Below are 72089 nucleotides of genomic sequence, written 5' to 3'. Positions count from 1 at the left end.
TTGCGCTACTGTGCGTACGTTCAATACCCCGTGTCGGCGAAGGCTTTTGTCCTCAGTCACACAGCAGGAGAGGAAGTCTGTTTCCGCCAGTGTGCGTAGGCAGGACATGAAGAAAGTTTTGCGCAAGTGTGGATAGGGTCATTCCACCATGTCAGCGAAGGCTTCGGTTCTCAGTAACAAAGCAGGCTATGAAGAGAGTTTCACCTGAGAGGTGAAAGCTTGTGTTATAAGCAGAAGAGTTTGTCTACCGCCAACGAGTGAAGACGCGTCGCAGCAGCGGCGCGTAGGAAGCCGACTTGTTACCGGTGAGGAAGTTTGGTGCTCGGAGAGCGGCCAAATGAAGACGCGAGGTTTCCTGGCTGAGATACTTCGGGGGCAGTGGATCGACAACAGCGCTGGACTTTGAGTGAATGATTCTTGGAAGAGTATTGTGCAGAATTTGTTCCAAGGACTTTGGACTGAATAGGTTTTCGAACTCTTTAGTCTTTAAGTGTCTTGGCTAATCGATACATGTGATTGCATTGTAGCGCGTATAGTTATTTGTGTCCGTTGTTTCAAGTGTAGCTAATTGTAGTGTGTAGTACGTTGTTTTGTTGGGGACATATCGTAGTCAACTATTGTAGAGTGCGCATATTTTTGTATCGTTTGATCTGCCATATTTGAGAATATAATTTTGTTTTGTTTATCAACTCTCGGCTCTGACTCGTTTTTTGGGCCACAGACGAGAGTTGATTTAGAAGTGGTCCTGTTTGGCGCGCAGGCGTCCGCTGGCGCACCAAATAGGACCACTTCTAAATTGCCCGCGCTTTCGTGGTGCAGTTCGGGGGGGGGGGGGGCTGATACTTGGGCCCTTGGAATCAGCCTGGCAATCGCCTCCCTAATTCACGGTACCTGTGACACTCGTGCCCGAAATGCTTGGGCCCGGCACGGCCCAGCTCGTTTCAGCCAGTTATATAGCTTTGAACATAAACGAGGTCCTGTGCACTCTTCGGGTATTGGGAAGATACCTTCCACATACAAGGTATATCCTAGTCAGTGTTCAGGAACTATTTTCAGTGTCACGACTTTTCACTGGTATGCTCTGTGTATTGTCGCTTAATTAAACCCGTAACAACAAATTGAAGTTATTGTCGGGGCTAGTTTTCTCATGTGTGCAGGGCTAACCATATATTCTATATTTTGCGTTTCAAAAAGCGACTAGAAATTATACTACCCCTATGAAGTGTAAAAACTGAGAGGAAATAATAGCTTGAGTGTACATAATTAGCATGCGAGTCAGGGCTGTTGAGACGTCTCCTGTAAACGTCATTTACTACAGCATGCAATAGTTATAAAAAACAGGATTTAACTTATGGGAGGAACACACCAGTCTGGGCAGCCTTAAAGAAATAAAGCAATCGTGCAGACTCCTGGGCTTTCAATACCGTACACCACGTTTTCGAGCCTAAAACGAGAAGGTTTTTTGCGACACTTTTTTTCCCACGAGTTGCCGCCACCACAGACCGCAGTTATATAATCTCTCAAAGCAAGCCCCACCCAGTAGTAGTAAGCGAGCCACCGTCCTCGTTCCGTGAAGATGCCTATTTTATCGTCTTCTTGTGACAGCCTTCAAAGTTTGAATTCAGTTTTGTGTTTTTGTGGGTAAATCTGGCTGGAGCCTTTATTGGCACTGATCGCAGTGTGACCTACAAATTAGTGAATGTTCGCAAAGTCCAAGAACAAACAAACTTCTTGCCCACTACTTTTTTCAGTCCATATCGCGCGCAAATTTATGCATCCTCCACCCCGATAATTTCACGAACCTTTTCGTAATATTCTCTGCAGACAGCCTTTTACAGTCCGTAACATACTTATTCCAATGCTTCCCCAACGAATAATGCTCAGCTACAATTTTCACTTTATTTGCACGAGTGTAGAGACGTCCTAAAATAATTTGTCTTAAAAGCCTAGGGTTCAGTTCATGGCCATCGGTCTTGAGCGTTACTTCCTTATCGGGATATGAAACTCTGGGCGATGAAAGGACGGAAAGCGTTCAGAGTTGCGTTAGCCTCAATGGCACTTCAAATATGGGAGCTGCTCTAACTGGCACAGTTTTAAAGATACCAATACACCGTTTCACAGCAGAGTCCCCCCCCCCCCCCCCTGCAGGCACAGGCATTCTCAATCTCTACACTGTTGACTTGAAGCAGGTTCGATCAGGAAACACTGTCTTCTGGAAAGGTGTTGTGGCTGTTGAGGGAGCAGTGAGTGTAAATCACGTGCGTGAATCACAATTACTGCGCATTTGTTAAACACGTGAGTGTCGTCTTAATGACCAGAACCGGTCTCTTAACTCAGTGGTGATGCCTTAGAGGCCACCACGACGACGGCGTCAATGCGTGTCACTCAAATTAAGATGTGCATAATGTTGACATTGTGGCAGCCATTCAGGCCATTTACCGTGTTCAGAAGCCTTCTAGCGCACTACCTTTTCCGGATATTTTTTACCACCTACTATCGAGTGATTTTGTCTAGCCTCGAGTGATTTTGTCTTCAACCCCCTTTAAGGTTGAACATTGCTGGGTTTTCTTCTGCTCGGTTCGAAGAGGTGAAAAAAAAAACGGCATTTAGTCCTATATGTTTCGCAGAATACTTCTGACACTTCAACTCTGGCGATTTTGTCCACCGGTCGGTTTTCCTCATGTGAATTTTACCTCCTACACAAGGCTCAATATTTCCTTTGTTGATGAAAATGCCCACACTGTCATAATCCTTCACTAATTCGCTTGACAGCGCAACTTCCTAACGGTCATTTTACAAATCGAAGGCTTAGTTAGACCCTCTTAGGTTGATCTCTTGCTTCAAAAATTACTATGCATCAATACCACTGGCATCAAGCTCTAAAACCCGCTGTGACAAGTAAGAGACATTTTCGTTCTAATACACATAAGTTCGCATGACGCCGGTAAGACTGCTCGAACATTGACCACACACTAAACGAAAATGACCTGAAATGACCTCAAAAACTGGGTAAACCAGTTGTCCTCTAGTACACTACCTTTTCTGGATTTTTTTCACCACCTAATATCAAAGTAAAAATTTACTCTCGTGCTAACTGAGCTTTTGAACGTAGGAAGGGTAGGTATTATTTACCCTAATGAGGTTTTGAGCGAGTATAGAGAGAGTAAAAATTGACCACTTCACAAAGTTTTTTGGGGGATTTCTGGGAGTTATTTCCGGTGGTGGAAAATAAAAGTTGACGGGTGCACTCACCCAGTCGACAAATTTATTAAATATCAACGGCAGAATTGATGACACAGAGATCTACATACAGAAAAACACGCACACACAAAAATGCAGAAGAAAAACACCACTCGAACAAACTGCACGGATTACTCGACTGCACTGCGAAAATCCGGTATAGATGTGCACAACTTTTTGACCGACCGTGTGGAACCGGCGGGAGAGCTCTTTTTTTTTGCATTGAATAACAACAACGGTTAAAGGCGCAAACGTAAGCTTAAGCTGGGCTGCACGCCGCTCAATGTCACACCGACCTTTTATTATAAAACCCGATCTCACTTTTTGATTATCCAATAATTACTTGGCACACCGGGCTCTTTGCCCCACACGTGTTAGCACTGCTGATGCGCAAGTCCATAAAATATACCTAAGTACACACAAACAATGGCAGCTCAATGATTTGCATTGAGCGACGGTTCACAAACACAGTTGCAGCACGTATTCATGAAACGGGCGTAGAATAGCGGTCCACGCCTGCATACAAGCTGCTAACCGACGGCGTGCAAGGCCTTTTCGAGGAGCACAACTATGCGATGAAACACAGCTGGCGATAACAGAATAGACATCCTGTGCGAATTTCATCGTCATTTCAGACACAAATGAACGCGTGTCTGCTATCTGCAGAGTCTTACGGGGACGGGCCGATGTATGTGCTTCCAACAAAAAAGACGGCCCGTTTCGGTTTTCTTCGTGCTCACCTGCAGCCGCTTGTTGGTTCCGTCTGGCTCGTATCGGTGCTCGCCTTCGTGCTACATGTTTGAGAACAGTTGGCGCATGGGGCGGACATTACGGGCAGCACTTTACTCTAACAGACATCGTGTTCTGTGGAATCAAGTATATGCGATGCTTTTTTCACCTGCCCCGGCGACACACTCCCACTGGTCGCTGGCGGCCGCGGCTCGGTGCCGACGACAGAGTGAAGCGTTTTGCTTATCGCTTCTCCAGGAAGCAACTACGGACGATGACACCAGATTGATTTTGTTACTACTGGCAGATCTTCGCGATTCGGCACGGAAGCGAGATGTCCATGACGTGCAGGTTCGGAGGCAATCGGAAGCGCACGGTCGCTTGATGATGTAGAAAACACGTGGCATCCATCAACTCAACCAGACACACAGATCCCTTGCTTCTTGTACCGTCTGTCTCCAAAGCCACCGCAGAGCAAAAGCCAACAATTTGCGAAAATATGCAGGACAACTTTCCACAAAAGGTTTTCTTTATTTTTTTTTTGAGAGCCGCCGCCCCTCTTTTTTTTTTTCGTTCACAGAATGCTGTCCTCGCTGGTCGTGCTTATGCTGCCCCCAGTTCCAGTGAAAGTGCGTTGACTCGTGGTCAGCCATGAGGCACGGCGGTGAAAAAAAAACATCTGTGGTCCTCACGTATCTTCAGGATTCATTGAGAGCGTCCCAAGGGGGGTATGGGGCAAAAGCTTCCGAAGCAGCTGCACCTTGCAGGCACGTGGTAATAAACTCTGAAACCCAGGTTAAAAATTACGTGATACAAAACTCACTACGTGGTAAAACTGGATTTTGACATCCTTTTACTACTTATCTGAAAGGTGGTGGTAAAACTATGTCATTTACCATCTTTTACTCCCACGTGAGGTAGTAACTTTAAACGCAAGAGAGTTTTCAGAGGTCTTGAGCCACAAAAACACCAAACTTGGTTAGTTTTTCCTTACAGTGCACCTTGCTCATCGACGGATGATGGTCCTTGGAGAGTCCACTTTTTTTCGTGTTAATGGCGATTAACGCTGTGTTATCCGACACCCAACAGACTTCGCTGTTATTCAGCATTGCTTTCCACAGTCGGTTTGATCGAATTAGAAGACTCAGGCCTGGTTCACAGGTGACGTTTGGAAAAATAACTGAACCCGCCGATGGTCTACCTTCTGAAATGATCACATCGTGAAGATTATTCTTCCTTGAAGATTAAGTGATATCACCTCCGTTGAAAGAAACGGGGACAGCTTCTATCTGCAATAATTACGTCAGTATTTACAGACTGTAAATAATTACCTTTTTAACAGGTGTAAGTAACCATTTGAGCGTCTCTCATAACCATATGGTGGTTTTGGGACGTTAAACTCCAAAAATCAATCAATTAAGTAACCATTTGAGTCAAATGGGCGAACTAAAGTTCTTCCTAGAAATCGTCAAAAGCCACATCAAAGTTTTGTAAGGCGGCATCTAGTAATTCCCGCGGAGTAATGAAATAAGGCAAGTTTAGCTGACGAAACCGAAACCAACGCACGAAACAGCGCATCTACCAGTAACCTGCAAAACGCCTTCAATGAAAAGATAATTGTTAAAACTATGTGAAAAGTTAACTGTTCTAATTTTTAAATTACTATCGGAATGAATTGACATTTCGGTCCTGATGTCGTCTAAGAAAGACCACAACCAAAACTTCAGAACCTCGTTAAAAAAGAACCGCCTCATCTTGAAATGTTTCTTCAACTATCTCCACTCCGATAAAATCGTCCATTGTTTCATTTTTTGCGGAGCTTGGAGCTGAAAGAAGAAACTTGACCGGAGCCGTGGGTGACGGCCGGGCGAGTAAGAAGAGGCGTGAAGGCGCTGTTTTTAGGATGAAGTATGACGTTCTTTTAACAGAGTTCACAGTGTCAAATACTACACTCTTAGTCAAATCCTTGCTAGACTACACTTCTGCAGGCAGGAAATCAAGTCAAATTATCGCCGCTACTACGCGGCTCCGTAGACGTGCTTCAGAGAAACCGGCCCGATTTGAAGCGGCCTTAAGAATAGCCGAGACAAGGAATAGCCGGGATTTTAGGTCAAATTTTTCCTGGCAAGATACGACCTGCAGTTAGGCGTGACATTTCCGTAGAGAGACCGGCCCTCATGCGTTGGCGAAAAAAAAGCATTATTTCACGCTTTTGAGAGTGGTTTCTCGCCAATAGTGCGGTGTATATTATGACTACAGGTAATTAGAAAAGCATGGGTATCACAATCATCTACATCTGCGAAATTAACATGCCAAGCACATTCAGCCCTGGAATCGAACTCGGGACCACATGCAAAGGCATCACAGCGCCACCGCATGAAGGCGAGTCTTCTTGCGAGGTATATATCTACCAAGTGGCTTTTCGCAAACCGTCGGCGGAACCTTCAACTGTTTTTGTGCCACATGCATGACACTTTGATATGCATGCAATTGATCAGCGAATAATTTGTAGGGTTTCATGAACTCGAGACAACCACGGTGAGCGCTTTCGGCTCCGACTTCGGTTTGTGGTGCGCCGTTCCGCAACTATGATTAACGTGTGTTTGTGTGTCGTTTGAGTGCTTCCCAGCGAACCACGGATGTTACGCTCACCAAAATTGGCGTTCGAGACTGTGTTCGGCTATCGAAACCTACGTATGTTTCTCGCATGTGCGTGTGCTGTGAGCAATTTCGCTGATTTGTGTCGGGAGGTACACGCGTGTCAGTGACAGCAGCCTATTATCAGCTATTTGAACATTGCATGGGTATTTTAGCGTGCCCACTCTAACATTTGCATTTCGTACGCGCAAACTGCCGCGAGCTGTACGCTGGGACAGCAGCACCTTTTTAGAATTGCGACGATTACTTATTTCTGCAATTAGAATTAATGGGCATTATTTGGTGATATAGAGTGATTTTTATACATTTTCAGGCTATAAATGACGCTGTTTTTGGAGGGTGGCTACTCTTACGTTTATTCAACATCACACCGCTGTTCAAGTGAATGTTGAAACGCGCGCCAAGGTCAAGTATGACGTACACAAATTAGGGACGAACGAGTCGGTCTTCCTCAAAATAAGTAATGCTTCTCCACATCTATTTCGTGAACGTCCGCGTCCAGTTGGGGTCAAGAAATGGTGCAGAACGAACCTCAAATGTTTTATTGGTACTGCATGGAGCTGCTGTTTAAAAAATTTGCATTTTTATAGCTGACACATTATCTGTTTAGCAGTACAGTGGTTGTCTTGGTCGTAGTTCACTGTTACAAATCCATGCTGGAATGTGAGAACTGTACCCAATATTCAAAAGAGTGAGCAAATGTCGGTGCCATATGCTCTCCTGCTGACGGCTGCACCTGGCTTCTGATTTGTGTAATTAAAGTTCATCATCAAATTATGCAACCACTAATCAAACATCAACCAATCGATTTTCGATTTTGATCTTTATATGGCTCGAAGCCTTTCGTTTGTTTCTTTTTTTCCATGCTTTTCAAAAATTATCAGTTCAACTTGTTTCGTAGAACACGAGCATCAACATACATAAGCCAGCGTTTCATTAGGCTGTCGCGCATGCACTAGTACTCTTTTATTTAGTGCATGACACAATGTCATACCTCGACAACTGATAAACGGAAGGTTGTTCGTACTCGTGTATTAAAATCAAAAGAGTAACAATGGGACTGCACATCCAAGTGTTTCCACAAATGCAGAGAGATGTATGATATCTTGAATAAAGTGGACCGTATGGCACTGGAAAATGTTTCCATCCTAGACCATCTTGTAGAAACACGACCATCTTTAGACAGCGGGAAGAAACGGTGACGAACAAATGCCACGGCATGCAGGCGACGGTGAACGTGATGCCGGCGCTGGGCACCAAGCTGGTGAGGCGCCGGCAAAGGGTTTGGGGGGGGGGGGGGGGCGTTTTTTTTCTCCTATTTTTTTTTTGCGCTTGCGCTTGTTGTCAATGAATGGTTCTGCGTAAGTTGATGCCGGCTTCTAGCGCCAGTCTTACGCGACAGAGACGGTGGCTCTCCCCTTTTTCTTTTTTTTTTGCGCCTGCTCCTACCGGCTGTAGGCGTTACTTCCGCGCCTTGCGGCTGTCGCAGGTATTTTTTAATGCCGCAGGCTCTATATAGACAGGATTTTCGTCCGTACGCAGGAGTGCGCCACTTTTATGCCGTTAGTTATTCGACACCTGAATGAGAGTGTATGTTGCTTCAGATTTTTAGTACTCTATATAGGGAATATCAGAAATAAAGTAGCCATTTTAGATGCGGAAGCATCTTATACTCGCGCCTTGTAGTGCGCCGTCCGCACCGCTTCTCGAACATTCGACAGCTGACGCGCGCGCATGCGCCGTCGCGCCGTCGCCCACTCTTCCACCATCTGTGCATCCCTTCCTCCTCTACACACCGCGCGCGCTTCACTCCTCCACCATCTGTGCACCCTTCCTCATCTACACACCGCGTTCGACATCTACAATTCTCCTGATTCTCCAGTGGACGCGCATGTGGCGTCGCGCTTCGAGAACATTCAACAGCTGACAGTGCATGCGCCGTCGTGCTGTATATATACTCAAGGTCGGCGCTCGCTCGCTCAGTTGCCGCTCGTCGGTTGGTTTGTACGGCGCGTCGACGTCCAAGGTCGCGGTGAAATGAATTCCAACGAATCCACAAACACAATGATCGACGTCCCTTCGACCAGCGCCGCCCTTTCGCATACGTGTGTACGTGTTCACTCATTTAACACCCCCTCCTACAACCACGTTAACCAATTTAGCCATCGACCCAAGTAAGTCGCAATTTAACACCCCATTTCACAACCACGTTAACCAATTTAGCCATCGACCCAAGTAAGTCGCACTTTAACACCCCGTTAACCAATTATATGCTCCGCATCCTCCTCAGTGTTCCCCCGAGGGAAGGTGCGGGCAATTTTTTTTGTCATTTTGTGACTACATGGTCAAGATGACCTAATTTGACTCTATATTTGGAAGTCTATAACTACTTACACCAATCACAAAATTTTTCTTTCTGGTGTTCTGAAGGACTGATTATCAGTAAATTACATAATACAACGCATCTGGCCAAAAATTCGCCAGACCTGCAAAGAACGGGCTGCACATTCACAGTGAAAGCTGGAAGAGTGGCTTTTCAGGGTCTTTGCTAAACACTCGTTGGGTAACCGCTGTAAGCACACTTCCTGGGTACTCTTTGCGTCATAAATAATCATAACTGTTGTATAATAGGCCGGAATGCACTTAGCTATCCTTCGCCATTCTTCGGAGAAGTGTGGTATCGACTACATACTTGCGAGATATTTTTAAATGTTTTATGCAGTGGCATATAGCGATGAAAAATCATGCCTGGATGGGGTACGCACCACAGTTATTAGGCGATCAAAAACAAGTTTTTGGAATGAGTTTGAGCACTGGAACACCCAATCATTGCGCAATTAGCAATGTGTGACACCTGGGTGTTCATTTGCTGTTTAAAAATACATAAATAATATACTAACGCAAAACTTTTTTCCGGCATCAAGCCTGCGTGAGGCAAGCTTTCCATGGAGTGGGAAGCACCGGTGTGGCTCAGTAGTAGAACACTGGCACGTAGGAGACACGAGTTCAAATGCCGCTAGGTCCTCATAGTTTTCATTCAGCTTTTTTTATTTCGTTCGATAGCGGCTACGGACACCAGCGGCGAAAAATTACGGCGCCGCGTGTCACTTTGAAGCGACCTCACAAAAGCTTTAGCTGGAAAAAAAATACAGGGCTGAAAGGATTAATCTTTGTACATATCGGCAGGTGTCTTCTGTCAATGCAAAAAAGCGCCGCAGGCACCGTCCAGATGCTTCCTTTCCGCAATGTTGAAAAATACCGGACACATGCCTTATCAAACGAAGATGTTTCGAATGCAGGAATCGCGACAACTGGACACATGTTTTACAGCCACAAGTACCCACTCATGTTTGTTTGTTTGCTTGTGTGTCCCTTTATATTGGCGCAAAACATCCCAAGGCATCGGCTGTTAAATGAGCGGTGCCATGCTACATGAAAAAAATGTTCAACATTAAAAAAACTGTAATAGACAGTTTTGAAATCATTTAGGAAGAACGGCTATTCGGGCTAGTTGGTTAAATTCCATGGTAATAAGGGTTGCAGCGAAAGTACGAAGGTGCTAGAAGAAACCAGAAACGAAGGGCGAGGCAAGAAAAGCAGAGAGGACAACACGAGAACTGACTACCAACTGGTTTTATTTTTCGCGGCACGCATGATAATATATACAACACGCACCTTTTAACAGCAAACGTGAGCCCGTGACAAAGTTCTGCGGGAGTGTCCGATAAAAAGAAGGCACAATGATAAAATGGCTAACCCCTATCTAAAAACGGGGTCTCTTTGTCATGCAAGGCCACCGAAGGCTGGCTCACGCAATTGTCACCACCTTTTCCAATATGATACGCCTCAGCTATTCCACGGGTTTATTGTCCACATGGCGTACCAGCACACTCACGCCCGGAAATCGAGGCTGGAACCCGCAGCTTTTACAGTGCAAAACCAGGTTTGAACTTATTCCTTTGCATAAATCGTTCAAATGCTCTCCCAACCTTTTATAAATGCTCCACCCGGTTTGGCCTACATAACAACGACCGCACGTTAAAGGAAGCATGTAGACAACACTAACTGCGCAATCTACAAATATATTTATGTGTTTTACGGCGCATGTCCAACTTTATGTGGTGATACCACTGAGGCGCTCATCCGTCATTCTGCAAATCTGGCCTAATTTGCACGGGGCTGATAAAACTACATCCACAACATATCTCGAGCCTACCTTTTTCAAACCATGAGATATACTGTGGAAGTATGGAATGACAGCAATTCTTTTTGGCTCTTTTTTTCCTCTTGCCTTTTCTTGTTTTTGTTAGATTTTATGCAGCAAAGTTTCGCACACTGAAGAAATTACAGATTTTGAAAATCCCGCTGACAAAAGTGTGCAAATCTGCATTGTTACACTATCAGTCATCTTGTATAGGCATGACTTAGATAAGCCAGCACTTACAGCCGACGAAGCGATAGCTCTCTTGATCAGTTTCATGTGGCAGGAAGCATATTTTAACAAGGGTTTAACACTTCGCGGTTGGTATTTCCAGCATACGTGGTTTGAAAACAATGTAATAATAATATCTAAGAACTTCAACGATCCCTGTGAGGAAACTTCGCAAGTGAAGTCTCGCCCGCCCCCATGTGTTTTAAAAACACTCAATACAGGTTCAGCCGTGTTTTTCTTATTCTTTTTTTATTTAATTTTTCTGCAGCCTTCCGTAACGAATAAGAAAAACCCGTTTTCTTCTGCTACGTTTAAGCCTATTTTTGAAAGTAGATCATTGAGAAGTCGAAATCTAATATGAAAATGCGTTTGACACGAAAAAAGTAGATGGCTGACATAATCAGACCAGCCCTGCGAAAGTAAAAGTATAATGGGGCAGTGCAGGTCATTAACTAGCGATGCGTGTGTACTGATTGCGCCAATATTTAGCCACAAAAAAGTGGAATCTTTTCTTGTTAGTGTTATGTTTTACCACGTTCACACGTTTTGAAGATACCGACATGTCTGGTCTGAACTGGAAAAAAAAATTGTAAGATCCCACGTACAGTTGGAATTGATCACACGCGACGCACAAATGAGAAATGTTTATATGTCAGTGTAAAATCAGATCAATGTTACGAGGCGGAGGCAAATTATGCCTTGCAAAACTTCCATGTTATAACTATCATGTTTGAACGTGCCTTTTACCTTTATGATCTATTTACGCCACCTGATACCAAATTTGGGATACGTGGAGCTAGCGAAACAGCCGCAAGCGTGCTATCAGCGTAGCATGTAGTCCAGCTTTACATGACACAAATATCATGACTATCCTGTTTGAACGTGTCCTTTACATTCGCAATTCATTCACGTCACGTTATACCAAATTTTGTAAATGGGATACAAGTGAAACGGCCATGAGCACGCTTTGAGCGTAGCAAGCAGTCATGTATTACATGACACGCATATCGTGATTATCATGTTCGTAAGTGTCAATTAACGTCGTCGTCGTCTATTGACGTCATGTAATAATAATTTGGTTTATGTGAAGCTGGATAAACGACCGCCAGTGCATCATGAGCGTGGCATGTGGTCAAGTTTTGACATAACAGGCATCTCTTTATTATCACGTTTGTGCAAGTCACCTACCTTCGTCGTTCATTCACGTCCCGTAATACCGAACTTGGTATATGTGAAGCTAGGCGAAGCGTCGGATAAAAATCGTGAAGGGCCCAATATCATCATCATCATCATCAGCCTGACTACGTCCACTGCAGGACAAAGGCCTCTCCCATGTTCCGCCAGTTAACCCGGTCCTGTGCTTGCTGCTTCCAATTTATACCCGCAAACTTCTTAATCTCATCTGCCCACCTAACCTTCTGTCTCCCCCTAACCCGCTTCCCTTCTCTGGGAATCCAGTCAGTTACCCTTAATGACCGCTATCCCTCAAAAGGAAGGTATATAACAGCTGTATCTTGCCGGTACTTAGCTACGGAGCAGAAACCTGGAGACTTACAAAGAGGGTTCAGCTTAAATTGAGGACGACGCAGCGAGCAATGGAAAGAAAAATGGTAGGTGTAACCTTAAGAGACAAGAAGAGAGCAGAGTGGATTAGGGAACAAACGGGGGTTAAGGATATCATAGCTGAAATCAAGAAGAAGAAATGGACATGGGCAGGGCATGTAGCGCGTAGACAGGAAGGGCCCAATATACTGCGACGTAACGTTGATACGCTCACGCTGGGTGCAGGGAAGCTCGCTAACAAAACGCGAACACTCTATAGTCTGAGGCCAGACGCGACCAGCGTCTGTAGGCGCAGCCCGATGGCAACCGGCGCGAAATGCACCGACGACGTTACCCATAATGCACCGCGTCTACCTAGCTTCGTGACGGAAGGACGGCGGGCGTGCTCAAACGCGCATGCGTCAAAGTAACGCAGTGCGGCGCGTGCCTGCGAGTATATGCCAGGCAGATCGCCACCTGGCGTGGCATCGCCGCCATGACGCGACGAAACAAACGCTAGAGAACACGCTCGCCGGTCAGGTCTAAGTGTATTGGCGCCTTAATTGTGGCATGTAGTCGTGCTCTTACATGACACACATCTCATAATTATTATATTTGCACCAGTCACATACCCTCGTCATCGATTGGCGTCACTTAATAACAAATTTGGCATATGCTAATCTAGGGAAACGGCCGTGAGCGCATTATGAGTGAGACATGTTGTCATGTTGTTACATGACACGCATTCCATGATTATCATGTTTGGACATGTCATTTACATATGCGGTCCGTTCGCGTCACGTAATTCTGAATTTGGTTTATGTGAAGCCAGCGAAAGAACCGCGAGCACAATATGAGCGTAGCGTGTAGTCATGTTATTCCAAGACACGCATCTCACGATTATCAGTTTGCACCAGTTACATCTTTTCATCACCCGTTAGCGTCTCGTAATGCCAAATTTGGTATATGTGAAGCTAGCAAGACGGCTGCAAGCGCATCATGAGCATGGCGTGCAGTCATCGCTTATGGCTTACATGACCTTACTGTCATGATTTACACGTTGTGTTCACTTGTGTTCGGCATGCGTTCGGCTGTCACTTGTGTTCGGCATGCAGTCATGTCATACCATACAAGTTTTACAAGATATCATGTGAGTGAAACCGCCACAACAGCAACAAGACCACAAAATATAAATCATGACTTTATGACATACATGTCACGATGTTCACCTTATGACTAGTCAATTATGCTCGTCATACAGTAATGTTATGCCATACCAAATTAGTTATTGATACCATTACCGAAACGGCCAGGGGAAGTAAATGTCGTAGGCGGCTAGATAGATAGATAGATAGATAGATAGATAGATAGATAGATAGATAGATAGATTTGTGGGGTTCAACGTCCCAAAACCACCATATGATTATGAGAGACGCCGTAGTGGAGGGCTCCGGAAATTTTGACCACCTGGGGTTCTTTAACGTGCACCCAAATCTGAGTACACGGGCCTACAACATTTCCGCCTCCATCGGAAATGCAGCCGCGGCAGCCGGGATTTGAACCCGCGACCTGCGGGTCAGCAGCCGAGTACCTTAGCCACTAGACCACCGCGGCGGGGCTTCCAGTCGCATTTAAAAACCGTGACTGTTTTGACAACCTGAACCGTATACCACGCGCATGCACTATATCAAGCTATCGAGTTCATCACACTCCGCATACACATTCCCAATGATTAGCATTTTGATTCTTGTTCGTTTGACAGAAACGCCTGCTAACGTTTCGATCACGGACGGTAGATATCGGATCACCCATATCTGCTGCTCAAGTCATTCGCATCCCTTATAGTTGCCAAGACGCATGACCAGCCGCCACCATTCGCATTAATGGTGGCTGTCGTTCGAACAGTCGACCATAGCAGCTCAATCTCGCACTAGTGCCGACGGCCGCTTACTCCCAAGATGACGGCCCAGGAAATAGACGCGGCTTTCAGACTTCTCTCCAGAGCCACGGAGAAAGAACTGTGCTCTTTCGGCGACAGGAATGCGCGGTGGCTTCCGCCCATGAAAGAACACGGTAGCAAAGAACTCGCCCTCGAGGCGCTTCGCGAAACGGTGGAATCGTGCGAGACCCGGCAGCAGAAGCTCGAGCGCCTCGGCTATTTCTACTGCTGGATGGCACCGCTTAAGATTCTACAATCGTGGACGCTGATTACACTCGGCGACATGGTGAAACAGGAGACGTTCAACGAGACTGCGTTTCTGACTGACATCGCGAAAGCTGTGAGGAACCTTGGCCATGAGACAACGTTCGTGACGATGTACGACTCGTTGGTGTACGGCTGCCTCCTGGTGCACAACGACGAGCCACCACCAGCGAACAAGAGCCAAAGCAGCGCCAGCGCGGAGACGCCACCAGCTGACGTGATCTGCATGTGCTGCTGGCCTTCTCTGCCTTTCATGGCCGTGTACGCTACGGACGTTAAGGCATACCCACTGTTGGACAACGCTGTTACCAAGGTGCTGGGTTACGACTGCGAGCCTTTGTTGCGCGGTGATTACGAGTACCTCATTGATGCAGGGCTTGCAGTCATTGACTACGCGAGCAAAGGAGTTGACTAGCGACACCAAGTTTACTTGGCGGGCAAGTATAGGCTAGCATTTTATCTAGGATCATCGTTTTGAAAGTTTTATTATCTGCGTAATGATTCATTGCGCAATAACAACGACCAGATTCATTAAGACAATAAGGGTCCCTAAGAACCATAACCTTCGCACAATCGTAGATAAACAAGCTTTTTTTTTCCTGGAAACCATATTATTGCATATCACTGAGCGTTTCCAAATATTATTCATGGTCACTCAGGCCTAGATCCCGTGCGACTGAATTAGAAGAATGTGAGTCGTTTAAAAACAAAAAACCTCCGGAAGTGAATATATTATTCAGCAAACGGATTTCTTTTGTTTATTTCTTCCATTTTCACATGTGCAGGAAACGCGGAGCCTAATCTTGAAGGTGTTAGCCATTTATACTTTTTTATGTTTACATCGTTGTCTTCCTTGACTATGGCGTTAAGCTCTCATTAAAGTACGATGCGCTCCAGAATCCACACTGAACTCTGGTTCTCTGATTTTCCACATCTGGTAACCGTTGGCTCCAGAGCGGGCTTGTTTTCTGCCACTGCTATACGTACACCATGTTGGACATTGCTACACGGCCTTTCTTATTTTAACCCGACTGCGTTTAAGAGTTAGTTTCACTAGAGTTCATGCATCATCGTTAGTGTCAAAATCGAGATACATAACAATGAGGGATATGCGCGGTGATGCTATCGCCGCCACAAAAACACCACCAAATTGGGGGGGGGGGGGGGGGGGCAAGTTTAGTCAGTATGGTACGGGGGTCTACTGCCATGTGTATAACCACTTAGCATCGTGATCGGTACGTTACGAGCCGTTCAAAAATACAGCGCGTGTCAGCATGCACAGCGCACATAACGTCTCTCCTGTTTTTTTTTAAACCACAGAGCTTACTAAAAATGCATACTTGAAGGAACTCTGGCGCAACTGTCTAGGAGAGCTGCAACGCATTGCGCTACGCGAGCGTGCGAATGATCTGTAATACATGGATTTGTCTAATTTTCATACTTCTCGGTTCGTGTGGCTGGGAGCTGGTCATGTCACGAAACAGAAATCGGTGAATGTTGAACGATTGCGCTTCGCCACCTCAATATTTTAGGCTTACCACTTCAAATCTTACCACAAAGTTCAAAGGGTTCGTTGTGTCCTTCAAAACGAAACCGTAACATTGCAATAAACGAATCCACAAGTGCAATTCGGCGCCCGAAATTACGATAGGCAAATCCGTGTACTACCCATTGTTTTCACAGTCGCGGTACGATCGCGCCGCTACTCTCTCCTCTAGTAATTTTTAGGAAACTCTGTTTTAAACGTTGTTTACCGCCGAGGATGTCACAACTGCTTTAGCTTTCGAAAGCGCTCTGAATGGTTTAGGCAAAAAAGGGAAGAAAGAAAAAACAAGCAAGTTCTTACCGGTATGATGTCATACCATCAACTGAGACTCGCAGTATAAAAGGCGCCGATTTCGAGTATAACACAATTTTTTTTGCTGCATTATTGTTGACATCGCTTCTGACGTTCGAAGCAGTAATCACAGCTGCGTTGATAAGAACGGAAACTGCAAGGCAGGCACGATCCTGGTATCACGCATGCTTAAATGTGGCCCGTCTATAACTACGCATGTCGTTCAGCCTAGTCCAAGTGCGAAAAAAAGCTTCCTTGTTCTATACAGTAGAGTGAACCACTGTTTTGAACACTACATTAGTCCTAACTGTTGGTGGGTTTCCCCCAGCTTTAGTGGTCAATCAGCAACGTACACGAACCTTCGGAATCTTCGCATACGCGATGTCTTCACTTTCTAAAATCTAAACTTAGAATCTTCTGTTCTGTGACGCTTGGTTCTTGCTTGCTTTCATGTGGCAGCTATAGTGACGAAACATTGCACCGCAGTGGCCAATCCATCTGTGGAGAGGCTCAATCAGCCCTGCGGATGCTTGGGCCTCGCGTATCGTGTCGCATGCTTGCGTGTCTTGCCAACCATTTTCGTGACATCAGTGAATGATGAAGGTAAATTACACGTCCAAACATGATAATCATGATATGCGTGTCTTGTAAAACATGTCTAAATGCTACGCTCATTGCGCGCTCGTGGCCATTTTGCTAGCTTCACGTATACCAAATTGGGTATCAAGTGACGTTAATACACTAGGAAGACAAATTCTAGGCGGGAACATGATAATCATGACATGGAAGTCATGTACGGTATAATTTACGTCCGCCTCGTAAGGTTGCGCTGATTTTAAATTGCCACATAAACATTCCTTATTCGTGCTTCGCATATCGTTAATTCGCACTATACGAGGGATCTGTCATTTTGTTTTTGGTCAGTAACTTAAAGTACTCTTTACCATTTCGTAACTTCAGTGTGTAACGTTTTTGCGCAGACATTTTTAGGTAGCCACATATCTCAAGTTACTAGTTACTTCTCATTCCAATTTTGCATAGTATTTGAGAAAACTGAAGATTATCTCCATTCCTGCGACAGATATTCCACGTTGTGGAGTAATACCTTAGGTAAGTACCATTCTCCGACTCCTTAGACTAGATCTAAATGTACCATCAAAACGCCCTCTGACAGTAGTCATAACAAATAATGATCTCAACTGTTACCAGGTGTATTTTTATTGCGGGTGACCTAACGCATGTTGGTGTATGCATCCGTGACAGCAAGCATCGTTAGACTAGCACGGTACTCGAGTTGTTGCGTGTTGCAGTATGTCTTTGCTTTACGCAACGCTCGCAAAGCTTCAATTTACGTCAAGGTGCTGATGCAGCGTTTTGCGTGAAATTAGAGCTAGTGTTTTAATTCACCCGTAACGTGGGTAGACTGCTGCGGGTCACACTCATGCATTCCGAGGAGTTCGTTAAACTTGAACATCATTCGAGACCATTCATGTTCATTCAAGGCCAAATAAATGTACTTTAATTGCTCACTGTAGAATGAATTAGTAGAAAGTTTTTAACGACAAGCATACAGTTAGTAAAAGAAGCTGATACCAGCTTGTTTGTGCCCTTACTATATTTTGTTTTTTTTACTACGTAAGTTTGCAGAAAATTGAAAGTGCAACGGTTCTTTTGAGCATTGCTGCTAACTTTTGACCATGCACCGGTTTTACGAGGTGGTATTACCCTATTATTTTTAATAAATTTTATTAGAGTCCTTGGCGTTGTTATCACTCGCATCTAATATATTTGTACACTGTCTTAAAAAACAGGCAAATTTTAATTTTTTCTAAAAGATAGGGTCCAACAGCAGCATTTACCATATCTATTGGTAGGATGGTACCAAGAAGCCTTTGCGGGTTGAACGAGTCGCGTGGACTTATTGTTGTGTACCTCCTGATAATTCTTTTTTTTTTTTGAGATGATAGTCTTTCTTGTAGAACTTCGACGGAAAAATTTCGATTGCTCGGTCGGTCGGTCGACCAATCGACCGACCGACCGGTCTGTCAGTCTGTATGTCAGTCTGTCTGTCGTCAGTTAGTCTGTCTGTCTTTCTGTAAAGTTGTCTTTTTGTCCACCCTTAACAATACCTCACACGGCCGACCCCATCCGCTGCGCCCACCAATATCGGTCAGTCGGTCGGTCGGTCGGTCGGTCGGTCTTTCTGTAAACTTGTCTTTTTGTCCGCCCTTAACAATACCTCAAACGGCCGACCCATCCGCTGCGCCCACCAATATTACTCAAGAGTTAGCGTTGATAGTTGAGCGATTGTCAGTTGAAAAGCAATTGCTGCGCATATCTGAGGCGCCATAACAACACGTTGGTGTTTTTTTATATCTGCCTTTATACTAGAAGTACGCACAAGTAACTCTAAGTACTGTAGCGTGTATCGCGCTGCGCTGAAAGTGCAACGTGGTGCTCAAAAAGCTAAATGTTTCCAACGCTTTGCTACGACGACACGGTGCTGGCACCTGTCCATCGCTTTGCGTTCTACACCGTATCACCTCCGAGACAGGCGCACATCTTTCCCCGCGGGCGTGCATGCCTTCGTTTTTGAAGATAAGTTCGAGGTGGCGCTCGTGTCTATCGTGCCTTGATGAGCTCGTTCGCCTCCGCTACACACTAGAGGAACTCTAACGCAACGTCTCCAAAAACCAGTTGCATATTTTATTGCGCAGAACATCAAATAAACATTTTGTTCACTCTCTCCACACGCAAGACTATCGTCTTCCGAAGACAGTTGCAGTGTAACATAGAGATTCGGGGCCATTTTTTGCGGGGACGCTTATATGTTTTCTCCTATAGTAAAGCACCCAGTGCTTTAAGTTAGTACACGCATTTTTGTCAGCCCAATAGCAGTGGTCTGCTGGCTCAGATACTCGGCTGCTGACATGCAGGCCGCGAGATCGAATCCCAGCTGCGGCAGCTGTATTTTTTATGGAGGCGGAAATGCTGTAGGGCCGCGTTCTCAGGTTTGGGTGCACGTTAAAAAAATCTCAGATGGTCGAGATTCTTGGAGCCCTCCACGATGGCGCCTCTGATAATCATATGGTGGTGGTTATGGGACGTTAAACCCCAGATATAAATCATAATATCACGCTTCTTTCTGAAGTTTTTCAACACCCCGTTATGGTGTATGCGATTGTCAGCGTGAACAGTGCGTGCATTGTTGGAGAAGCTTCAAGACTGCAGTAACGTTTTCTTGAGATTACGCTCACTTCGGTTCTCGGTCTCGATTCTCGGTCTACTGCTTCAGAGCGATGGGAGGGCTCAAGCCGCAGTCAAGAAGGTAAAGACTACAACCTTACAGATTCCTGGCATGATTCGAAGGGTATCTAACAGAAACCTAGGCCTGAAAGAAGATGATATTGTGCGCTTGGAACGCACGTTCGTCGTGTCGCGGGTTACTTGCGGTGCCCCGTATCTCCAGCTGACGAAGGCGAATAGGAACACCCTCAACACGATGCTTCGCAAGGCAACTAAGCAAGCACTGGGCGTGCCGATATACTCGTCTACGCTAAGTATGCTAGGCATGGGCGCCCACAACAATACGGAGGAGCTTATCAAACCCACCTCTCTAATCAGAGAATCCGGCTCTGTCACACGGAGCACGGACGAGCTGTCCTGTGCAAAATAGGATGGCAGATTGAGCCAGTATCTGTCAAGGCGGCCCTTCTGGAGGACAGGAAGACAACAATTCAAATGAAACCCCTTCCCCGGAACATGACGCAAGGCAAGGACGATGAGAGGCGCACCGCGCGGGCCAAAACCATGGCCCGGAAGATGGAAGAGAACCCCAGGGTCATGTACGCGGACGCCTCACTCTGAAAACACAGTGACGGTGCTGCGGTAGTAGTTACGTCCATCGACAGGCTAATCGTCAGCGCGTCCTTGAGCACAAAACACCCTGGAATAGCCGAGGAAGTGGTCGTGGCCCCCGCACTCATACAGCCGAGCGTGGACATGGAGGTCACCGACTCAAAGAGAGCCTATGGAAGCTTCCGAAGGGGGGTAATCTCATCCGCCGCACGAGCCATTCTATCCATGTGCAAGCCTCCGGGAAGAGCCGTAGAGCTCGTGTAGGTACCGGCTCCCTCGCAGGAAGCAGACAACACCATGGCCGACTACCATGCCCGAAAAATGTCAATCTGAGCCGTGCATGAGCCAGAAGAGGTACCACACCCGGTTACCAGCATTCGGGACATTGCCCAGATGTACCGAGAGGGAAGGTGCAGACTACCAGAACCACAGCCCAACCTGACCAGGAAACAACAGATGATATTGCGTCGAGCGCAGGTGGGATCGCTTGCGCATCCCGTACTGCTGAACCGCATGTACCCTGCAGAACACGGCATGCTCTGGCGCTTTTGTAAAATAGAAAATGGCACCCTGTCGCACATCTTGCCAGAATTCACTGAACGTAAACTACCCCCCTCCCCAAATTTCCCCCCTCACCTCGAATCTTCAATTCATTGAGCGATGGGAGACCTTGTTATCCAGCCCTGCCCTACCGACTCAGCATGCACTGACGGGAAGGGGCAAGGAGCTGCTGAATACATACGGGTCCCGCAACTAGAGAACAACCCCATCTGGTGCCTGCGCGTACTACCAACAATGTTGGCCTCAATAAATATGGATTATTCATTCATCATTCTTACCTTTCTTCGCTTTTTAGAAATAAAAATAATTCGCTCACTACCTTTCCTTCACTAGTTTAGGTTATTGGCTAGCCGAGGATGTACTTTCTAATAGGTATATCTGACTCCCGACTGAAGACTACTGTGTACTTCTATGACTATTAACCAAAGTTTTTAATTAGTATCTCAAAGTGCCAACAAAATAGGATACAGCCTTAAATTCAGTACTTGTAACTTTTTAGCAGTTATAAACTCATCGCGTGTATTTCTTATGCACTTCAACCGCCCATGACGTATACGCTCAACGTGATAATCACATGGAAGTAGCTGATTCATTGCAAAACAGGTGCGCGCAACTCGTCAGTTGACAGTAAAAGTCGAAGCAAGACTGCGACCACCTAATAATAAGAAAACTCGGACATGCCGGACACTCTGAAGCTAACACCGTCAAAACTTAGCGAAACAGAAAGAAGCTTTTTAAGAAAAAAAATGAATTTTGAAACAGAAAAAGAAGGCCAGGTGAGCTACGAATCGGGTAAAAATCGGAGTTGATACGTGGTCACGTAATAATCAACAGGGCTAAAAAAGTGCAACAGAACCCAAGAAATTGCGTAGCAGCTTAGCATGCCATGAAAAAGCTAGGTTCGAATGCAGATGCCGGACCATTCCCAATTGTATATTTGCGCAAAATGCATTATTATGGAACAACAAGGGCAAACTCTAGCAACATAGTTTTCCGCTCCCGCGCCGCCGGTCTCCGCCGCCTCCATCACGTGAAGTAAGGAAAACGGCACAAATTATAGAGGACGGAATGGAAGTCAATATCGGGCCTTCTGTATGTCAGTCCAGTAGTCTATCACTAAGGTATGCCGGTGCTTGAATACTCCTTTGCAAACTCACCCTATGCAGGCTTCACGTCGGGTAAGGAATCACGTAGGTAATGGCGTATGGAATCCCTTGTGGCTAATACCCACCTTGGGGGTTGTCCAAGTATTGAGTTTCGGGCAATATTTTTATATATTCTTAATCATCATCATCATCATCATCAGCCTGACTACGTCCACTGCAAGACAAAGGCCTCTCCCTTGTTCCGCCAGTTAACCCGGTCCTGTGCTTGCTGCTGCCAAATTATACCCGCAAACTTCTTAATCTCGTCTGCCCACCTAACCTTCTGTCTCCCCCTAACCCGCTTCCCTTCTCTGGGAATCCAGTTAGTTACCCTTAATGACCAGCGGTTATCCTGTCTACACGCTAAATGCACGGCCCATGTCCATTTCCTCTTCTTTATTTCAACTATGATATCCTTAACCGCCGTTTGTCCCCTAATCCACTCTGCTCTCTTCTTGTCTCTTAAGGTTACACCTACCATTTTTCTTTCCGTTGCTCGCTGCGTCGTCCTCAATTTAAGCTGAACCCTCTTTGTAAGTCTCCAGGTTTCTGCTCCGTAGCTAAGTACCGGCAAGATACAGCTGTTATATACCTTCCTCTTGAGGGATAGTGGCAATCTACCTGTCATAATTTGAGAGTGCTTGCCGAATGTACTCCACCCCATTCTTATTCTTCTAGTTACTTCAATCTCGTGGTTAGGCTCTGCGGTTATTACCTGCCCTAAGTAGACATAGTCTTTTACAACTTCAAGTGCACTATTACCTATCTCGAAGCGCTGCTCCTTTCCGAGATTGTTGTACATTACTTTCGTTTTCTGCAGAATAATTTTAAGACCCACCTTTCCGCTCCCCTTGTCTAACTCCGTAATCATGAGTTGCAATTCGTCCCCTGAGTTACTCAGCAATTCAATGTCATCGGCGAAGCGCAGGTTACTAAGGTATTCTCCATTAACTCTCATCCCTAACTGTTCCCATTCTAGGCTTCTGAAAACCTCCTGTAAGCACGCGGTAAATAGCATTGGGGAGAATGTGTCCCCCTGCCTTACACCCTTCTTGATTGGTATTCTGTTGCTTTCTTTATGAAGCACTATGGTAGCAGTTGATCCCCTGTGGAGTTCTTCCAGAATGTTTATATTTACTTCATCTACGCCCTGATTCCGCAGTGTCTTCATGACGGCTGATATTTCTACTGAATCAAACGCCTTCTCGTAATCTATGAAGGCTATGTACAGTGGTTGGTTACACTCTGAGCATTTCTCTATTACCTGATTGATAGTATGAATGTGGTCAATTGTTGAGTTGCCTGTTCGAAATCTTGCTTGTTCCTTTGGTTGATTGAATTCTAATGTTTTCTTTACTCTGTCAGCAATTACCTTTGTAAATAGCTTGTATACTACAGAGAGCAAGCTGATCGGCCTGTAATTCTTCAAGTCCTTGTCATCTCCTTTCTTATGTATTAAGATGATGTTAGCGTTCTTCCAAGACTCTGGTACCCTTCCCGTAAGGAGACACCTCGTAAACAGGGTGGCTAGTTTTTCTAACACAATCTGTCCTCCATCTTTCAGCAGATCTGATGTTACCTGATCCTCACCAGCAGCTTCGCCTCTTTGCATGCTCTCCAAAGCTTTTCTGACTTCTTCTATCATTACTGTTGGGGTGTCATCTGGGTTACTGCTAGTTCTTATAGTATTAAGGTCGTGGTTGTCTCGGCTACTGTACAGATCTCTGTAAAATTCCTCCGCTATTTTAACTATCCTATCCATATTGGTAGTTATTTTGCCTTCTTTGTCCCTTAATGCATACATCCGACTTTTGCCTATCCCAGGTTTCCCCTTCACTGCTTTGCCCCGCCGTGGTGGTCTAGTGGCTAAGGTACTCGGCTGCTGACCCGCAGGTCACGGGTTCAAATCCCGGCTGCGGCGGCTGCATTTCCGATGGAGGCGGAAATGTTGTAGGCCCGTGTGCTCAGATTTGGGCGCACGTTAAAGAACCCCAGGTGGTCAAAATTTCCGGAGCCCTCCACTACGGCGTCTCTCATAATCATATGGTGGTTTTGGGACGTTAAACCCTACAAATCAATCAATCAATCTTCACTGCTTTGACGCTTCCTCCGTTTTTCAGAGCGTGTTCAATTCTCTCCATGTTATACCTTCTTACATCACATACTTTACGCCTATTATTCAACTTTGAAAGCTCTGCCAGTTCTATTTTGTCTGTTGTACTTGACACTTTCATGCTTTGACGCTTCTTAATTAGGTTCTTTGTTTCCTGGGAAAGCTTGTCAGTGTCCTGTCTAACTACCCTGCCTCCAACTTCCACTGCACACTCCGTAATGATACTCGTTAAATTATCATTCATTGTATCTACGCTAAGGTTGGTTTCCTCACTAAGAGCCGAGTACCTGTTCTGCAGCGACACTCTGAATTCCCGTACTTTCCCTCTCAGTGATAGCTCATTGATTGGCTTCTTGCGTATCAGTTTCTGTCGTTCCTTCTTCAAGTCTAGGCGAATTCGAGACCGTACCATTCTATGGTCACTGCATCGTACCTCGCCAACCACTTCCACAACCTGCACAATTCCTGGGTGTGAAGTCATTATAAAGTCTATTTCGTTCTTATTTTTGCCATTAGGGCTCCTTTATGTCCACTTGCGGTTTTCTCGTTTTCGGTAGAAAGTATTCAAAATCCGCAAATTATTGCGTTTTGCGAACTCTACTAGTAGCTCTCCTCTGGCGTTTCTAGTGCCGATGCCATAATCTCCTACTGCCTGGTCTCCAGCCTGCTTCTTCCCTACCTTTGCATTAAAGTCGCCCATCACTATAGTATACTGTGTTTTTACCTTACTCATTGCCGATTCCACGTCTTCATAGAAGCTTTCAACTGAAGTGCCATCATGGCTGGATGTAGGCGCGTAAGCCTGTACTACCTTCATCTTGTATCTTTTATTCAGTTTAATTACAATACCTACCACCCTTTCATTAATGCTATAGTATTCCTCTATGTTGCCAGCTATGTTTCTGTGAATTAGGAGCCCCACTCCCAGTTCTCTTCTGTCTGCCAAGCCCCGATAGCCAAGGACGTGCCCATTTTGTAGCACAGTATAGGCCTCATCTGTCCTCCTAACCTCACTGAGCCCTATTATATCCCATTTAACACCCTCTAGCTCCTCGAATAGTACAGCTAGGCTTCCCTCACTAGATAAGGTTCTAGCGTTAAACGTTGCCAAGTTCAGGTTCCAAAGGCGGCCTGTAGTCCAGAGATTCTTAGCACCTTCTGCTGCATTGCAGATCTGACCGTCGCCATGGTCAGTTGCTTCGCAGCTGCTGGGAGCTGAGGGCCGTGAGTTATTTGACGTATGCATGTGGGAGGTAGTGGCCAGATACTGCACCAGGGTGGCCAATCCTTCTCTGGTGAGGGAGTGCGTTCCCGGCGGTGGTTACCGGTGAGGCCGCACCTCAGGCCTCTTAATGCAGTTCCATCAACACGCGGATTTTTTTTTTTCCGGTTGGGAACTGCGCGGCACCGGCATTTGAACCACGGACCTCTTGCATGTGAGGCGGATGCTCTAACTACTATGCCATCGCCGCACCCGGATTGTTATGTTCTAAATGTAGGTTTCAGCGGTGTATCAGTCAAGTTTGCGGTTGTTTTTATAAAAATGTTTTAATGAAATGATATTTCTGCTGATTACCTCCTTCATTAGGGTCTAAAGAGTACGGAGTTGGGCCTCCGATTAGCCTATGGGGTGCTGTTCATTGATATATTAAGCGGACAAACTTTGAATTCGTGTGTGAGGTGATGTTACCAAATTAATCTTTTTAGTTATTAGGATTAACATTGGTCACGAAATAGTTCCGGTACTATTACTCCTGTCCTGATGAAACCTGAGCGGCGACAGCTCTTTAATTAGGGCTTTGCACTGTATGAGTTAGAAGTTTCTCGGTAGGTTATTAGCAAAGTTAAAGCGATCGTAACGGGGAAAAAACACGTGGTTCAATACTTTGATCTGACGGGCGTACCTTTCTCCCGAGCAGTAAGCCACCCTCCTCCTCTGAGCGAGGGAAGACGCGGGCGCCACACGTTTATTAGCGCTTTTCGTTATATTCTTTCTAACTCTGTATCTTCCGGTTACCTTAAGCTATCAAAATTATTTTTACACGAAAAAAACCGGACTGTTGTGTTCTAAAAGAAAATATTAGCTATTTTTCGGTGGCGTTTGTAGCTCCTTTTGAAAATTTGTTTTAACGAATGAGCCTTTTGCTGATTACCACCTTAATTAAGGGCCTAGAGTGTACGGGATTGGGCCTCCTGGTAGCCTATGGGGTGCGGTTTATTATTATATCAAGCGGACAAAATTTAAATGCGTTTGCGAGGTGATATTACCAATTTATTCTTTTTAGTGATTAGGCCTAATTTTGATTGTAGAATAACTCTGGAACTATTAAACCTAGCCTGATCAAACTTCAGTTGCGTCAGGTCTACCCTAAGGACTTTCAACATTATAAGTAAGAAGTTTCCCGGTAGAATATTAACGAAGCTACAAGCGATCGTAAAAAACACGTGGTCTGACTGTTGTTTTCACAGATTCACACTGTTTTCCGCTTCTAAAATTTAAAATTTTCGTTTGTAATAGCAGTATTTGTAGCGGTTAAACTCCTTGTATCTTTACAAACAAATATACACCACTCTGACCCTCCTAGAACAGAAATTGCTAAAGTTATAGGCAGATATGTGCAGAGCTCACTTACACGTGCTGCTGACGTGGCCGCTCCCGTGGCTCCCATCTTAATACACATTCCGAATTTTTCTCTTCATGAGATATATAGAACATAGCAATCGAATCGACGGAAATTTCTTTCTGTTCATGTTTTTAAGAGAGGTGACCTTAGTTTACAGTCATCTTGTGTTTCTATAAGCCTGCGCAATAATTGGGCAGAAATGATGTTGACAGAATGACAAACGGGTCAAACTGATGATGAAGGCGTTTGTTATTCTATATGTATTGATGATTACATGACTAACGGGTCTAAACACAGCCTTTGGTGGATATGTTATATATCTCAAAGGATGATGAACCTGGTGTAACCTGCGTTCTTATAGTCCAGACATGTTGGCACTTTTTCTTCTAAAACAACAGCTGAAATCGGGAAGCTTCCGGCTTTTTCCCACTTCGTAGGTATCGTTATTTCATTTACGAAAGAAAAAAGTGATTAGTTTTACAACCAGCCTGTGTGTGCTAATGAGACTCGCTACGTCCCGCGCGTGTTGCCATTTTCGAACCCCTAGGACTCGACTAAAACGCACGCGTGGTCGTCTAGGGCTATGGTGCTCGATGGTGGAACGGTGGTATGAAACCACCGCTATGGCATCCAAAATTTCAAATTAGATCAAAATGCTCCATCACTGCACATTCAGGTGCACAGCTGGCCTAGTTTTCCGGAGGCATCCATTACGGCGTGTTCTATTACCATATAGTAGTTTTGGGACAAAAAACGACATTCATTATTACTGCTACGGTGAGATGCTTTTATTGAGAGATGATGAATGCGAGAGTCCAGCGATCTGATAGATCACCGCTCGTGCCCACCTCGTTCTCCTCTTCTTCCACCCATCCCCTCAGTATCGTAGCAACATCATGTGAAACGCGCATGAACATGGCCGTTATGTCTGCTCAAAAATCATAAACCTATAGGCATTTGTCAATAAGAAACCTAAATTTACCCAAGCAAGCAAAAATAACCCCGAGGTGAAGCGTACTGCTGCTGTACCAAATTCCGTCCAGTCTGTCATCTGGAGCATCAGTGGTGCCCAACCAGTGCAGCGACGTGCAGGGTCTTGGACCTGGTCTGAGGCGTCATATCGACCGGTTAACCACGAATGTTGCTTTTGGCCGTACCACTCCCCTCAGGGTTTTCGTCCAGGCGCTCCGATCACGAGGCAGGCGTCGAGGCGTGGTTGTGCACGTTCAAGCTTCTCAGCATTGCGGCGCTGTAGATGAACTTATGTGTGGCACACCTTGGCGCTTCTTTTTTAACAGGCACGCCGAGCCCGAGGTTTGTCGCAATGCGCAGCAGTCGCGAAAGCACCAGATCGATGTGTTTTTCTTGCCCTTCATTTGACGGGCTGCTTCGAGACGTCTCCTTCCTTGAAGGGACAGCGCTTTTACGAGTCCGCGCCCTGGTAGCATGAGATCGCACCACCTCGGTGCCTTGTTCAGCAGGTGGCAGGGACCTGCGACACTTGACTACCTGCCTTTTTGGTGGACGTGGCGGGGCGCCATTCCTGGTGACGTCCGGGCTCGCACCCGGTTGCCGTGGTGAGCCTTGGTTCGGAGCCACCTCGTAAGAAATTGCTGGCACCATCCACGGTGGCAAGAATGGGAAAAGTGGGAGTACTGTGTGTGGACACGGGACGTAGTAGTACGGCATGGGCTCCGTAGGCAGTGTGGGCCCTGCAGTGTCCAGGGGAACGTCGACGAAAGGCCAAACAGCTCCTGCAGGCAGGCGGCGTCCATCAGTCCGTCAAACCCCGGCGGCGTGTGCTGCCGTCTGCCATGAAACGAGCGACTGCGCGGTCGTGGGCCATCCGAGTGCGGCACACGCTGAGGTCTTGGGCAGCGGTCACCCAATTCGGTTCCGCTGAGTAGCTTCGAAATGACGCCCAGTTCTTGAGCGTGCACTACGTGCGCAGGTGCGAGCGCGAGCAAGCGTGCACATGAGGGAATTCTTCTTTTTCTTCTCATGACTATTACACACTGCAGGAGATTCACAGTGTTCGGTGAACTATATTTTGTTGTTTTAGGTGTTTTTTGCAATACATCTCGAATGAGCTAGGATTGAGTAATACAACAAACTAATTAAAGAATATTAGAATTTAAAATGATAAAAAGTTGAAGAAATTAGGTCAATCTTTTTTTAATCTGAATGAATAATTCCTCTGACTATAGCCCACAGTTCAAAGGCGCCAAATGAAAGAACAACTGATTCGGATATTTCCAGAACAAAGTTTGGAAGAGGTGATGCTGGAAATTTTCTCCCGAATGATGTGTACCCACAACAGTATAGAAATTATGGGTAATTGTAACGTCCTCCTTACAAAATTATTAGACGCAGAGGAGACAGCGTTTGACTTGATCTGTGTAGGCAAACTGTTGCTTGCTTGTTCCTATATGCTTTGGCTTGTACCCACTATGGATGAATGACCATTGAACTTGCGGGTATTGTAATGTGAATAATCATAAGGTGAATAATGAAAGTGTGAATAATCATAGGGTGAGTTAAAAATAAAGTAGGTAAACAACTAATATTTGAAATGAATAATTATGAGGTGATTCTAACGAACTGCAATTTCAATACTTATAAAGAAGAATAAATGGTGACAAGCAAACCGACAATGACGCTCCTGTTGCTGTGACCGAGAGAAGGAGCCCCAAAGGAAACATTATTCCCAGAATTTATAGTAATGTTTAGCTTTCGAACTATAGTTTATAAATGTTTCTTTCTGTGGCTTGTGAAACGTCGGGAAGTAATCAAAAAGTATCGATGTTTCTGGCTCTTGAAAGTAAAAGTAAAGGAGGGATGGTACCCCAGCAGATTTGTATACATAGAAAATCAGAAGCGGAATATGGCACCAAAATTTTTTAATGCACACTTCCCATTTGCGATAGGGGCATCAATAATTATTTATTATTCATTTTATTATAATATTATAGCTCTGAAAAGAAAGCCTTCTCAGTGTGCTTTCGAGTGCTCCCCACGTCTCAATGAAATACGCTATAGGAGCCATGCCATTCATTTCACCGAGTGATCGACGCGAATAGTACATCGAATCTCTATGATTTGCGTTAAAGCATCGGTGGTATGCACAAAACCGCGACCCTCGAGGTGGTGATAGCGGAGCAATAGCATCGCCGGGCAGCCAGGCCATATTATAGATTCGGCCATTCACAGTTTCGTGAGCGCAGCACCGGTATACATTCTGTGTGCGCTCTCCGTCTTCATGGTCTATGTGTCGTGAGAGATGTGTTGAAGATATTCGCTGTGCAAGCTGTCTTTCTCAGCTGGCATACAGCGGTGTCTTATGCTCATGTGTTAGTTGAAAGGTCTTTGAACGAGTTCATCTGCGTGTGCGGAGAGGCGGTACGTGCCATCACTGCCCATCTGCCAGCTGCGACAACGGTGAACTGTGCCGTGTTTATTTTTAACAACCACTCGAAAAAAAAAAGCTTGGGGGCCAGAATGTTGACTCGGTAGGTTGACTTTTTTTACAAAAGATGCTGAAAAGTCAGTGCCTGAAAAGTTTTGAGCCCCGGCATACCATTATAGTGTTCGCCTGTTTCGATGACACTAGCGCGACTGAAGAAACGTGATTAGAAATTGTCAGGAAGTCGGGTTATCTTTCTGACAACAGCGATCGTGCTGTACGGAAGAACTCTCACGCTGGCACTGAACAGCTGCGACCACTCGGCTACACATGATCATGGCACGCAGTGGTTGTTGAAAATAAAACAGTCACTGCCGCATTGCTGTGATGCCTTTCGTGCCAAGACATCCCGTTACCGTGTTTACAGTGCTGACATAGCGCTCGCACGTCCCGTAAACCGCGATTACGAGTGAATGAGGGAAGTATGTTTACCTTTCCAGCTGCCTCTGTAATAGTGCTGTTTGGAACAACCTTCACGCCCGGCTGCTGCACCCTGGTAGGATAGTTGTGGCCCTCAACGGATTTGCAAACATTTGGGTGCTCACGTCACACAACACTTGACGCGTGAACAAGATAGTCTTTTATGCCGGTGAAGCCGACAGGCGGCAGCATTTGAACGTCGCATTGCAGTTCAGCGTTATGAACTTCGATTGGGTCTACGCCACCGGACAGGCGCCATTTCTTCATGTAGCACACTCACACAGGTTTATCTAGCCCACGTGTACATGCACTTACGTCCATTGCTGTCCACAGGCACACCGAAAAACGTGAGAATATCCGATAGCTCTACAGTGTCACCACAGCCACCGTAAATACTACCGTCGGGAGTGCCAAAGTGACGGCATCCCGGAACAACGCTAGCGCACCTGGCGGGTGACGTCAAGCGAATACCCTTTACTCATCGGCGAACTTAGCCAGTGCGTAAATGAACAACAAATGAAACACCATATTTCGATCAAGAACAGATAAGGACCTAGTTTACCTCCTCATTGCAGCGCATGCTCGTCGCCTGCCTGAGAAAAACTATGTCATGCTTTGCTAGCGACAACGAAAATGCTTAGGCCTAGCCAGGACAAGTTGGCACGTGAGCTTGCCAAGGCTTACTTCATCCTGAAAAAAAAAAAAAGAGCATTTCCATCAGTGATACTTCTATACAATTGCATGATAATTCGCGTAGGATTCTCGTATGCACATATAGGCGACTTGCGTCGTATAATTATGCACTTTCTTATCAAAAAAATACAGTCGCGAGTCTGCGCCCATCCCCATTCAATTTTTTGTCCGTATTTTCTTTGCATAGCACCTTGTTTGATGATGTACTACGGACTGATCCACCAACCTGCAATATTGCGACTTTTCTTACTGGTTGTCCCACACTCCATCGTCGTTCTTGTTAGTGTAGTAACTGATGTTTTGAAACCACAAGCGCGATAAGTATACAGGGACAGCTAAGACCGGGGCAAGCGCTTGTCCGTGTCATAGCTGTACCTGTCTACGTATCGGACTCGTATTTTAAACTATCACGATTCACAAACTCGCCTAATAAACTGTTTTGCAGTAACTGATTCCCTGAAGAAATGTCCTAAATGGTCTCGAAATATAGGATGTGTTCTTAAAAAAATATTCTCGCAAATCCAAGAAGTAATTGTTGATGAAGGAGCTTGCTCCAGAGGTGAAATCCGGTAAACCGCAAATCCTCTGTACATATTCTTAATCGTCATCCTATAAAAACGTGACACAAGAGTTGTAGTGTGATTGTATATACACGTGATATATATAATGTTTTTTTTTTTTTTGAAGAGCCACGCCATACGCCTTAGTGCCAGCCCACAAGTATGATACCATCCGCTATCTTAGACAGGAAAACTCGATTGGACGCTGCCTATAACAACGCGCAGTCATCGTGGTCCTAACCCACTGCGTGGAGCCAGTATGGAGCCACTATGGGGCAACAACGTGAGAAGCCCCCCCCCCCCCCCCCCTTCCCAACAAAAGGAGCAAGTTCCTGAAATTGGCCACGTATGTGCTGCTTCTCTGCAAATATTATGGAAAGATGACAGCTTTCCGCCGGCCGTACTACATGAGTTCTGATCTCATCCGTGTGAGATATCGTCGCCATTAGTGATTAAGGCACTCCACTGCTCAACCGAAGGTCGCTGGATTGAATCCCGGCAGCCGCCCTTTGGATGAAGGTGACAATTCTTGTGCTAGGTTCAAGGTGCACGGTAAAGAACACAAAATTACTGGAGCCCTACACTACGGCGTCTCTCATAATCATATATCATAAGGCGGTTTCAGGACGTAAATTCCAACATTATTATTATTATTATTATTATTATTATTATTATTAATATTATTATTATTATTATTATTATTATATTTGGCAGTGGCATTCGCAAACATGAGTTTGCGCAGAGACTCAGGACCAATGCCAGGGGGCAGCTATAAGATCCGCAGAGGTCTTTTTCGTGCATAGCATCGCATTTTCAACGCTGCCGTTCAACCAATAGTAAAACAACATACCACCCAGTGCTCAAGAATTGATGTTTTGACTCGGATATGCGCCATATTTGCTCTTTTAGCGACTGAGTTTACAAGTGTGAACGCAGCCGCCGATTCAAGATGGCTGGGTGCTTAGCAAGAGCTTAGCTTTCAGCCGGGTGGCTGAATCAGGTGACAGGTAGACAACCAGAAAGAAAAAATAATCCTCCCTTTCTGAAGGAATTCGTGAGGAAATTCGTATGCATTGCGTAGCGTCAATAACGGCGTTTTGCACGTGAGAACAAAGCATTCGGCGAATAATGCTTCTTTTTTTTTAGGGGGCGAAGCTCCTTAAGCCATGGGTCGTGTGGCCGCGATGTATGTACTAGTAGTAGTAGCAGTAGTAGTAGTAGTAGTAGTAGTAGTAGTAGTAGTAGTAGTAGTAGTAGTAGTAGTAGTAGTGCGTCATAGTACTACGTAGCCACCCACACAGCCAGACCAGAGGAGCGGAGCAAGCGCACTCATTTGAATCGAGGAGGAAACCTACGCACATTGATCATAAATAAAAAGATAATTGTTTCCGAATAAGTAACCTACAGAGACGTGTATCGATGACTTTTTCTGAATAAAGTTTGCCTTGAATCTGATGCTTACAAAAAAAACTAATAAGAAGGACAAACCTTTAGCTCTATTGGCTGCGAGGGCGTCCAACGGAGAGGCCAGCGCTGCGATCATTTTGACGTCACAGATAGGATGCATGCGCTTGCCTTGCTTGCATCGTCCCCCATGGCTGCAGCGCTTATTAGTCGCGACTTTACGATGCAAAGTAAGCGTGAGAGTGCCATCGGAGGCACCGATTCGTAGTTTGATTGTCCGTATTATCAGGTCTTACCGCTTCTAAAGCACTGAGCTTCAAAAGAAAGAGAAGCACGCACAGTGCCCACAGCAAAAGTGCAGGAAACGCGATGTTCTAGAAGACAACACAACCCGGTATCCTATGAGCGACGTCATGACATAGGTGGCGCCACCGTATGTCCTCGAGGTCAATCTGTTTGCGAAATTGAAAATACTGGTGCAAAAAAAAATCTTGCTGGGTCTGGGCGTAACCTCCTTGGTTTTAGCCAGGTTCAGCGAGTGTTGGGCCGCAGTTCCATGAACTAGAGGCGGCGAAATGTGAGAACTATACACGAAGCGCAAGCCGTAAGAATATGCGCGCGTGCCGCTCTTTTAGTCCGGCCGTGCCACATTGTGTTTATTTCTTGGAATGTCCACTGGATGGCGGTACTTCTATATGATTATTATATGATGGAAAGATGCGAGGTGGCGGTACTTGAAGTGTTCACTAGACGAACGGACGCACAGATCGAGAGACAGACACATGCACGGACGAATGAACGCACGAACGGATGAGCGGACAGATAGATGGACGGACGGCAGCGCAGCTGGACTGACGGATGTTTCGCCGCATCCATGATCATGCACTCCTTTGATATGGACAAACGGAGTGTAAATACTTTATCAAAAAAGAAATATAAAAAGAAAAACCCTGCATACTTAGCGGCCCGGGCTCAGGCCACCGCGACGTTTTGTGCGGTGAGGCGTAGCCTTTCCACCGCTGTCCGTGCCCGCTGGATTGCCCACTGTTGGTCGTGCAGATCTGAGCTAGTCAGCACACTTAGCCAACGCTCTTAGAGAAGGTCCGGTTTTATATTGTCTTCTCGGTATATGACTGTGACCTGTGGGCATTGCCATAGAATTTGTGCCATATCTGCGCGTTCGTGCTTACAGAGGGTACAACTTGTTTGTGGGTATTGTCTGTAATTTACTCTGTTCAGGTGTACTGGATTTGAAAAGGTTCTGGTTTGCAATCTTCGCCAATCTGTTTCTTGAGATATGTCCAGCTGTTTGTGTGGTGGCGGATAATATGCTGTGATTTGTTTCTCTTACACCGCGCAGTTTATAGTTCCTTTCGCCACACGGGACGTTTTTTTTTTTTTTTTGTCGCCAGAAACGCGGCTTGCTTTTGTAGCTCTTGTAGCTAGTGTGCATGGTTAAAAAAAACGCTACACAAATGTTGGCAGAACAAACGCTACAAACGCGTTTCAAACGCCCTGCATTGAAACGAAGGCAAGTTACGTTCAAGTCTAAAAAAAGATTAGGGCTCCGGTTGCTGGGGGCGAGGATAGGCGCGCGCCTTCGCAGCTGTTGCTAACAGCTACCGACGCCGAAGCGTAACTTGGTGGAGGCTTGGTCGGCAGGGACACCGCGCGCGCAGCTATTGCTATAAAAGAGGGCGGTGGACAGATCCCGACGCACGCCTGACATAGTCCGACTAAGGAATGCATTCGCATTTAAAACAGGCAGACCAGAATTCCACACTTCAAGTCTCTTAGGAATATCGTCTATGAAACTGTACACTAAACGTGGCTGAGGAGTCGGTTTATTCGTAAAGCAGCCTTCGTTATGCCGTGCAAGATCAGTCCTTCTTTTCAATTTCCTCGTGAGGATCTGTGCAGCTTACAGGAGCTCGTGGCGAAGGGTGAGGTTCGATCGTTCTTTGAAATTTTAAATATGTTCTAGTCTATATAAGTTTTAGCAGATGATATCTCTGTCTCTTCATCTATCTATCCCACAAGTTTTCTTGCTTTCAAAATTTATTGTCGGTACTACTTTTATGGAATTCTGAACATTTTTTTTGCTGCCAAAATCTTCAACCAATTTGAAAATTTCGGAGCCTTTATAAACTGATAGACGCAATTTTTGTTCCAGGTGGAAACTATAGCAAAATAATGAGTTGACGTTTTACACACAGTGTTGCACCTAGCGGCTGCGTCGTAAACTAGAGGAGGGGACATTTGGTGACGCCCCACACGCCCGAAGCGCGCAAGCCAATAATAGACAGGTATAATACAGTTATAGTTTACTGGGCTTAGGTGGATAGCGGGTTTGCCGTGATTGCGCCATCAAAGTTCACAGGCGCAGTAACGTATGCGTCACCCGTACCGCTAATCATACACACATTATTTTTTAGATTAATTTTGAGCGCATTATAACGATGTACGTTGCGTAGGCAATAAATGGCGGTGCTTGCGGACGCCCGCTTTGAAGAAATTTAGGCGTAGTTGTTGATAGATCCACTTCTTTCTCTATAAACGACTTTTTATTGTGGGTTCGCTTACCTTCAGTTAGCTTCAATGAGCGAGTATTACGGATAGGTCAGCTTTGAGATAACTTGCCATTCCGAACGTCTCTAGGCCTGACCAGAAGACCAATGTAAGCATATCAGTAACACAAATGCTTTCGCGTTTCGTGCGTGGTTGATACTTATTTATTTTTTCTATTGTTAAAAAAAGCTAAAATTGCTTCGCGTGGTGGCACAGGCAAGCATTCACGTTTTCTTTTCCTTTTAACTGTTCTTTAACCTATTCACCATCCCACAGGTGCACCACCATCCCAGCTATCAGGGCACGCAAACGCTATCTCATTAAACTATGAGATGCTGTCTGCAACGAACGTTTGTGGCATGGTAACGCTATTCCATCAACTCAAATATCACACTTACGGTGAACTATTACTGTCTAACGCCAGCTGTGGCTGGCGTCCCTCGACCCGCTCAGCTCTCGTTACGGCTCCTTAAATCACTAGGAACACTACCGGTAGCGTGCAATGATTCCGGCTGGGGAATTGCGCCAAGGTACATGTAAACTGGAAGCGTACCTTCCTTAGAAGCCCGTGGATCTTGTAGTCGGCGGCTCGCTGCCATCGTCGCCATATACGTGATGAGGGGACAACTAACAGCAAAGAAAAAAAAAGTAAAATATGACGTCCAGACCACAAGTGGTGGCGACGTTGCGCATTTACCCTACATGGCACGAAATTGTCATTTTTCTCAATTGCTGGCCTGCTACGTGCTTTTATTACTGCGGGATTTTGTTGCTGTTATTGTGTCTCACTAATTGCATGCGAGTGAGAAAAGAAACAAAAATAACAAAGATCGAGGAAGCAAAGTTTATTTGTTAGCCATATGACGTACTTGCAGTATGCACAAGAAACTTCGCAGAGGCAATTGTGAGATAACTGTTCACGAGCATAATAGTTCGAAAAGTCGCGTTACCGTATCGTTCAAAACTACTGCAGTGAGACAGCAGTTTTGAAAATATAGCTTTGGCAGCCGTCAAGTACAGCGCCTTGTTGCTTAGCCCGTCGCGTTTACAGTCACCAAAGGCGAGTACGCGCCAGCCGTGCACCAGCGAAAGCAGTCGGCAGTCACGAAAGAGGCTATCTACACATTCTGTGAGCTAGTTGATTTATGAAAGACACATAAAAAATAAGTAAACTTCTGTACGTACGCACAAAACCACCACCGAAAAGTGAGCGATGCCTCATAGACCTGGTAATGCCCTGAACCAAAGAACACACCTTCACAAGCACCGATATCAATTTCCTCGATACGCCCTCAAATCTGTTAACCCATGTTGCCAGACTGCCTGCATATGCCCACTGTTTATGAAACTTGATAGACGAAAAAAAAGGCGCTCAACAACATACCAAGGACCAAAGATTTATTGATGTAAGTTACAATTTTATAGCAACAAAAGAAATTATTCTGAATGAAAATTATTTTTTTTTGTTTTTGCTCTCTGCTAACCCCCCCCCCCCCCCCTTTCACCTTTAGTTACGCTTCAATTGTCACGTGGTGATTGATGTCTGCCGCAATGAATTTGGGACCACTGTACGTTCTGACTTTCGCGACCTATTTAGATGGACCTTGTAAGCGCTGTTGTCGAAGGAAGAGAGCGCAACAAAAAGGAAGGTTGGGGCAAGAGAAGAAGATTGCAGGAACATGTGCAACCTGCATGTGCTTCAGTGATTGTGACGTCATGGGCCACGTGCAAACACCACACGCTACCAATTTATAAAAACACAGCCAACTGTTCACATATACGGGAAATCAAATGAGCTTGTTGAAATAATCACATCTACAGAGTAGAATGGTTTTTCTGGGCAGGTAGTCTGCGCATGCTCAATAACCTCTAGGAAGCACGCGCAATGACTTTCGCCGGTGAGCACGCAACTACATGTACGGACAATGCAGCACCTGGTGCCATAAACATGCAAATGTTTCCCCCCAAAAGACGCGCGAATTAAGGCCACCGAGACAGCCTACCAGCATGCGGCGGATAATTTCGGCATCACGGGGGCTACTAATTTTGACTTCAGCGAACTCTCCTTGACGTGCCGTTCAGACTAGGAAAAGCGCCATTATGACGTTTTCGTCAGCTTTCCAATATTTGTTCACAATGCGTTGAAAAGGATACTGAGCAAAGCTTCTCCCGCCATGACTTCTAGACAAATTAAAAGATTGGGTGCCGCATTCGCTGGAGAAAACCTTCACTTCAGGCCTAGCTATAGAAGAGAATGAAGAGAGCAGACGGCCGCGCCGTGTACTCTAGCGGGGATGACTAAAGTTCGTAGATATATTTACCTTATGTTTCTTAAATATCCACGATCATTCAAGCGCCATCTACTAATCTCATTGACTAGCACTCGTTTTCGGCAGCCGCGTTCTTCTTAACGATTGGTCAGCACCCAGTGAAACTAGATCGCTCACTAACGTGAGTGCACTGACCGGAGGAGAAATGCCCGTCACGTCTGCTGAAAGATGAGTGGCTAATGTGCTTAGACATACGTGGCTTTGTATGTCTTTCAAGTTAGAAAGAAAACAGTTGCACATGCCAGTCACCCCTCAAAGAGAGCCGGAGAAAAGGCAGTAGCTGGTACCTAGGTAAAAGGGAAAAATCTAGAGGCTTTAGGGTGACGTTTGACCAAGTTCTACGGTTCTGAAAAAAAAAATGTCCCCGGAAATTACGTGCCCTGCATGAATGTGCACAGAAAAATATCCCCATTCACGTTGTCAAAAAACAAAAAAAACGTCATCTTAAAAAAGCCCTGCAGCAGTTTTTGAGCATGGTAAGAAAACGCTGCCTTTCGGTCGTAGAAGCTCCCGACAACCCGCGAGCCAAATATTATAGCACAGACCGCTGCGTGGAATTCACAATAAATTATCAAAGTCAGCTAAAAATTGCTTTGTCTTTTCTCGTCAAATGATGGAATATGCCCAAAAATCACGAATTAATTACTCATTTAGCAGCCATTGGCTGATTTGAACATGGCGCGCTCGCTCGTTACAGAGATCACCACGGGAGGCCGTGACTTGTCCTTTCGTGCGCACGTAATCACTCCGACACAGCGGCGCATTTGAAAAAAAAAAGAAAAAAAGCGCTCAAGGCCACGAGGCGCGTGTGACATTTTTCTGTGGCCCTCCCATTCCTCCCCGCTTAGCTTCCAGCGCTTTCGTCGGGACGAGAGAAGAGAGAATGCAGTTGCAGCATGCGACAAACCACTGTAACTCTACTCGCACTGGACGGATTCTTAAATTTTTTTCCGGTGTTGAATTCGTGAGGCAATAAACTTTTCCAGTGATTTCATTCCGTTGTTACTTCTTGAAAGAGTGTTTCGAGGTCCCTTTAACACCGTGCACTGTCGAACGTTGCACCTTCCAGTCACCAATTCTTTATATCTGATTTTTAAAAAAAACATGTCAGCAAAGAAAGCGGTTTGCTGAATGATTCTAGACGAAGCGTCATAATGAAATACCAACTTTCCCTACCAATCTGTACAAGTGTAATTTCATATTCAATATCACATACAATGCGCATGTCAAATACATGTCATTCAGCCATGCACATGCCTAAAAAACAGATAACGGGGGTCAGCGCCCATACGTTCCATCTGAAGGCAGCTGCTTGGTCGCTCCAGCACTCTGCAGTTAGGTGGACGCTTTCGGGAGCTCAATCGATGCTTGCCGTGTAGTTGAGTGACCGGTACTTGTTTGCGGAACTGAGATAATGCATGAAATCGAGCAAATGAGGCAAAATCTGTGCCTGGGTGGTCATGCAAAGACAAAAACGTGCTGCCTTGGGTATCTGCTAGCGTTGTGCTAAATGTAATGAATACAAAGCACTTTTGAGTACAGAGATGTTCTCAAGCCATGAACTGCCACCTAAACATTCACCCCAACCATCCTACAGGTAAAGCTGCGATTCTTATCGCAAGAGTGGGGCAGATAAATAAAGAGACTGCACTTGTCTCGAGAGAAAAAATCCGTTACTATTGTCACAAATGCCGTCAGAAACTCCAATAGAAAAAAAAAGTAATGCGGCATAGACAGCGAGCAGAGCCTCAAGCGCTGCACTAGCCAGAGGCGGAGCAAGAGCGCCCACCGAGTCCGGTCAGCCTCAGGGACCTTGTTAATCCTGCACCTCGAACTATCGCTGTGGGCGACCGTCCAGAGCGCTTCCTGTGCTGCGCTACTGACCCCGAATCACTAAAAAAGACTACGTGTATTGGCCAGCGCAACGTGATTAAAGTTATTATCAGAGAGAAGCACCTGGTTTATGGAGAGAAACTTCTACCTCGCTGAAGGCTGTTTGGACACACGATTCGGTTATAAGTTCTTTTGTTTCCCAGCGCACTTTGAAAGTTCGCGAAGGGTCGAACAGAGACTGCATGCTTATTCCTTTCGCGGTTAATTTTCACATGGCGACCTTTCCACCTAGGCAGCCATGCCAGAGGGGCCATTTATTCCGGGGACGTTATTTCTTACACCCGTTTTATAGTACGGTAATCCGATAGTTCACCCTTTTGGTTTCCGGCATTTTTAATGCCACCCAGGCACCACAGTACTCATTATAAGGTTCTCCGAACGCGTGTTTTTGTTTCGAGCAACAATCCAAAATACTGTAAAAGTGTGTAAGTACTTCTTGAAATCATGTCTGGAGAACAGGGATATATCAATGAGGATGTTTCAATCTAGCAAGCATGTTTAATGGATGCAACGTACCATACCGTAATATCAGGCCGGGTTGTACATCACAAAATCTTCATATGATTATGAGAGATGCCGTGGCGGAAAGCTCCGGAAATTCAGATCATCTTGTGTTCTTCGACGTACACTGGCATCGCACAGTACACGGGCCTCTACCATTTCACCTCCATCGAAATTTGACTGAAACGACCGGAATCGAATTGACCGAGGCGGACGAGCGTGGGTGTTCTGTGTTCAGTTTGTGTTTTCTAGGGTGTGAGCACCTGCTCTGTGGCTCAGATCTGCTGACAGTTTATCACGGTACGCTCGATTGTGCATAATGCTCTGGAAGAAACAGGACGTCTTTTTGTCGAGAAACCTGTTTTGTGCACTGCAAGGCAAACAAAAGTCTCCCCCCCCCCCACACACGTTTCAAGAATGCGTGTTGGAAGGGCCCGCCCAAGTGGCGCTTTTATCTGTATTGATTGAGCTATGCTACCATGTGCGGACGCTGCATGGAATGTGGAGATGTGCGCCCAGCTGCACCTTTGGGCCTGAGCATACATCAGGCCTTGGGTTTTAGGGACCACTATGAAAAGAAAACACGCCTGGGAAAAAAAATTAGGAATACTAACAGTATCTGCAGCAAAAAAAAATCCTAGAGAGAAATGACAATGATAGCGTGAAAAATAAGGGCAAGACGCCTTGAGCGCCAATAAACAAGCCCTAAACTTACATTTTCTTTGATATATAGCAAGACTAACTCATTCGACGTGAACAGGGCATCAGGCCGACTTAAAAAAAAAAGAACAGAAGTTGTTGTTTTTTTCTCTCCAGTACGTCATCGAGCCGTTATGAAAGAACGTTGCTGGGGATGGCATCAGATCGTCTGCGAATATTAAACCTCAAAAGTGGTGCACACTCCTACCACTAAAGAGGAAGTGCTTCCTTTCTGTACCCTTCCGTGTGAAACGACGAGGGAAGCAGCTGTGCAGTGCTGTCTATGGAGGTCCGGGAAAGGGGGGGGGCGCAGGAAATCTTCAGTAGTTTTTCCCCTTTGAATTAGCACGATGCCTTTCAGACACGTTTAACGGCCGGCCACCCATGGAGACGACCAAGCGAGCATTCCTTTATCGCATTACACTCTACAGCATTCTGACATGCGCCCGGTTATCTATTGTAACCGGTTTAGGAAGCCCGTTTCGTCTTGGGGATCAATTCGTTGCGGTTAGCACCTCGTGCCCTGGATAGCCACTGCAGATCCACCTTTCATAGTTCACCTCGCTCTGCAGAGAAAAGAACCTTACTCTCTTTAGCGTCTTGTCCCGCTCATCGAAGAAGGGAGAAAGACACCAGATATATCGAAGTGTCCCGAAGTCCTAGGTCAGTTAATCTTTGTGCATGAACTCACATTCGTCGTTAGCAACGGCGTCGGAGGTGTCAGTCTCGAACGAACCTGCGAATACGCGACGTGGTATTTGACAGAAGTTTTCTACGCCGGTGTGTTACCGCTTCCCGAACATGAACCGTGGTCCAAGACGAGACTTCGACTGGGACTATATGGATCAGCTCTTCCCTCCCCGTCTGAGGTGAGGTTTTTCATTTATTGCAATCGCCCATGCTGTCAGTTCACGAACTGTAACAGGTTTTCAAAGTAATAACATCGGCCGGTGGTTAATTATCGATCTTAGTGGCAACGCATTTGAACTATTCTATGGTAAATGGTACTTTCAAGCATATATGCTGGCTTTTCTTTGCGTTTGATTTTAGATTTTTTGCTTAAAGAGGCAATGAAGATGTTATTTTCTCGATGGCCACTTCTATCGGCGCTGTTATTGCCACGCTGCTCCCTCAGGCACTGCCACGTACGTTAACTCTTGCTACGAGTTTTTTTTTTTCTTACAACGATGACGCGAGCAATGAGGGCTGGCCTCTTCAGGTCGGCAGACCCAGAAACAAGGTGCCGAAATTATTTATAAGGTTTGATGTTTAACTTGTGAAAACCACGATATAATTACGACAGACACGGTGGCTGAACTCTATCAATTTGCACATTCTGGCGTTCTTTAACGTGCACTGTAATCGCACTGGCTTCTGAATATTCTCCTCCATTAAAATGCAACCGCCGCGGTGGCGATCGAATCCCCGACCTTCAAGTAGCGGCCAAGCACCATTATCACTGCTCCATACTGGCTGACGAGTAACTGCGCCGCAAAATGGTTAACGGGGTGAGTTCCTCGACTCGCATCTTCGTGAAATGTTGGCCTAACGCAGTCCTTGAGCAAGGTCCGTGTATCAAAACTCGATGCTGTATCTTATCGTTCTGTAGGTTTTCGTCTCTTGCTTTTGAACGCGCCTGTACTATAGTGTTTACCATTGAAAAAACTAGACAGTTTCTCTGATTTTACATGACAAAATGGGATTACGTTGTGCGACCCGCCGTACGGGATCTTCGGATTCAAGTCGGTGATGGCCTCAATCTGGTGGCACCAACAGACAGTTTTTGATACCTTTACAACTGATGGGTCAGCTGTTGTCCTTGTTCTACGTAGTTAACTTATATTGGCCTCGAGGACATGCCGTGGCGCTTCCTACGTGATGACGTCTCTCATAGAATACCGGGTTGACTTTGTCCGCTACAACTGTGCATTTCCTGCGCTTTTGCTGTGGGCACCATGCGTGCTTCTCTGTGTTTTGAAGCTCAGTGCCTAAAACAACGTTAAGACCTAATAATACGGGTGAGCAAATTATGAATCAGTGCTCCCGGTGCCTCTCCCATGTGTAACTTGTATCGTAAAATGGCGACTAAGAACCACTGCAACCATGGGGGACGATCTAAGTGGTGTCGCCAAAGCAAAGCTGCATGCCGTATTCCACAACTACGAATACTATCTGTGACGCCAAAAGGATTGCAGCGCTGGCCTCTCAAGGGAGGCCCTCGCGACCAATATAAGCTTGATCTTAAAGCATTATCTCTGTACATTTGAAATATGTCTAATAAAAAAACTCAGCCATAGCTATTTTGGGATGGACAGGTTAGAATAGGTGCTAGTTACACGGTTTACGCTGACTGTGCCTCAGCTGTGACCATTTTCTTCAAAATATGCGGCATTTACAACTGTTTTTCTGACAGCACATTACACATATTTGATTTTTGCTAAACGTAGCAACTAGGACTTTTACTTATTGTAGCTCATCTTTCAGAAAACAGCCAACTTCAGCTATTTTATTTGTATACTGTGCTCTTACTAATCCAACGAGCCAGTTCAGTTTCGGAGACCATATAGAAGATGACCCCTTCGGAGCGCTTCATTTCATCAATGTATGCGTTGTCCTGATTTTATATAGTGGTTGCAATTGGCCGATGTCCTGAATACATGGATCCACTTTGGACCATTTTTTGTGTAAAACTGCTCAAATTCTGCGGCTTGCTTTGCACATTGTCTAGCTACAGCGCCCGATCTACTTTCTCAACGTAACGGTTTTTAATGAAGCTAGACACAGTGCGATACGAAGCTCGCAAATGGTGTTGACTTATCGTGCTCCAAACACTAAAGAAACTACTGTAATCTTCAAACTGCGTGGATATGTCAGCATGCATAATTCGATATAGAATAGTTGCGGTGTGCTGATATAACTTACACGTCACCCACAAATGCTGCAGGACCATAGAGAATTTTACATTACAAACCAACACAACTAATGTGGTGAAAGGGAGAGCTTTTATTCTCCCAGAAGGTGGCGGGGAAAAAATTACCTTAAAGTTACTGTATGTGCTACGTTTATGTAGCGTATCGACTATTTTATAGACGGGATTCAGTTCCCCTTTAGAGAGTGGTTGAGTTTTGTGTGTTGCAACAACTCAACAAAGAGTGTTACGGCCGGCACACGCGCTTGAAAATTGTTGCATTGCCACGTACCATACTTCACGAATTTATTAGTTGACTTAACAGTCCAACACGGTGGCACCCAGAGGTCTTACTCGAAACAGTTTATACAGTACAATTACTACAGCAATATAGTGAGCGCCCCTATGCGTAGAGTGGTCCAGATTTCATGAGTGCGCTTTAAAAACACGTTTGAATGTCTTTCCTTAGTAAATCTTTTCAAACCAGAACATTTGTTCCCAGACTGCTTTTCCAGTTGTACCCCTCCACATTCCCGTGAGGGTACAGGCGCGCAACAAATGATTTTCAAAGCAGACCTGAGAAATGTCACACCTCACTTCATGTTGATCCTGCGAAACAAAGAAATAGAAAAAGCGGTATAAAGAAAAAAATGTTTGAAAAAAAAAAGCTTGCCGGCTGCGTGTGGCAGAGGCTAAGGTTCCAAGATTTTTCCCTTTTATCTAAATACCGAAATAAAAGTTTTTCATCAATCAAACAAAAGCTTTTCATCCATCCATCTAAATACCGACAAACTGCCTTCTCTCTCCGCCCTCTCTACACACAGTGTACGTCTGCCGCCATTTTCTTCCCTACTTAGAAGATTTAGAAACCTACGTATATTGAGGTAAAATAGCCCCGCCTCTTTCAGAGGACGCGAAGCGCCGTTCTCCACCGGAAAGTGTCCCGCCGCTAGTCAGCGGGGGACTCTATTCACCTGATGCTGGCAAAGCATTAGGAAGAATACTGCTGCCGAAAACAAGCGTTAGCAAATGAGGTTCGTCAATGAGACTTCCATGGCTGTAAACACTTAAGAAAGAACGGGGAAGAACTGGGGACTTCAGGTAGCGCCACACTGCCGATGCATAGTTTTCATTCAAGTCACCATGCCCGCCATCTAGGGCATCCAGCTTGTTGAAATTCTGCGTGAGCTTGAACGCTGATTTTAGATTAGCGCATGGTGATTCTTGCGTTCCTTTAGATGCTCCCGTGCCGTGGAATGAGAACAGACTAAAATGGGAGAGCATGAAAAAAAAAAAAAAAAGCCTGGACCGATTGAATCCGTGTCCTCCTCTGAACCGACATGCTGTAACGAGACAAAAAAGTCACGTTTACCGCCATTCTACGGCTCCCACCGTAAGGAAGATGTCTGTGACATTACGTTAACAATGTATACAGAGACAGGTGTCAATACACGCCGTTTCATACATAAGGTGGAACGCGATCGAAGCTAACGGGGCTTTTTGCAGCATATGTTCTCGCTCAAAGAAATAGTTTAGCGAGTTCCAGAAAAGCGATACGGGCGGGGGGGGTGGAAGCACCTGTTACCTGATACCCTCCGCTTGCGCCGGCCCTGCTCCTTCCCATACTGTTTTTTTTAGCTAAAAGCACGTTCACCGCTCCACATTCTAGTGAAGGTGTGGACGAACCAGAAAGCCGTTTGAAATCACACTAAAGCATTGGGATGCCTAGTTGTCTCTTCCTCCTCGTGCAGAAAAAAAAAACGAAATGATGAAAAGAGAAGTGTCAATGGCAAACGAAAAAAAAAATTGCCGTCTAGCTTATGGTGTAGCCTATCTGGTGGAAAGATCTTGCATTCGCAATAGCTATTTTGCAAACGGTCCACTAGAAACAGTATACTAAGAAATTGTGAACCTATAGCTAGCGAGCGTGTTTTCTGTCTGTGTCTAGTTCGTACTTTTTGTTTTTTTTGTGTGTGCGGTGCTTTCCAAAATTACTTAATATCAGCACTATTGATGCGGCACAGGTTTTCTGACCGATTATCACATCAGAATCTAAATATTTTAGCGATGCTTCATAATTCCTCGCCGCACACATTCACACATGCTTCCATTGAAGAGACACAGCACTCACAACCAACTGTTTAATATGCGTGACTGGCCATCTCATACGGATAGCTTGCTCTTACGTCACTGAGAGTGCATGCTGGAGCATCTTCATGTGGAGATGCCACACTTTCAATGTGACATTATTGTCATCAGAACATAACATGCGCATTATTTCATTTTTGAAACGAAGAGACGTCATCTTCATACAGACACAACGCATTTCTAATCCAAGCTGCTTTTGTGGAGTCTTAGTTCCTTTTATAAGCCGCATCCATGACCTCACGTGCAAGCCATCCATACGCGCGATATTTTTGAGGAATTACCAAGATGCACCAAACTACTTTCCTTATGATGAGCCACTAAACCCAAGTTTTGATAGGTTACCAGAGATCGCACCACCCTTCCTATTTTGTTAAAAAAACTTCGCCACATTCCTAGGGCAATCAAGAGGAAATGCGAATGCATTTGTGTGGAGTCCTTAATGGCGTTTCCTACGTGAGAATCCAGCGTTAGAAGAATAGTGTTTTTTTTCTTGCATCATGCAGGCAATAGCGCCATTCCCCTCACGGGGAGTTGTCATGTAGTGAAAAACGCAGTATGCTTTCCTGGACCGTTGCCGTCACCCATGCGCCAATAATCAGGAGAGAGCTGCCCACAAAGGTCATGGAATGGGGAAGGGGGCTAAAAAAATCTCCTGTACTTTTTTTTTTCAGTAAACACAATGCCACTGAAACATGTTTAACGCGCTCCCATTGGAAAAGCGTGGGGATGAAAACACCAGAATTCCCTTGTAGTTTAACTGCTGGGTACATGCGTCACAAAATTTGCTGACGCGCCCCGTTATTCATTGTAACTGGTTTCAGAAGACTGTTCCGTCTTAGAGATCGATTCGTTGCGGTTAGCACCACGTGCCGTGGATGGTCACTGTAGATTCACTGGTCATAGTTCACTTAGCTTTGCAGAGAAAAGAACCTTGCTTTCTCCAAGGCCTTTTCCCCGTGCATCAAGGAAGGAGAAAAGATATCAGATATACCATAGTGTCCCGAAGTCCTACTTCGGTCTATCTTGTCCGTAAACTCACACTCGTCGTTAGCAATGTAGTCGGAGGTGTGCACCCCGAAAGCCCTGTAAACTAACGAAGACGTGACGTGGTACATGACAGAGGTTTTCTTCGCCATTGTGTCTCCGCTTTCCGAACATGAACCGTGGTCCAAGACGAGACTTCGACTGGGACTATATGAATCAGCTCTTCCCTCCACGTTTGAGGGGAGGTTTTTCATAGATTGCCGTCACCCATGCTATATGAGTTCATGAAATGTAACAGATTTTAAAAATTAGAACAGTGGCCGGCGGGTAATTATCGACCTTTTTGGCAACACATTTGGATTCTTCCGAGGTGAAAGGTACTTTGAATTGCATATAAATTTCTTTTTGTGTTTGCCTTCCGGTTTCCTCCAGCAAGAGGTAGTACGCATGCGCAAGTTACTTTCTCAACGGCCAGCGCAACGAACTATCGCCGCCGCACGTCAGAACATCTAGAAACAATGTGCCGAAATTACCAATACTGTTTGGTGTCTAACGTTCCAAAAATACATTAATGAGAGCTGCTATGTGGTGGGTGGCTGAGGCAGTTTTGTCTCGCCAGTTTTTTTTGAGGTGCACTTGAAATGCACATAGCCAAAATGTGCCCATCGCAGCCGTAATGAAATCAGCGACGTCCGGGTCAGCAGCCAAGCAGCATGGCCACTGCTCCACCACGGCGGACGAGTAACTGTGCAGCTAAAGTGGTTATCTGGGGAGTTGGTCAGATTGCATTTTAGTGAAGATTTTGTCCCGCGAGTGAGGCTAAGCTGAGAGAGTTCACAAGGCGAGACGCTTGCCGTCGTTGAGTGAGGCGCCTCGCGTTCTTTTGCTACTGAAAATATTAGCTAACGCATGCCCTTGCACACGTGCGAGCTTTGAAAGTCAGTGCTCAATATTATTGTTATAGTTTGATGGCTCCTATTTTTGAAATAGCTCGTAGTGTCGCCTTCAGCGTTTAGGGACGTTTTGCACTCGAGAAAGAGAAGTCGGCTGAACTAACGCAAGTTGTTGTACATGCATAGGCGAGGTTAAGGTAATACTACTCGTGTCACTGGTATTTCTGTGGTTCTCACTGACGAGCTCCATACGGCACGCCGTATAGAGGGTTCGGACGAAGTTTCATGACGTGGGTTAGTAACGTACACTTAAGAAGAACTTTTAGCAAGTTATGGCACTTCGCACCACCCGTAGAAAGTCGCACCACACAGCGGATAGAGAGAGAAATGTTTCGAGCAGAACACAGGGCGGCGCGGCAGTGTCAAGTGGCTGATGCAGCCCCTGCCATGCAAGCACAAAGTTTTCTTAGCGTTTCGCACGATCGAATGGCAATATTTAAAATATGGATGCCATGTACGGGGGCAGAAACCAGGTAATTCGTTAAAATATTCTCCCATTTATCCGAAAGTAGAATGCGTGATGATCAGATGTGTGAGAATCTATAGGCAAGTCTTCACGGCTTCAGTAAGAATAATTGTGTGTCTTTCTAAGAAGCAGGAGAGAGATAAAAAGAAAGCAGAAACTGCAATCGTGGAAATAGAAAACTAAAAAAGATGCGCTACATTAAACCGTTTTAGTGCTATCTCTGGATTCTAAGCACCGTTCAGTTATTAGCTTTACAATATTTCGAGGTCAATTTGGTTGAGTATTGCGAGATTTAGGATTAAAGCCACCATTGGTTTACAGTCACGCGCGTCATCCTTAATTAAATAAACATCTATCTTTCCCTAAACAGACTGCAACATTTACAAAACCACCGACACTGGTGAATGGTATGTTTCACAACCTTAATGCTTAAAAAAATTAATTAAACCTTGGCATTTCTTTCACGTGGTTGCAAATATTTCACTCAGAAATTCCTTCAATTACCAAGAGATCTTGCTTCCTCATATAACAGGTTGAATCAATTTGTTTTGTTGAGTGACAAAGCATCATGTAAGGCAGCATAGATGACGCATTCCTACCACTTCACCTTCTGTAAACTGCTCATGCCACCTTTTAAGACACCAAGTGTGTGAGGTGGGTCACATTATTGCCACCGCTGCTCAAATGGTAGAGAGAACGATATCAGCCGCAAATAGTGTCTATCGCTGAATAAAACGAGAATAAAACGCTCAAGAACAATGTATCACTCAAAAGCAGGGGTCGACGACTTTCGCAGCCAGAGGTCCACTTTGCATAAAAGCCGATTCAGCGAAGGCTGGACGGAAAAGCGGGCGGTATTGGAGGTGCGGTCGCCTCTAAGGACAAAAAAATAAGTGTTGTCAGCAGTCCACAGACTTGGAATAAAATTTATGTTTATTTTCTCACGCACGTCACAAGATTGCAATGCACAAACATAGGTTAAACGTGCAAACCCTATTTCTGGTCAAAAATTTGTTGGCGGCAGTGATGAGGCGGGTGTGGTGCAGGGTTCCTGGCGTGGTGTGGGGTGGGCGGAGTGCATATGTCGTATTTATCCACATTCTGCGGCACCTTCTTTTTTTTTGGGTGGGGGGTCATCTCAGCAAGGATTCGCGTTATAGTCAGGGGCGCGTTGGAATTGGGTAAATACAGTAATACCATAGGCTGTGACCCCTGCTATATGGTGTTTCATTGATTAGCGACTGTTTCAAGCTCACTTTACGCCGGTGGCCAAAGAGCGTGCTGCACATTATAATTGCGAAGCATATTTCTCAGCGAACTTCGGCCACTATGAGCGCATCTATCTAACTATCTATCCATGTATCTATCTATTTAGCCGCTTACGGTTGGGTGCTCTCGTGGTCACCCTCATGAGTTGGCGTGAACCAAAATTAGCATGGGAGGGCAAGATGTTTAGACAAATATGACGCGCTGGCCGAGACATGAATAATTTCACAATCTCGTTGCGCACGTCGTCAAACACTTCCCGCCAGACAGCGGCACATACCCACGTGCGGTAGGTGCCACTGGTATGCGTGTATGTGCCGCATGTAATGGACACTTAGTATCTACCGAGGAACGACGAGAAGCAGACTCGGTCAATTTGAACGCGCGAGCATTAAGCAATACACGTTATAGGGAACGTCGAGCCAACAAAAACATGGAATAAATGCCAAGGTTCCAGCTGGTATCGAACCCGAGCATTTTGCGCGGCAATGAAGCATTCTACCCCAGAGCTACGCCAGGTGTCCGAACTGCTTTTCAAATACACGCTACTCTTCGTGAAACGTCAAGAAGGTTGCTGTACTGCCTACCTAATTTTATAAACAATACATATGTACTCCTTATACAGCTATAACGTCGGGATAAGGTCAATTGTGATTAGTTGTCATGCACTGACGTTGATTTATGTAACACTTAATAAAAAAAAGCGCAGACCGTCGATTTTCAGGTACGTGGGATCTGCCGAATTTTTTTTTCGGGGGGGGGGAGCTTTTTTGGTATTGCTGCTTCACGAATATGCAGAATGAAGTAATAAATCGTTATGAATGAACTTTGCATAGTTTTGTTTGCCCCGCAACTTTGTGCTTTTAGAGTTCGTGGGTTAAATTTTTAAATAATGGCTATGAAGCACCAGAAAGGGGGTAGTAATAAGGTTCTTTTGAATATCATTGCAACATTCCAACTTCTGGGATAATTAATCCATTGTGGCGACAAGTTATGTGTAAACCTAACTAATTTACTCAGTAGTGCAGCGGGTATTTAACGTTTCTTTGTGATATTTCGCTACGACTTTCCCTATGTTCCGCAGCAGATGAAGAATACTGCATTTTTTGCGAGTAATCTACGAGCAATCCTGAACAGTGCACGCCTATTCATCGTGTGCGCCCCGCCGCGGTGGTCCAGTGGCTAAGGTACTCGGCTGCTGATCTGAAGTCGCAAAATCGAATCCTGGCTTCGGCGGCTGCATTTTCGATGGAGGCGCAAATGTTGTAGGCTCGTGTGCTCAGATTTCGGTGCAAGTTAAACAACTCAGGGTGGTCAAAATTTTCGAAGCCTTCCAGTACGGCGTCTCTCATATTCATACGGTGGTTTTGGGACGTTAAATCCTATATATCAATTTTTCATCGTTGTGAGCGTGCGTCACGTTCAAATCACGTATGCGCTGGAGAAAGCATAAGTGAACCCTTACCGCTTTCTGAAAATGCCCGTCGAAGCAGTTAGGTGGCGAATGTCTTAGAAAAAAATAAATGATGGAACTCGAAAGGCAGGCATGTGACTCTGCATGCGGTGCCTGCTTTTGTGTGCACGACGTTTTACCTGTAGAGCAACTACAAAATGCGATATGGAGTAAGAATCCGGTTATGAGACTATTTTCATGTTCTAGAGGCGCGAGCTGACATGCGGTCAGACATATCGGTGTCGACGCCACGTTGAAGAATGTCCTCGACACTATACTGTGTGGCGCTCATGCCACTGCATTCATAGGTCGTGCTTTGGGCGATACGCGCGCCGTGTTCGAAGTAATTGAAATCAGCTTCTTGCTAGCCTGTACAAATAGTTTTCTATTGTTTCTTCTATTTTATTAGTCGATGCATTTTCGAATCATATGAGGTACTTCAATCTTAAACGGTGCTGTACAAGCCAACACAGAGATGAATGTGGTCGCCGAAGCTATCAGATTTCTTGAATGAATGGTCTATTTCATTTGAACTCATTGTCGGAAGTAAGAAAGAATATCGTAGCAGTGCAAAGGATGTTGGCTCGGCCGCTTTTGTTCTAAACTCATGTGAGTATTGCGTGAGATGCTAGCAGCTCACCTGAGAAATTCGTGCGAGCTTGCCTCCAGATATTGATGTGTTTCCGGAAACGATCGAGTCTGGCTTCACGCTAAAAGCACGTAATGGCTTACAATCGCGGCTTCCGACCATCCTTCCGTCCGAGCTCTGGAATGACGCCAGTCATGGCCTTTTTCTTCAGAAGACCAATGGAAAAATTCTAACGAATGTTTCTGCCAATTTTCGCACATGCACGCATACATGCTTGTTCACTCCCTGTCTCTCTCAGTCCCTCACTCACTCACTCCGTCACTCACTAACCTGTCACTCGTATACACTTGAACCACGACATGGCACCGTGTTCATGTGTCCGGCAGACGGTGCTTGGTGTGGTCCCCAGAATTCGTCGATGTAAAGCGCACTTATTTCTATGTTAGCGGTTTTTCATTGTTGACTCAGATCAGCTGGTTTGGGGACACCGCCTACGCTGACAGTTGTAAAGCTATTCGTACGCCTTTTTGATTCCAAGGCTGATTTTGGTGCTTGGAAATTAGGGCGCTTGCGACACATATGGTTTCTCATTGCGAAAAGCGGGGACGGCACACTACTAATGCAGCATCCGTCACGATTTGTACAGGTTTTCAATAAACACAATTTATAGAGCCCATCTCTATATCTGCGTCGTTATGCCAAAAGTGCTAAAAAAGAACTCTTTTGAAGGTTACAGAACACACCCTTTGCATACCTTATGTTTTTGTAAACTCCGAAGACCTGGTCGTCAATGTAAGCTTCTGTAATGCGTGCGTCGTCTTCTCTCTGCTCCCTCCGAAAGGTTTTTTGGGGAGAAACAAGTGGTCAATATGTGACATGACCCAAAGTAATATGGCACTTGGCTGCTTATTGACACTTGGTAGCCACTGGTTTTCAAGTTGAGCTTCTTTTCTTAATAACAACGTGGTGGCCACCGCTGCTTCGTGATCTGATGGCGCCGCTGACAGGCACAGTAAGGCTGAGTGTTTCGGAACAGCGTCTCCAAAAGTGTTATATTCTTCCTCTTTGCGCAGCGAGGAGTATGGTGTCTTTCAACAGCCGAATCGGGAAGGTGCTGGCCGCGATGAAGGAGATTCGGGGAGACATCCCCTTTTCAAGGCCTCCGTCAAGGTAGGTTACGTATAGAACGACCAAACATGGTTGTGGTCGGTACCACTGTACGAATTAACGGTGACTCTGCGAGGAGACTCAGTAAGTTTTCCAAGAGTGCACTAACATACTTTTATTTGGGAGACAGTCTTTTTAGTAATTGGTAGGTCCTAGAACGTCTGGGTTCATGAAGAGTTTGGAATAAGATTCTGAAGATGCATGACTTCTCGTTGTGCTTAATGAGAAGGTTCAGCTTTAGCTGCGGCCTTGTCACAAAAAATATTAATATCAATAATAATAAATAACGGGGAAAGTGTGCTGAAATCAAAAAAGGCAGCGATGTCACAAATCTAAGCCACATTAGTATAAACACAGTACACATATGACAGGATCATCAAAACGACATGGCAGTACCGTTTTACGATGTGTTGGGCTGGCTGAACTCCTCAAAGCTTGACATGGCCAGCATCAGTAAAGCTTTCGAGTTGAAGGGTGATGTTGCGTGTGACATCATTGAAAATGGTAGCTTGCATGTTGTCCCTCAAGGGAAGACATGATAAAAGAGTCTGCAACCAGTTTTTGATAATTCTTTTTCAAGAAAACTAGCTGAATAAAAATGTATGGTTTGAAAATTATCACTAGGGAACAAAAAATAACGTGTATAGAAGTTTATATTAAAAAACTAAAGAAAAAGTGCTATAAGAAAAAGCTGAGGCTGGATATAATGAGGGCTCCTCAGACAAGCTAAGCCAAAACTACCTTCACGAAGGCCGGTTAGCTTATGACTAGGTTTTTTTCACTTGTTACCAATAGGCACAAAAAATATTTACAAGGCTGATAAAACACTAGGGTATGGCAGTCTTTTCAACATTGCTGTTCACAGTGACACATCTTTTTTTGTTTTATTTCCCATAGTTATGGTAGCATTTGTTGCACATGTTTGGCGCAGCAGCAGTAGTATGAGCGATGTTTTAGTGGCTTCTACTCGTAACTGCTGTAGTATATGGTGCTTGGGGGCCGGTATGCGACCACCCTGAGACGTCTTCCTTCAAAAGCTACCACAGATATTTGTGTAAGCAGTAGGCAGAAAGATATAACACGAATACAAAATAAGTGTTGTCGCTATATAATTTATTATCGGTTTACCTAAAATGAACAACTTTAGTTTCGTTTTCTAGGCAACGAGTTAGCCAGGTACGTAGTAGTTTAGGTTATTTGCTCAAGTCATCACACGAACATGTGACGCACGTCATGCTGAGTAGAGTCTGCTCTCGCACACGCGTTCCACAGAAATATGAGCAAAACACAACACGACGGCAGTTGATACCGCCAGCGATCACTGGTGATACTTTGCCAGTATGTTCGTGACTGAGCTCCGGAGGTCATTTACGCCACTACATATTTGGTATGTCGTCAGTACACCTCTCGCTGCCATTTTTATGGAAATACATCAGTGTTGGGCGCCCTAGCGATGAGTCTTGATCGGAAGAATGAGCACGCCATGCGGCGGAGGTGTAGTGGGTGAGGTACTCGGCTGCTGACCTGCTGGTCGCGGGATCGAATCCCGGCCGCGGCGGCTGCCGTTCCGATGGAGGTGAAAATGCTATAGGCCTGTGTGATCAGATTTGAGTGCACGTTAAAGAACCCCAGGTGGTCAAAATTTGTGGAGCTCTCCACTACAGTGCCTCTCATAGTCATAAAATGGTTTTGGAACATTAAACCCCACATATCCATCCATCAAGAATGAGCACTCAATTACACTTTGAAAGGAAAAAAAACCTATTCTTAACGTTTGCCGTGTCCGACATTTTGTATGGGGGCTCTTTCATCGCAAGTAAATCTACAAGGGGCTTGCTATAGCCTCAAATTTGTATGGCATCACACCTTATTTTGGTTTGTGCTTGCAGGTGGCCCCAGACCGGGAAGACGATGTATCCCGACGCCTCAAGGAAACACTGGGTGAAGTCGACAAGGCGCTGTGGATCTTCTCGTACTACCCCGACCACGTGTATGGCATCGCGGGTACCAAGGCAGCCCCATCAACTCCAACCCCACCTACTGTTAGCGAACCTGCCAATGGTAGTAGCAGCACATCTTCCATGCAAAATGGCAGCGCCACAGGTGGGTGTAGCTTGCCACTTTTCGAAACTTGCATGCAAAAGGGGACAGGGCTTGAAGAGGGGCAGCAGGTTGCTGTCATGTTGTACTTTTTAATGAATCCTGCATCGCGCAAACGGATATTTAAATGGAGCTAAATTATGGAAGATGTATTATTTCTTGTACCTGGGATTTGCTGACCACAGTCTGATGCTGTGCGAACGAGGGAATCCTCCACAGAGCACCCGAACCTGAAGTGTGAACCTGCAAGAAATGCTTGTTGAATGGAATGTAGAAGTTTAGCTATGACTTCTCGAAAGCATCGTCGAATTTAACCTTCGACGATGCTTTCGACGAGGCCCCAGCAGACGTTCATCGCATTGATCTTCTCGGGGGCCGAATTTAAACATGAAATTAATTTTACGAAGATTCTCTATGACCGGTAGTATGGTCAGCGTCGTGTAGCAGCGCTATTGAAGAATACCAGGAAAGCACTTCACCCAATAGTCGCAGCTGTTTGTTATCATTAACAATCCCATCCTAACTTGTAGCCTTGGTGACCAACAACCTCTTTACATGTTTCTGTTGAACCTCGCAATGCATTTTAGCAAAATATGATATGCAAATTTAGAACACAGCTCAAAACACTCCGACAAGTTTCCTCGAAGAATTCGACGTGTGAATGAAATCTGCATGATTTTTCTCACACCTAAATGAATCTTCAGGCTGTGTGACCTTGCCGATTGATGTAGCGTCGTGTGGGCTTTTTCGTTCTAGCATTGCAGACTCGCATGAGCAGTATGAGTGCACAATGACTATGTGCAAAAAATCTACCAAAGCATGTTGCTGTATGTATAAAAGGCATGTTGAATTGTTGTGACAAACGGTGGTAGGGCCATTCGTGACTTTTAAATATTTAGGTTCGTTTTCTTTCTCGAGAAACCTTCTTGTGTTTCATTATCTTTAGTGAAATGGATGTACTATAAATCAAGGAGAAGAAAATTTTCTGAGCTATACTGGTAGTATATGTGAAGTTGACTTTTCATCGATCTTGTAAGTTGTGTTTGCGCAACTTAATCCTTTGTGTCTCAGGAAGCATGGTGTCATTAAGATACAAGACCGTCACGTTCCTTTATTTATTGCTCTAAAGATTCTGAGACCTTTTTCAATTGTTTCATGCCTTGCTAACGCTTCCAGGGTACCAAGAAGATACAATACCAAATCCCAAGCCAACGTGTTTGCCAGCTTTGCGTGCGGCTTCGAGCACAGCGTCCACCACGAACCCCCTCTTGGAACCATCAAGCCAAGAACTTCCGAAGGGTCTTGACGTTCGACAGTCCACTTCTCATGCACCCTCCGAAGATGTCAACAATGAGAACAGTTTCGTCTCAGCACAGAAGCAGTCGTCTGTCGATTCTTCATCCCTAGCAATGCACACAGATACCAAGGACCCAGACGCAGAAAGCACCAAGTTTTCTTTGGCGCCAAGGAGCCAAGGACTTCCGAATAGTCTTGTCGCTCGACAACCGGCTGCCCATGCACCCTCCGAAGATGTAAACAAAGACAACAGTTCCATCTCAGCACAGAAGCAGTCGTCTGCCGATTATTTGTCCTTGACGGTGCACACAGAAACCAAGGACGTAGAAACAGGCAGCACCAAGTTTTTTTTGGTGCGCCTGTTTTTGGTGCGCCTGTTTGGTCCGCCAAAAGTCACGAAAGAGCCAAGGACTTACGAGTGGTCGTGTCGCTCAACCATCTACTTCCCGTGCACCTTCCAATGATGCGAACAAAGAAAACATTTCCGGCTCAGCGCAACACGAGTCGTCTTCCAGTTCTTCATCACTGACAGTACACGAGAAAACCAAGAGCCCAAAAGCAGGCATGCCCATGCTTTCAGTGGTGCCAGAGAGCCAAGGACTTCCGAGTGGTCTGGTCGTTCGACCATCTACTGCCCGCGCACCCTCCAAAAATGCAAACCAAGAAAACATTTCCGGCTCAGCAGAGCACCCCTCGTCTACCACTTGTTCATCACTGATGGTGCACAACAAAACCAGGGACCCAGAAGCAGGCAGCACCAAGTTTTCTTCGGTGCCAAAGAGACAAGGACTTCCGCGTGGTCTTGCCATTCGACCACCTATTGCCCGTGCACCTTCCAAAGATATGAACAAAGGAAGCATTTCAGGCTCAGCACAGCACCACTCGTCTACCAATTATTCTTCACTGATGGTGCACAAGGAAACCAAGAGCCCAAAAGCTGGCACGACCAAGTTTTCATCAGTGCCAAAGAACCAAGAACTTTCGAGTGGTCTTGTCGTTCGACCACCATTTGCCCGTGCACCTTACAAAGATGTGAACAAAGAAAACAGTTCCGTCTCAACACAGAAGCAGTTGTCTCCCAATTATTCATCAGTGCGGAAGCACACAGAAACCAAGGAATCAGAAGCAGACAGGACCAGGTTTTCTTCAGTTCCAAAAGGCCAAAGACTTCCGAGTGGTCTTGTCGTTCGACCACCTACTGCCCGTGCACCCTTCAAAGATGTAAGCAAAGAGAACAGTTCCGTCTCAGCACAGAAGCAGTTGTCTGCCTATTCTTCGTCACGGATGGTGCACACAGAAACCAACAACCCAAATGCAGACAGGACCAAAATTTCTTTGGTGCCAAAGAGCCAAGGACTTTCAAGTATACTTGTTACTCAACCACCCACTGCCGGTGCACCCTTCATGAATGTGAACAAAGAAAACCATTCCACCTCAGCACAGCACGAGTCATCGACCAGCAGTTCATCCCCTACGGTACACTCAAAACGCAAAAGCCCAGAACCAGGCAGCACAGAATGTTCTTCGATGTCGACAAGTTCTGCATCGTTTGGACAGAGTGGAGTAAGGTAAGGTTTTATCGTGAAGTTTCTAAAAGCGATCCTTTCTGCTCGGGTGTGTCTCCAGTACCACTCGCTATCGAGTCTGCTCTTTTTCCAATCATTTGCACTTCCAGTTGATTAACTCTTGAGAAAAGCAATATTCGATTGATACACTGTGTTATTGCTGCTTGTGAACCTTTGCATTAACGACGTTAGCTAGGCAGAGGAGGCTTGCTAAAAAAACAGAGGAATTATTTATCTTCCGCTAATTTCTGCCCCAGAACTATATTGTATTGTGCTCACTTTAGACTCAATGTCAGCAGCATATTTTTTCTTCGGCCACTGAACTGCCGCTCTTCAAGTTTCATTTCCGAAGGGTTCGCTTATACGGGGAAGCAAGTTTTGTCAGTGACTATATATGCTGACGGCTTGTCGTCAAAAGCTCTGTGCACATCAGGGATTCTCACAGAATGCAGTGCGCTCTTTCTGGGTTGAGCGGGCTGCACGTCGGCTGACATGCTTTGCCGGAGTGCAAATTGAGAACTTATCGGCAATGGCGCAGGAAGTGGCACACATGCCAAGCTCTGTCGTTAATGTCTTCGTAGCCTTATCACGCCGTTCCTTTTGTTTCTCTTCTTGTATCTTTACGCGCTGCTTGCTTTATAACTGGAACGTATCGAAAAATTTCTTGATGCACCATAATCATATGTAGCGTTCAGTCTCTGCACTGTGCAGTCACTCACTCATTCACAATATTCAACATTGGTTTTTGTTAACGTTAGCTGGAAAACACCGTGAAACACGAGGACGAAGGAATGCAGTCGAGCAGAGGAGCGCTCAACATAAAACTGCATTTTACGGATCAAATCATGCTGCATTTAGAGTCAAACCTGCCATGTCAGAATGGCATCTAAAGTTTAAAGGAAAGACATGACATGTATTTCAATACTATAAGTGTGGCATTCGGACATTTAAGCAGAAGGCAAAGAAGCAGAAACGGATTATGACAATGTGTACAGCAGCATTGAAAATTCAATGAGCCAAACTTTATGAATCTTAAGAAGAGAAACTGGCGAACAAGCCACAACACACTCTGTCACTGCGATAACAATTCATGTTGGTAAATCAATGAAAAAATTACGAAGAATAATAATGGTGAAAGGACGCTTAAATGAAACCACTGAGGTATTGTAGCTTCGTGTCAGTTAGCAAAATAGATGGCTTGCAAGTGCCACTGTTTCCCGCGGTTATGATAATTTTATTTATTTATTCGATACTGCAGACTCAAAGTCCCAGCAAGGTGGTTAATATAGATACAAAAAAATGAAAAAAAAAACAGATATAAATGAATTAGCAATAGCAAAACTGAAGCAATAAAGGTTGAAGAAGGTTGTCTGGTAAGGCGAGTCATTCATCGCAAGTATTAGGGCAGTTACGTTTACAAATGCTTCGAATATTTGAAGTTCTGTCTTCTACCCTGTCTATTTAAAATTTTGAAGTTTTGTAAAACGGGAAAATATTCACATTGTTCACTGTTATTTGTCGGGAAGCTTGCCACTGCGTTTCGCACATCTAAATCTTGTTTCGATCCCCGTTGCGTCAGCTAGCGATCTATTTCGCTCACTGACACGGAGGACTTACACCGGAAGGAACTTATTTAATGCCTCCTTTTACTGTGTTTATTCTTGGTCACTTGTTTATTGACTCATTCATATGAATGATTTTTGCAATGTGACTGTCTTCTTTGCATTGTTGGCTAGTTTCGCTTGTTGAGTTTCATGAAAGTTGGCCTATTGAAGCTTACCTGTTATTGTCATATTTGTCAGCATCCGTTGTGTTAACCAGTGGTGTAACCTGTCAATGTTTTAACCAGTCGCTCGTAGCTGATAAACAATGTCGCAACGTTCGTATGTGTCCTGCGGTACGGCCAGTGCGTTGTCCCTTGCATACATTCGATGTAAAGTGAGGCAGCTTGCCAGTGTAAGCTTATTTCCTGCTGTGACATGGTGGTAGGATGTCGTCTAAGATTTCTTTGTAAAGCTCCTGGCATTCCTTTTGCCTTCGAACACTGACATTGGTGCTGAGCAGTCGGGGCGTCCAGCGAGCAAGTGGTATCTCTTTGCCCGAAAAGGTAATGGCGTACTCTTGGAGCGCCTTTCGTACTGATTCAAGCGTGTTTTGCATTGACGTGATTTGAGGCGCGCATTTTTATATAGGTTTGTGTCGTGATGCCGACGGTGCTGACAAGGAACACTTTTCAAGGTTATCAAACACGTTCTTTTCCACCTGTTTTTTTTTTGTAAAACCTCATGGCCATCGAAATATGTAAGCTTTTGTATTGTGCGCGCTCATATGCACGTTCTTGCTGAAAGCGTTCTTAGAGAGAAAAAGATGGCGACGTGGCCAAAAATATTGTGACACTTCAGTCTTGACTGAAACTTGGTGGTCACTCGTTTTCACATTAAACCGCATGTGGGCAAAAACTGCGGAGTCCGCGACTGCTTTGGGATCTGATAGCATCATTGACGTGCAAAACCGAAGGCTCAGCATATCAGAGCAGTGTCCCTAACAGTACTATCTTCTTGCTCTTCACGTAGCGCCGAGCGTGCAGCCCTTCGAGAGCAGGCGCGAAAGGTTCGCACCCTTCGCGTGCGTGGTCTGTGTGGAGGAGATCCAGGAGAATGTCCCCCCCCCCCCCTCATGAGCCCCGTCAAGGTATGATACACTCCGGTCAACTTAACAAAAGTGGAAGGGGTGTGTGTGGCGTTACTGTTGTGGACATTACGCATTGTCATGCTGTGTTTCTCTTAATTTCTCATTGCTTTGACGCGATACTGTGCTTTGAACTCAGATAATTCATCGGTAGAAATAAACGAGCGATAAATTCATCGGCAATGACGCGACTGCGTTTTTTGACCTCTACATCACAGCACCATCTTGGCCATCCAGCAAATCGAAACAGTTTCCATGTGCAAGAACGACCTTTATCACCTAAATTCTCTGCAACACCTATGAAGGCACGTGAAAGCTCAAGACAATGGTAGCAAACTGCGCCGCAGAGGACAAACATCTTACAATGGCGTACTGAGTGCACTAGGCATTGGACAGGCAGAGGAGAAGTAGCATGTGAAGTGTCACGAAGTTCTGAGAGAGCACTTTAATGGACATTGCTGACGTTGCTGCAGTTATAAAATATCGAGATAGTTTGTACACACGGGAACTATTCCTTCCCAAACGGCATGGCTTGAGACAGCACAGCTGAGAGTTAATTATATCTTGCCCGTTCAATCATTAGCGTACCAAGTTTACTTAATTTATTTCAACCTGTTCTGAACAAACCCAGCCATGTATATTAGCGCCAGATATACAAGAGAACACCACGATGCGAAAGGAAGTTTAAACAACGTGCAATTTGCTACAACTCGTGTATGACCTGCCGCAGCTCTTCTGCCGTAATATTGATGGTAAGCGCACCCAGTATTGCTGAGAAAATCAACGCAGAAGGATCATTACTTAACGCCGTATGCGAAGAATGGCACACGGCCACGGTTGTACTGGAGCGGCTGTAACTAAGCAGCAGCGTCGGCGCGCCACCCACTCGAAAGCAAACTGCAAGCTCGTGGCGCGTTACAGGGGGCGTCACCGTCGCAAGCGAAGAAAAAAAAAGTACGCACCGAAGAGGAGGCGGTGAGGGAGAGAGCAGATGGCAGTACTATTACGAAGTATAGGGGCGTATGACTGTAGTGTTGAATATAATGAGCGAAACGTTACGAAGAGACCCTAAATATGTGGAAAAAGGTAAACGCACAAACAAGTTTGTTGAACAGTGGCATGTACTATACACACCCAATTTTTTATAGTGGAGTTAGGATTGCAAGAAAAACAAGGGTATTATCAAAAGCTGAAGTGGTAAGCCAAATGGTAGCGTGTGTGAGTCCGAAGATGGTAACCCTGGTCCTACGTAGACAAACAGCAGTGGTCTGTACTTAAGTGTAAAGGTCGCTGCCACGACGTTACAGCTGTATCATGTGTATTTTAGAAAAGTTAGATGGTTGGCAGTAGAAGCAGAATTGACGTTTCATCAATGTTATGCCTGCACGGGGTGTCTTTCCAAAACAGTTCTTAGACCTGGCGTGGTTCTGTGGGAGAATACATACTTCCAGGTACAATACTTGAATCACAATACTGCTGGCACCGTAAAGTAAAATCATTGCAATCGTCGAGCCTGCGGTGCCAACGCCGGCTTCTCCTAATGCTATCGCACTGAATTTACCAATGTGTGTACTCGCTGTTCCTCGCTAGGTATATACTGTCATTAACCGGTGGCATGGATGGGTGGATGGATATAGCTGTGCTATATAGATAGCGCGGTGGCCAGCGCCACCAAGCCGTCATTCAACGCAGATGAATCAGATGAAGCACATAGCCGCATCAGCGCGCCGTTGTGACGAATATGTCCTAAACATGTCAGGAGCAAAAGGTTTCACATTGTATGCGACCAGATTTTCATATTGTTCTTGTCATGTCCAGAAAGTGAGAATCGCCAAGGCCTTATACGTTCCCATACCTATTTTGGTCTACCCGAAGTTAGTTAAGTGATGATGTGAGCACTAAGACGTTGGCATGTAGATAGGTAGATAGATAACTAAATAAATATTCAAATAGATAAATATACAGATAGATAGATAGATAGATAGATAGATAGATAGATAGATAGATAGATAGATAGATAGATAGATAGATAGATAGATAGATAGATAGTAACTTTGCAGCAGAAGATGTCCGCACGGTGCCCACCTCACTATAGTTACGGGGTGCTATTAGGACATTTTTCTCGGCCCTCCATATGGAGCTACGTGAATGGTGGATGCGCTAAAGTAATTGGCCTCGATTGGTGAATTTAGTATTAAAGTGCACTTTGGAAGTGACTATTTTAAACGTTTGCCGTGTCCCACTATTCGTGTGTTGTATTTGCATACAGAAAAATTCACACGGTGCTTGTCATACCTGGAAATTCGATGGCACCACCCGTTTCGTGGTTTTGTGCTTACAGGTGCTTCCTGGCCAGGAAGGCAAGCTGGCGCGACGCGTCCAGGACGCCTTGGGTGACGTCAACGTGGCGCTGTGGCTCTTTGCAAACCATCGCGACCACCTGTATGGCCTCGCGGGCAACAAAGTGGCCCAGCAGTCTCGGGCCCCGCCTCCCGTTGGCAAACCCGTCAATGGCAGAAGCAGCACTTCCTCGATGAGGAATGACAACGCCATGGGTGGGTGTTGCTTGCAACTTTTCAAAATTCGCACTTGAAATAGGACGGTGTGCTCCTAATTACGCATAGTCGTAATTAAGTAAATACATTTAGAGTCTTTTCTTTAATAGAATTATTTTTACAAAGTTGAGAAGCTAATTTGTACACACTCATGGTTTCTTTTTTTTTTTTGATTGTCAAAAGCAGATTTGGCTATATTAAAGGGAAAGTTGTCTCTACCACTGTATGCATACTTTATAGGCCGCTCATAAATTTTTGTGGCCTACTTCATAAGATTTTTATATAATGTGTGTTTAACATCAGACAAATGAATATTATTGCGAAATTACTAAATTTCTCGTAATATTCATAATAGTATGTTAATAGCCTTGCACAATTTACTATTGCTCCCATTAGTGGTGAGGACTGAGTAACACTGCACAGTCGTCATCACTGATTAAAGCTCGACATTTGAGACAAAAGGAGAAGGTAGCCAGCAGTTAAGAGTGCCCAGAAGTCTGTGTTCTAATGATTTCGGCATCGGTTAATCTTTGCGCAGATCATGGAGGAACAAAAAGTAGCATTAGCAATAGGAGCAGCTCGCTGTCTACGGAGCGACACCATAGTAATCGCATGAGCAGCAGCGGTTGCCATGTCAGCAGTGGCGGCAGCACCCATCCAGCTGGCCAGTCCGGCACGCGATATCCACAGCAGAGCTCTGCTTACGGCCCCAGCTCAGGCCACCTCTCACGCCATGACAGCAGTCGCCACTCTCAAAGTCATCACCCGAGGCAGCCGCAGCTACACCCTCCTCAATCACTTATGGACGGCCAGTACAAGCCATCGACTGCTTACTCGTCTTCCGCGACAGGCAGCACGAACAGCAGGCACTCGGCCCAGCCTCTGCAGGGCTCATGGCTCCAACCCCACCAGTCCAGGGGCAGCTCCTCTAAGCAAGGTGAGGACCACACCAGTCTAGCTCTTTTTCCTTGTTTGCAGAAAGGGCCGTGAACGAGCCGAGTGAATATAAAGGAACAGTTATTGCAGGTGCTGCCAAGTTGTCTGAAAATATTCTACTTCGCACTCACACCACTCATAAAGAAACTCCTAAGTGACATTTTTGGACCTCCGCATGAATCCTAATAACTTTTTATGTTGCTAATAGTTCTTTGTCTCATCGCCATTTCCTCAAAACGTATCCGGCAAAATCATAGAGTCATAGTGGTTAGTAATGGAAGAAACTTCACATCAAAATGCAAGCACAGGTCTTGTGTTTTTTATTTTTTCAGAGCACAACCAGGGCGCAATAACATTAAAAAAATTGTGTTTTTCCCGCTACTGTTTGGAGTACGGATGCAAAATATATTGGTGAAAGCTATTGGTGAAAAATATATTGGTGAAAACTATATTGGTGAGGCTGGGTGGTTGAGCATTGAACGTGCTATTCGAAAGTACGAGGTTCTAATACAGCTTTTGAGCAAGTAATTTTTTTACCACTTTCCTTTCTGCACATTTACATTAGAATTTGTTTTTAAACCATTCACTCTACTTTTGTAGGCACCTTTGTCTGTCAGTTATCATTACTAGGTTGTTTAAAAAAGAAAAAAAAACGAGCCCTAATGCGTCTTTTTTCAAGTAGAACTATTATTGCAATTTTTTAGGGCTACATTGTTTACACTGATGTTCATTTTTTATTGGATTGTCAAGAGGCATATTTCGCTTTTGTATTTATTAGAAAAGCAGTCGCTAGCAGTGCACGTATGTTTTATAGACCCTCGTGGGTTTTGCCATTATTAATAAAATCTATATAAATTCCATGAATAATGCCAAAGCAATGTTTAAAACAGTTGAATGAATAATATTGTGGAATATTACTTTTTGTATCAATGGAAATAGTATTGGTAGAAGCCTTTACAACATAGTATTGTTCCTACTAGTGAATTAAACTAATACAAAGTAACACTGTACGAGTCGTCATCACTGCTTGAAAGCTTAAATTTAAAGAGAAAGGGAGGATCGAGGCAGCATTTAAGAGTGGCTCGATATCCGTTTTATAACGCCCTGGGCATTTATTTATCTTTGTACAGATCCTGAAGAAACAAGGAGTAGCAGTAGCAATAGGAGCAGCTCTCTGTCTACCGACCAACACTATAGTAGTCATGTGAGCAGCAGTGGTCACAGCGCGCATGCTGCTAGCCAGCCCAGCACACGCAATCAACTGCAGAGCTCGAGTTACAACCCCAGCTCAAGCCACCTTTCACGCCATGACAGCAGTCACCACTCTGGAAATCATCACACAAAGCAGCAGCTGCCGCACCACCCTCAATTGCAAACGGGCGGCCAGTACAAGCCCTCGCCTACTTCCTCATCCTCCTCGGCAGCCAGTAAGAACAGTAGGCAATCCGCCCAGCCTCTGCAGGGCTCATTGTTCCAACCTCACCAGTCCAGGGGCAGCTCTTCTGAGCAAGGTGAAGACCACACCAGCCTAGCTCTTTTTGCTTATTCTACTTCAAGGGCGCTGAATGAGCCACGTGGCTAGAAAAAAACACTCATTTCAGGTGCTGCCAAGTTGTCTAAAGATAATTTCTTTTGCAGTCACTCGCCGCACAAAAAATTCTTCTGTGGCACATCTGAAGCCACGCAGTACTCTTTACATCATGTTGACCGCTTTTTTTTTCAGGAGATTAATTTCTTTGTCGGGCTTTGTCAGGCGTCCTTTGGGATCTGTCCTCCACCCTCTACCATAGCAGTAACTGCGGGCGTGCACGTCCCTGAATACCGGAGCCTCTGCGATGTCACGCTTTGGTGTCTGTAGCTGCCCACAACAGCAGCGGCGAGCGCGCTTTTTCTCGCCCCTAGCAAATGGAGCCCCTATGTCATTGAATTGAACGTGACTTGCCACCACCTGATTGCAGTGCGTTTGAAACGCGTTTGTGCTGCCACCGTTGGTGTATACGCAATACGCAAATTCCTCATACGTCCTATCGGGGAGGTGGTTTTTTGTGTGTAGTTGATATTTCCTTAAATAAAAATATCAAGTCAAACTGGTTTTTATTGGAAAAGAATTCTGCAAACAAGAAAGCGTTATTCCCAAATCTCTAAGCACAAATCTTGTCTGCTTCTAAATCTTTGAGAACACAGCCACAGGTGAAAGTCATTAAAAATTACGTTTGACATGTAGTATGGCCAGGTAATATTGGGCGTACTAATGCTGAATATAATAATGAAAGCTACTAAATATTGTGACTTATTTTTCATCTCATGTGAACTTGGGAAAGTGCTGAGAAACATCCTTTATATTGATGCATTTTGACTGTCCGGCCTCTCCATGCAGTTCTGTGAATTATGATGGTGCAAGTGTTGCAGACAGCTGAGCACAATGTAACTAGTTTCATCAAAGGATTCGAACAATGCAATCAAATTGGGTACTAACACTGAGTTCTCCAGCTTTCACTGAATATTAAGCCTCTGTGAACTTCTCAAATGTTATAGGTCTGTATGTGTTTCTTCCGACTAGATTGAGAAAGTTTGGGAGCAATATGAGTGGACAATGATTGCATGCAGGGAAGTTCAGCAAAGCATGTTGTAGAGTGGTTATTAGGCCTTAAGAAATACTGTGACAAACAAAGGAATTGTCATTATTGTCTTGACTGCTTAGCTTTGCATGATTTTTCAAGACGCCTAACTTCATTTTATTTCTAATAATAAGAATGCTGTACTATAAATCAAAGAGAAGCCAACATTCTGACTTCTCTCGGTGGTACACATGAACTTAGCTTTTCCTTCCTCTTGTTTTTGTGTTTGTTTGAGCTTATATGTTCTCTCAGAGAACATGGCCTTGTTATGATGAAAGAGTGGTAGAGTTCATTTTTGTTGCACTATGAATTTTCAGATCTTCTTTCATTGTTTTATTCCTTGCTCCTACTTACAGGCTTGCTAGGGAATGCAACGTCAAATCCCAAGAAAAGACCTTTGCCATCTTCAAGTGCGGCCTTGAGTGCAGCCTCCACCACGAATTCCCCCGTGCCTTCGTCGAGCCAAGAACCTCGGAATGATCTTGGCGTTCGACCACCAGCCAAGCGTGCACGACGGTTGTGAACAACAGAAACAGTTGCCCCTAAGCACAGGACAAGTCGCCTACAACTTCATCATTCATAATGTGCACAGAAAGCAATATCCCAGAAACCTGTATCACCACCCATATGGTGGGGCATATAATCGCCGCATATGACCCATGCATCTGACAGAATGGCCGTGTGTGTGAGCATTTTACGCATGAAAGAAAAGCAAGAAATCGGGAAGCTCTCACAACGTTTTCTTCGACGAAATTTGATTCCGTGTGCTTACACAGTATATATACCGAGAATTCTGTTGTTGCAAGAATTCCGACCTTGATGATTGTGTTTACAAACACCGTTAGGCTTCCATTTCATTTTCTTGTTTTTCTCATGTTTTGTAAAAATCTCGCATTATCGCCTTGACTGTCTTTTGTATATATTCTTAGTGCATGCCTGCGCTATGTGTGTTTTTCCTTTAACATTCCTTTCATGCCTGGTATTACTACTATGTTACACAATCGGCTTGTTTTGTTGCCTGCCGGATGGTGTGACACATGCAACTGATTGCTTAGGCCGGCCTAACAACATATTCTGTTTAATCCTTTCAGTCTCTAAAAGTGTCATTGACACAGCATGAACATCATTGTATAGGGCACACAATATCCAATTTTAGCAAAAATGGCCAGATGTTACGCTGGTTTATGCACATTAGAGCGGCTAGTTCTTTTGGGCTGTGAATAAAGATGCATTTGTCATGAAGTCAATGATGATCTTTTTTCTGCATGATTACAATCAAATCTCAGCCGTGAAATACAGTTGAAGCTCGTTTGAAACGCCAACTTGCAGTTTCCTCTTGGTTCGCGGGAAGTGGCAGTTTGCCTATTCGGTGAGCATTCCAATCACTCTGTGGCGTTGCTACGTTCAAAAGTACTAAAATAAATTGAATAAGTAAAACTTTATTAAGAGTTCCGTGTATGTCACAATAACTATTTCAGCGTTCACAGTAATAGTGAATGCAATGCATCCTATTATATAAAACATTCCTTCGAATTCTTGGGCATGTACGGTTGGCATTCCTCATTTATTTTTCAAGCAAGCGCATCTAAAACGACTTCACGTTTGTTCCCTTGCGACAGTTCGCTTATGCATTATGGTTCATTTTTATAAAGAAGGTGTCTATGAGATTTAACGCCAAATTGTATTGACTCCTATCCCCAAGGAAGAATGCCCTCTCAAAGAGAAGGTATTCGCTGGCTATACATTGATGTAGTTTTTCAGTGCACGAAACAACACGGACAGAGAAAGAAAGGACGGGCGCTAACTTGCAGCAATGTTTATTCTGGAAAAAGCTAACCATAGATAGGCACCATCGCTTTTATATCATCATGATTACACGCATATTGTGAATTCACATATCGTTACGTATATGGGCTAACTCGTTACACGAAATGGCCATCGACGGTTTAGAAACAGTTATCTGCCGGTCCATCAATAATCTCAGCCTAGATTGTTTGGAGGGTCAGCTCACCTCTGCAGGAACCGACAACTGAACTCGATAGAACTCGGCAAGCACACGGTTCGCACATTGTCGCTTGCATGGTTATTTCGAAGGTGGGCTGGTGGACAATTAGTTTTAAAATGTTGACTGTTTTTTCGTGTATGAAGTTAGCTTATCTACGTAAAGATATGTGAATGTGCAAAGTGCGTCTGAAATTGATGAGGGAAAAGCAACGGTGCATGTGCTTACTTTTTTTGTGACAAACAATGTGGCGCGTTAGCGCCTCTCCCGTCTTTTCCTGTACGTGTTTTTTTCCTGCTCTAAAAAACACAATATGACGCACCAACACACCCCAACGAAATGCTGCGTTAGTGAGCTTCGTCTCTACAATGAATTACAAGCTAAACTTGGTTCCTGAGCCGATCGTTTCAACACACTGTTTGTGCTATGTTTACCATACTGCATGTAAATGGGATGTGATATGCCCAAAATTTTTCTTGCTCGTGAAAAACTGTTTCACCTAACATAAGCGTGGTGACAAAAACCTAACACTGACGGCTCGGCTATGACGGCATACCGTGGCCCACCGTTGCCATGTAATGTAACAAAGAGATTAATTACTAAATAATCGCAATGTCCTTTTCCAATTTTTGATCGCTTCATTGAAAATTCATTATTTCTTTGCTGTACTCTAGAAAGAAATGAATATGTTAAGGCTAAACCAGAATGAAAGCACCCAGGGCCGGCAGTAGCCACCGGTTTTAAGGCGTGCCCCGCTATCAGCGAATGCAAGAAAATTAGCGTTGTGCTAGCAGATGACGGGTTGGTCTTCACGCTGAGAGTTTCTCGAATTGAAACACCTTATAGGCACTACCGTATTTATTTATTTATTTATTTATTTATTTATTTACAGTACCTCAAAGGCCCCAATGAAGGGGTTTTACATGAGGGGTGGGCTATTACAATCGGTTATTTACTTAACCGGCAATGCGTTCGCATTGCCGGTTATATAATGATGAATCGTAATGCGCTACGAAGGGCTGCCAATTCTGCTGCCGCTGATATTGTTGTGTGGGCTGTCTTAAAATCAATCGTCATGACAAACCTTGGAATCATGACTGTGGCGGTTAAGCTGTTCGGCAGAACGGATCCGTCAGTGTATATATGTGCATAGAATTTCTGTAGTTTTCATGTAAGCGAAATTGTGAGAGCTGCTTAAGGATTGTTGATGACAAATCGGCTTTTATTCTGGTAGCGAGGTACGGAAATGTTGGTAGAGCGAGGAATTAAGGAGGAACCAGAAATCTAGTGGCAGGAGTGAAAAAAGCTGGTATTGACTTACCATGCGTTGTCACTGTTTGATCACCAACAAGCGAATAGACTTTTCTGCAACTCGAAATTCGCACTGCACTCTCCACTGTCAGCACGATGCCGTGGACCACCCGAGCAGCTTGTAGTAGAGACAGCAGAGCTTAGCACGACTTAACTGAGAAAGGTCTCCGAATTACGTTGAGAGCATTGGGCTGATCCGGCTGTCCGCTTCACCCACGCAGACGATCATGAGTTACTACAACTGCTTTCATAAGACCGCTGTTGCACGGAAGCTGCTTGCCAACGCACCACATCACAATAAAAGCAGCCGCACTTCAACCATGGCCGACTGCCCTCGCTTGACCCTGTGCTAAGTCTTGAAGTCCCATCGAGACTTAACCAAGCAGGCGCAACCCTTTTGTGTAGGCTGTGATTAGGCATTGCGTTTATCAACGCTTATGCTTTCTGCATCTATCTATCTATCTATCTATCTATCTATCTATCTATCTATCTATCTATCTATCTATCTATCTATCTATCTATCTATCTATCTATCTATCTATCTATCTATCTATCTATCTATCTATCTATCTATCTATCTATCTATCTATCTATCTATCTATCTATCTATCTATCTATTTATCTATCTATCTATCTATCTATCTATCTATCTATCTATCTATCTATCTATCTATCTATCTATCTATCTATCTATCTATCTATCTAGACACCTACGACATTTAGCTCTCCTAAACGTTTCGATAATAGTATCAATACCAAACTTGGTATGACATAACATGGCTGTATGAATAACATATTTCACTTGTCATAACATGAAAATCATGACATGGATGTCACAAATGTCATGGTTTACATTTCCTGGTACTCCAGGACTTGTGGTGGTTTCGTTCACTTGGATGTTACAAAACTGGTATGGTATGAATTGATTGCATGGCGAACAAAAGCGACAGACCCTAACAAGAAAATCATGACATGTGTGTCATGTACCAACATGACTACACGCCAAGCTTACGGTGCGGTCGCGGCTGTTTAGCCAGCGTCACATATACCGAATTTTGTATTATGGTACGTGAATGGATGACGAAGGTATGTGACTGGTGCAAACATGATAATCATGAAATGCGTGTCATGTAACAACATGACTACATGGCACGCTAACGATGAGCTGGCAGCCGTTTCGCTAGCTTCACTTATACCAAATTTGGTATTACGGGAGTTGAATGGACGACATAGGTAAATGACACATAGAAACATTTAATCATGACATGCGTGTCATGTGACAGCATGACTACATGATACACTCATGATGCGCTTGCGGCCGTTTCGCTAGCTTCACACAAGCCAAACTTACTATTGCGTGACGTCACATAATGACGAAGATATGTGACTGGTGAAAACATGATAATAAAGAGATGTGTGTCATGTGAGAACATGACTACTTGCAACAATCAAGGCGCAAATACACTTCAACGGGACGGGGTGCGCGTGCTCGCCGGCGTCCATTTTGACGCTTCACACAAGCGTTGCGACGTAAGGCGCTGGTCCTGCCATGTGCTCGCAGGTGCACGCCTCGCTGCGTTCCTTTGACGCATGCGTCTGTCAGCGCGTCTG

The sequence above is a fragment of the Rhipicephalus microplus genome, chromosome 9, assembly GCF_043290135.1.
Source record: "Rhipicephalus microplus isolate Deutch F79 chromosome 9, USDA_Rmic, whole genome shotgun sequence".
In the NCBI taxonomy this organism is placed as follows: domain Eukaryota; kingdom Metazoa; phylum Arthropoda; class Arachnida; order Ixodida; family Ixodidae; genus Rhipicephalus; species Rhipicephalus microplus.
This window is presented reverse-complemented; position numbering follows the sequence as displayed.